Source organism: Hetaerina americana, unplaced genomic scaffold (assembly GCF_022747635.1).
Source record: "Hetaerina americana unplaced genomic scaffold, ioHetAmer1.1.p SCAF_18, whole genome shotgun sequence".
NCBI lineage: Eukaryota > Metazoa > Arthropoda > Insecta > Odonata > Calopterygidae > Hetaerina > Hetaerina americana.
In genome coordinates, this window is record NW_027286741.1 from 5,334,418 (window position 1) to 5,406,506 (window position 72,089).

The 72,089-nt window shown below is 40.2% G+C and overlaps 1 protein-coding gene across 1 annotated transcript; it reads left to right on the forward strand.

Annotated features, from left to right (window-relative positions):
* The first annotated feature begins 13,329 nt into the window (after window positions 1-13,329).
* Window positions 13,330-45,581, forward strand: LOC139687205 (uncharacterized). The gene is made up of 5 exons (XM_071584327.1): window positions 13,330-13,394; window positions 14,386-14,471; window positions 18,918-19,215; window positions 38,078-38,163; window positions 45,049-45,581. The coding sequence occupies exons 1-5, from the start codon at window positions 13,330-13,332 to the stop codon at window positions 45,579-45,581; spliced, it is 1,068 nt and encodes a 355-aa protein (XP_071440428.1).
* The last annotated feature ends 26,508 nt before the right edge of the window (window positions 45,582-72,089 follow it).

The following is a 72,089-nucleotide window of genomic DNA, read 5'->3' on the forward strand; positions in this document are numbered from 1 at the left end:
CCCTAGCTGGTATATTTTCGGGACCCGGGGATTCGTTGGGTTTAATCTCGTTAAGCAATTTTAGAATTCCTTGTTGGTCCACTGTTATTTTTTCCATGGGTGGAGTATGCATTGTTTCTTGGAGATATGCGGTGGCAACATCATTCGAGAAAACGCTTTGGAAGAATGAATTTAGGATGTTAGCTTTACCCTCGCTGTCTGTATGAATTATATTGCTACAATCCCTTAAGCAAGCCACGGTTTGTTTACTCCCATTTACTTCCCTAACATATGACCAGAAAGATTTGGGGTCAGTGTCCAAGTGCTCGCAAAGTACTTTGCGTTTAAAGTCCAGTAAGGCGCTACGTAATTGTGTTTTGGTTTCAATTTTAGAGGATCTATATGTGTCCCCTAATTGTTTATTCTCAGGGGATGATGGGTTCACGCCTGCCCTCTTTACCATAGAGTGTAGCATTCTCTGCTTTCGAAGGGCTTTTATAACGTCTTTATTGTACCACCTGGGGTCGCGATTTGCTTTAACGTATTTTATAGGTATGAAATCTACGATTCCTTTTTGCATGATATTGACAAATTCTGTCCAAGTTTCTTCCACGTTGACATGAATTAAGCGGGTTTTGAACTCGGGTAGTGAAGAGTTTAATTGATTGGCAAAAGTTTCAAAGTATGCTTTATGGTAATTATAAATTTTTCTTTTTGGTTTAACAATCTTTTTTATTTCTATGTCCAAGTGGACATTAATTGCTTTATGGTCACTCAAGCCCTCATCAGTTGATACACTAATAATACGTTCAGGCGTGTTTGTTAGAAATAGATCCAATATGTTCTTTCCACGGGTGGGCATGCGTACTGCTTGATGGAGGGAGTTTCTTTCAACCAATTTTATCATGGAATTGCAAGATTCGCGATCGCGGGTCCCAGATTTAACGATATTGTTGTCCCAATTCATACCAGGGAGATTAAAGTCGCCACCAATTATGTTTATGCTGTTATTATATTTACGTGTATAATTGTAAATTTGATCGTTGAGGGTGTGAAGTGTTTTCAAATCTGAGTCTGGAGGTCTGTAGAAAGAGCATAAATTTATGTCGGGTTGATTGGTCCGTATTAAGGTGCACCAAACACTTTCTATGTTATTATTTTCAAATGAAACTTGCCTGCTTTCAAAATGACTTTTAACTGCCACGAAAACCCCTCCTCCGGGTCTTGTATCTCTATCGTGTCGGTAAACTTTGAAATCTATTGGGAAAATTTCTTGGTCATTAATATCATTGCACAGCCAACTCTCTGTGCCTAATACTATATCAGCGGAATTGTTGGAGGAATCTACTCACTCCAGCGGAACAGCCCCCGCCACACGCCCTTGCGGCGGCTTGCGGGGTATTATGTAGATGTAGATGTATTTTATTTTTAGCGCCACCTAGTTTTTGACTCAAAGAATCATCAACACATGACATACTTACAAAGCTACGACTGACGATGACCTTGTAAGTCCAAACCCAGGAGGTGCATGATAAAATACATGTGGAGGAACAAAATGTTTTATTTTCTAATGTGAATCGCTTGGATACTAACTGAGCCCTAATTCTAATTTTCCTCGGCTCTTCCGTTGGTTTATTCTCTTTATCTTTGTCAACGTGTCGGTGACTGACTTTCGTCTCACTAGATCTAGTGAGTAAAATCTCTTCTCGCAAATATGTAACCCAGATGATAAAAATTAGTAACCTTACTAATATTACACCTCAAAATTGCTAGTGTACCACTTAAGAAAATAGTTCCCGCATAGCATCTAATTTTGTTCCGGCCGCAAGAGTCGTCAACCTAAGTCAACATACGTTCACTAAGGAGGAGAGTAATATCTTAAAGAAAGGTTTGAAGTTTGCTCCCGCCAGGAAAGTTTCCGAAGCCGATATTAAGAATCTAGCCTCAGACTGCGAGGTTGCCCTTAGAAACCAATCTCTGGCTACCAAACATCACGTCGCTGATATCATCATGTCCTCATTAAAGGAAGCAGTACCCTTAACGACCCGCTCTTCCAGCCTTCAGCAGCAAGCGTCCACTCTCCGATATCTGAGCAGCACAATTCTTAAGGAAGACCTCATTATCCATAAACCTGACAGGGGAAGTAGTGTCGTAGTGTTGGATAAACCATTGTATGTGGAAAAGTACCTTGAGTTCATCAGCAACCATCACATAACTCCGTTATTAAAAGACTCAACCGCGAATTTTCAAAGTGAAGTGAAACGGGCAGTGTCTAAGTTTCAGATTTTCAATGATAGGGAAAAATTTTGAGCAATTGTTTTCTTTTCTATCTCTGGCCCCCAATTCCCTCTCTGGCCCTCAACCTGAGCGGACCTGCCTACTGATCGCTCCTGATAACTGGTTTGACCCACCAGTGGCTACCTGCCTGCCAGCTTGATTCTTGGTGCTTTTGGTTTTAGTGAAATGTAGTGTAGTGTCAACGTATTCGTTGCTTCGTTTATATAGTTTTCGTTTTGTGTGTGGTTTTTTAACCTTAGTGTGTGGTAGTAGTAATTTATTTTAGTGGATTGTGGTGGTTTTTGTCCTTCGACTCTGATTGGTGATCGGTGAGTGCTTTCCTTTCTTTTACTTTATCTTTTTCTTTTGTCCTCTGAAAACCAGACCTTACTCAAGCATCGTTTTTTCCACTTAGGCTTCATATTCAATTCCAAAGCGTAACTTATTGATTGAGCTAAATTTAGCTAACCCCTCTTAGAAATTTTAGCAGAGTTTATACAGTTTAGCTTTTGTTGGGAGCTCGGTGGTTAAATTAGAATGGCTTCATCTAGGTCCCCTGTTGCCGTGCTCGAAGGCACTGGCAAGTGCGTGGCTTTAAGGGCCCGTATTGTCATGCTGGAGAGAATGGTGCGGGAGCTTCGATCGGAGATCGCCGGTCGGAGGGCTCCCCTCAGGAGAGATGGTGCTCGGGGAGGGAATACGAAAACCTACCACGCCCATAGGGATGCATGGATTCGTCCGAATGCTATTCGTAGCTGGGCGATTAGCGACCTACCCCGTGTCCCATCTCTCAACGAGGGAGTGTCTCACGTCCGTAGGTCGGACGAATGGAGGGTCGTCTCTCGGGGCAAGGGGAAGGTAACTCTGCGGCGAGGATTGGACCCTGCGGAGGCAGATACCATCCTCGTCTCCAACAGGTACCAGGTGCTGTCGGATGAGAGCACCACCGTACCTTTAGCCCGTACCCCTACTCCGAGGGCACTGCCTAGGGTAAGGCATCAGCGGTCGGGGAGGGAGGGAACCGTTATATTGGGCAGTTCCAATTTCCGGCGTATAATGAATCCGCTGCGCCGCAGAATCCAACAGGAGGGAGGTGTTGGATTCCTGTCGTCCTGTTGTACACCAGGCGGCGGGGTACCCCAGGCGACGCTGGCGGTGAAGGAGGCCGTCAGTAGTACGGGCTGCTCCAAGCTACGCATTGTGGCTCATGTCGGGACAAACGACGCCTCGGAACGTGGATCTGAAGAGATCCTGCGCTCCTTTAAGGAGATGCACTCGGAGGTGAAACGACTCGAGGCAGAGTTGAAGGTCCCAATTAAATTAAGTACATGTAGTATTGTGCCGCGTGTAGACCGCGGAAGGCTCGTTTGGAGCCGCATTGAGGGTTTAAATCAGAGATTGCTGGGATTTTGCCGGGGAATCGGGGCGGACTTCGTTGATCTGAGGCCCGTCCTCTCATCGTGTCGGTTACGCCTTAATCGCTCCGGGGTCCATTATACTGCCGAGGCATCGCAGATGGTAGCGCGTAGGTTACACGAACACGTTTCGAGGGTTTAGCATAACTAGTAGGCAAGAGCGTAGGTCATATATTGGGAAAAATAAAGTAGAATCCAGCGCTTTTTGTCAATTCAGTTCAGGTAATGCCTCTCAAATCCCCCAAAAAGTTAAACAAACAAACACTTGCGTTAAAACAACATATAACCCACGTAAATTTAATAAAATTGGTGCCTCTACATACATCACAGATAGCAATGTAAGTGAATGAAATTCTTTTGTCTCTGTTAACCACGAATGGTCTCAAAAAAGTTTTTTTAGCGTACATAAAACCGAAAAACAAAAAGTAATTGACCAAATTAAAATTATAACATTAAACTTCCGTAGCATTAGAAACAAAATATCGGATATTGAACATATTTTTGTAAGTACAAACGCAGACATAGTAGTTGGAACGGAAAGTTGGCTCACGGGAGATAAAGCAAATAAAGAGGTTTTTCCAAACGGTTTCACAATTTACAGAAGGGACAGACCAAATGGGTTGGGTGAGGGAGTATTCTTTGCAGTAAAGTCACATCTTAGTAGCCAACGATATGAATGCGACGTAGATTAAGATATAGATAAAGAATTATTAATTAAGAATTAGATAAAGTCCAGAGAAAATCCGCTAGATTCGTTAAAAATTGTTATGATAAGAACACAAGTGTGACAGATCTCTAATGGGATTTAGGCTGGGAACCACTTGATGTGCGGAGAGAACAAGCGAGGCTTAGACTTTTAGAAAGGTTCAGAACAAACGAGTTTAACTATGACTCTGAGGGAATTATAATGGCCCCACACTATTAGGTAGATCAGACCATAAAGATAAACTAAGGGAGATAGATTCCAGGACAGATAGATACAAATACTCATTCTTTCCCCGAGCAATCAGAAATCATAATAGTAAGAAACCGAAGTCACTTAAGAAATATTGAAAACATTGAATTTACAAGTCGGAGCAAAGTTAAACACTGCAAAGCTGTTAGGTATACTTTCAGGTGCATGTTTATGTAAGATGTAGATTGAGTGTTTGCATGTGTGTGGAGTGTAAGTGTTCATGCATGAATGTATGCCATGTTTTTTTTGTGGATATGTCATTTTGTGGTTGTTGCATGCGGTTTTTTTTCTTTTTCTTTTCTAAATTACAGGTGGTGTCCTAACACCCCCCGCCACACGCCCTTGCGGCGGCTTGCGGGGTATTAAGTAGATGTAGAGAACTATATCGCGAGCTACTCTCTAGAGACATACACAATGTCTCGGAATGGTGCTATAAATGGGGATTAACACTTAACATAGATAAATGCGCAGTTTTGAAATTTTGGAACAAAGGAAGCGAGGAACAGGATATAAACTACAAAATAGAGGGTTCAGTATTGACTACGGCAAATCAAGTTAAATATTTGGGGGTTGTTCTAACACCACGCCTTTCATGGGGAGCACATATCAGGACAATATGCGGATCAGCTTTAAAGAAACTTGGGTTCATAAAACGGGTGGTGGGGAAATGTAATGAAAAAGTTAAAGAGAGGTGTTATTTTGCTCTAGTTAGACCTCATTTGGAATATGCCGCAAGTATTTGGGATCCTTGGGAGAAAATTTGGCAAAGAGAATTAGATAAAGTCCAGAGAAAAGCCGCTAGATTCGTTAAAAAATTGTATGATAAGAACACAAGTGTGACAGATCTCTTATGGGATTTAGGCTGGGAACCACTTGAAGTACGGAGAGAACGAGCGAGACTTAGACTTTTAGAAAGGTTCAGAACAAACGAAAATTATGACACTGAAGGCATTATAATGGCCCCACACTACTTAAGTAGATCAGACCATAAAGATAAACTAAGGGAGATAGATTCCAGGACAGATAGGTACAAATACTCATTCTTTCCCCGAACAATCAGAAATCATAATAGCAAGAAACCGAAGTCACTTTAGAAATATTAAAAACGTTGAATTTACAAGTAGGAACAAAATTAAACATTGCAAAGCTGTTAGGTATACTTTCAGGTGCATGTGTATGTTAGTTGGTAGTTTGAGTGTTTGCATGTGTGTGGGGTGTAAGTGTTCTTGCATGAATGCATGCCATGTTTTGTTTTTGATCTGTATAAATTTTGTACTTCTTGCATGCGGTTTTTTTTCTTTTCTGAATTACGGGTGGTGTCCTAACACCCCCCGCCACACGCCCTTACGGTGGATTGCGGGGTATTGAGTAGCTGTAGATGAAGATGAATCCAAAGGAACCCTTCCGCCCCCAGAATGTACGCACTACCCAAACTACACAAAACAAGCCATGCCTATTCGACCTGTAGTCTCACCTGTGTCCGCCCATTCGCACCTTCTGTCACGTAAATTAAACAATATACTCCGAGACTTCACAGGGTTTGAACCTAAATACAGACTCAACAGCACTCAATAGAGCTTGCCAAAAAATTAAAAGAAATCAATGTTCCGGATTAAGCAATACTATTCTCATTTGACATTAATAATTTATTTACTGGTGTTCCCATATCTAAAGCCTTGCTCAGGTTGAGATAACTCCTCCATGATTCCACCATTGCCCAAAATATGTCCCACGAATTGATCTCCCTCATCAAAATGACAGTTAACCAAAACTATTTTAGTTTCAACCACATTTTTATAGTCATACGGGTGGGCTAGCTATGGTTTCCCCCCGTTATCCCTTCCCAGCCGAACTCTTCATCAATTCATTGGAAGAAGAAAATCTTTTCAATACTGAGAATAAGCGTGTAAATAACGTGGGTTATTGGTTCCGTTACGTTGACGACATTCTATGCCTTCGGTCAGGAACCAACCGCCAGTTGTACACCTTCCTCAATTACATAAACACACTCCATCCGAATATTTCCTTATCCATGGAAAAATGCGTCAACGGCACAATCAACTTCCTCCACTTGTCAATTACCTCAAGGGAAAAAAGACATGAGTTTGCCATTAACAGGAAATCCACTTATACAGACCACATAATTCCTAACGATTCCGCCCACCATTTTTCTCACAAAAATGCGGCCCTCCACTCGATGATCCACCGCCTCCTACACATCCCCCTTTCCCCCAAGCACTTCAACACTGAACTCGTAACAATCACGAATATAGCTACCAACAATGGGTACAACCCTAAGCTAGTTGATAAATTACTTCGGAAAACACAAAAATCAATGGCCATAAATAGTACGTATTTCCTCCGCACAGTCCGTAGTATCTAAAGAATTTAGGGGGTGCTCGATCCCATTTCTGGGAGATCTTTCGTACAGGATTTCCAACTGCCTTCCCACCTCACTCAAAGCACCCTTTAACACGCCCCTTACCCTCTCAAAACTTCTATTTAATGGTTAAGACACACAGGATAGCCTTTTAAAATCAGGTATTTATAGACTGAAAGGCTAGATTTGCAACGCCGTTTATGTTGGTCAGACAGGGAGGAATATCAAGCCACGAGCCAAGGAACACGCAAGGTATAAATAAGAATACCAAAAGAATACCAACTCTCTCTTTGCTAAGCACTTAATAGAATTCGACCAAGGCAGTGACTTTGCCTCAGAAATATTACATATTCTCCCAAAAGGATTAAAAATGGACGCTCTCGAGTAAATGGAGTTACGGAGGCACCTAGCAAACCCCAACTTGACACTTTGTAACGAGCAACTGTTCCCGTCCCCCTTCCCACTCCTTTCTGAGAAACTAGCCTGGAATTGGTCGAACGAACCCCTCAACGCACCCGCCCGCCCCCTCCCCTCTCTGGCCATCCTTCCCCTCCCCGCCCCCCCCACTCTGCGTTTACATTCTCGCACCGTTGTTTTTTTATTTTTTTGTTTTTTATTTGTGCCTGATGATGCCGCAAGTCGGTGAAACCCGTTGCACTTTATAATAAGAATCGGTGGAAAAGTACCACGTACTTTTAATATGGTAATGTATTTAGACTCTAATTATGGAACTCAATTTATGAAGGGCGTAATGAACGTGTACCTTTTTTGGAGCTAATGGAGATTCACATTGTACTTTAGTGCTGATAAAGTCTTATTTAATTTTGTAAAAGAGAGGAAAATGGATGAGAAAATGGAATGCATAAGCATTAACCGGGGTGATAAGAATAGAGTAGCAGCAGACTATAAAAAATAATGCATGGGGAAAGAAATGTTTATGCATCTAAATCTACGCAGCACCAAGCAAAGCGTCACAAGGACTTGTGTTAGGGCGAGGTAGGTCACCAGCCATTTTTCATCACTCACCTTCCTCTATTTCCTCATGCATCCCGTGATTCACCAAAGGCCGCTTGGAATGGGGGCGACCGAGCACCAATTAAGCATCATGCCTATAAATATTACGAGTATTACATGGTTAGCAGCTATTCCTACGTATGCCTACACAAAGAGGACAAGAAAATACGTCAAAAGAAGGCAGGCACACATGCAATTGAGGCATACTTTACCGATTGTAATTCTACGCATTCCGGATAGAACATTTACGAATTCAATAGGCTTAATATTCATTCTTCTACACCCGTCACCCGGCACTAGGGCACTTAACTAGTACCCCACATTTGAAAAGTGTTTCGTGGGACTATATTCTTGTATAGCCCTATTTTAGACGCACCTTTTGTTTTCTTAGGCGGTACCACTTTTATTATGGTCGCGAATAGTGAGCCGGAAAAACGATTATTTAAGTCTACCAGTTCGAAATCTATTTCTATAATTTTTTGACGACTGGTGGCCTTTGCCAATGGAATGAGGGGCCTAATTATATCTCCAATGTCGGATGCGTAACCGCACACTTTATATCTTCGCAATAAGTTTAATATAGCCCTGTGTCTCCACATTTTCAATGGTCCTCAACCCAGGTTCTATATTAAATATGTGTTGCTTTTTGTCCTTCGGTACCACTTTTTAACGAACCTAGCGGTCTTAGCGGTCCCTGTACCGTATTCAATTTAGAAATTAATATTTTTTAATAAACGCTCCTTGAATTCTGAATCACCAGCCCCTCGCATTGGATAAATACAATGTACTCTTCAGTTTTTCTTCGCCACTCCTTCCGAATATACTTTTGACGAATGCCAGCTTTTTTAGCTCCCCTCCGCAAATCGGGCGTCTATGGTTTCCCAAAGAAGGATCCGATACAATGGTGACTCCCAAATATTTTACTTCATCCGCGACGCTCAATTGAACACCTCCGATTGTGTAAAATGGTAACATTTCTGTCCTTTTTTATGGTTTAAGGAATGAATGACGGTATATTTTTTCGTATTAATTTCCAGTCCCCATTCTTCACACCATTTTAGAATGTTGTTTACGGCGGTTTGTAGTGATTCACCATCTGCGTCATTCGCTATTACCCTTTAGATAAGAGTGTCGTCGGTAAAGTGTCTTCTGCGGCTTTTTATTCTGCTAGTGATATCAATAATGAATATAAGAAATACTATTGGCCTTATGACGATGCCCTGTGGGACGCCGGGTGTTGCTCGCACATAATCAGAGCTTGAGCAACATATCTCTACCCTTCGTTTGCGTTCAGTAAGAAACTCCCAATTCCAATTTAATTAAAGCTGAAGAAAATGGGAGCATATAAAAAAATGGATGCATTGATAGCAGCAAATGAAACTATCATCATAGAACGAAAATTCAATGAATGGAAAGGAAACCGTTGGGATGCATACGGGATGATTAATAAGAAAAACGAGAAAAAAGTAAAAAATAAAACAATTTTAATGGTGGAATAAGAAAGAGGGAAGTACAAAGAATTGAGGATTGCAAAATATGAGTGGGGGGAAGGCATACTGCTAGGAAAATGTTTTACAAAGAAACGGTGAAAAATATGCTTTGTGCAGGAAGGTGAAAACACAATTTGGGAGTAAGATAGGAAAAACATTATGCTATTTCAATGATATGTAGAGACATAAGGAAATGGTTGGGGTCTAAAGGATTAGGGGAAAACCCCCACAGGAGTACTTTAAGGGTTTATGAAATATAGGAGAGTATGGTTTTCTCAGAAAAAATAATAACATTTAAAAGAGAAGGATTTTGCTGGGAGATATTGTATAATCAGATGATATCATGATGATATGGGATCCGTAGGAGCGTCAAAATTATTATGAAAATGTCCAATGTAATGGAAGATAATTTTTTATTCATCATATTACGGCATTTTTCTTATTTCATCCATCTCGGGCAATATTGGCACAAAATACCTTCAATTTTTAGTTTGTCGTTTTTACAGATAATCGATGCACATAATTTTGCGTGCACCCAAAAATCCGTGGATGTCAAAACTTTGCTGGCCGATTTCACCGCCTTCAGGTTCATCGGAGCTGAATCGCCTTTAAAATGCCATTGTTTCGTTTTTTTTCACTCTTGAGTGTACGTGGTAGTGTATCAGTGTTTTGTCAAAAGTCCATATCTACGTAGATACTAGTAAATGAATTCCAACATCAAACAGTCAAAGCATGCTATATATATTTATACAGACAGGTGGTCAAAGGTTACGAGCCAGATGACAGGTATTCCACACAGCGTCTGTTCCTCAGTGAGGCGGCTGCAATGGCGACTGACCCCAGGGGGCGGCAAGTAAGTGATGGTTTCACGTTGAAAACACTTTTGAGGAAGGCAACGGGAAACCACCACAATTATTATTCCCAAGATAAATATGTTGGTCACTAAAGAGATATTGCGTCCTGGCAACTACGGGGCTCGGCCCAATCGACCGCGTGTCGTGCCCGGCAGCGGGGGAGGCAAGGCTTCCGCGGTCGTCATCCGACGAAACCCTTGCAAGGGAAAACCGGAAGCAGCAGGGCAGAAGACGCAGGAGGAGAAGACCAAATTAGTCTTAGAATTAGAATGTTAGAACAATGGTGAGGACAGGTAAATTGGAGAATGTTAAGCGATAGATAGAAAGGGGAAATATAGACATTTTAGGTCTATACGAGGAGAGATGGAAGGATAGCGGGGAATACTGGAGTGATAGTGATAGAATAACACACAGCAGAATGAACGAGAGACAACGAGGGGTTGCCATAGTATTAAAAAAAGAGGTAGGAAAACGGGTAGTCAAGATAGAACAGGCAACGAATAGAATATTACTAGTATAGATAAAAGCAGAACCGACGAATTTGGTTATTATTCAGGTAACCATGCCACCGATCAACCACAAGGAAGAAGAGGTCGATATGATATACGATCAAACTTAGGACATAATCGTGTGTGTTCCTGCAGGGAAACATTTGATAGTGATGGGGGATTGGAATGCAACCGTAGGCGAAAGAAGACATGGTGATCAGGTAAGGGACTACGGTTTAGGCATGAGGAGCAAGGAAGAAAAAGAGAAAGGATATGGTTGGGAGAAAGCAATTTAATTCTGCAGGACACAGGGGTTAGTCATCAACTATACTTTGTTTAAACACCACAAAAGACGCAGATGGATAAGACTTAGACGCATATGAATAACGTCAGGTGGCCCATAAAGGTAACAGTTAGACTATTTTTTGGTTTGGTACAGGTTTAGGGGCAGCGGAATCAATCGCACAACTTCCCGGTAGCAAATGCCGGATCTGACCATAATTTGGTTATTATGAAATGCAGCGTCTGTTTAAAAAAAGACAGGGGCCGTGTGTTAAGAAAAGAATGGATATAGAAGAACTTTATAAATTGAAAAGTCAGGAGTATCAGCAGGCTGTATAGGAAATCATGGAGGATGGTTAAGGGCTAAGAACTATCGAAGAAAAATGGGAAATTATCATAAAAGGGTTATCGAAAGCCGCAAAAGACATTATTGGAACCGTTAACGCCAAAAGGAATAGGAAACCATGGATCACGGATGAGATGATTACAAAGATGGATGAGCGGCGAAAATGGAAGAATGTAAATACAGAATTAGGCAAAATGAAGTACAAAGAATTAGACAACAAATTGAAGCGGGCAAAAAATAAAGCAATAGAAGCATGGTGGAAGACGAAGTGCGTGGATATGGAAAGTCTGCAGAGGAAGGGTGAAATCTGTACAGCAAAGTTAAATCTTTATCGGGAAGTAAGAAAGGAAGATCAACGATAGAAGTTTGAGATAAGGCGAGTAAGGTAATAGTTGACGCAGGAAGATCCAAGAGAGATGGAAGGAATATATAGAAGAACTGTATAGTAAAACCCTATACCAGAAAAGTAAGACATAGAAGAGGAACATGAGGTAGAGGAAGAAAGCTTGGGTCCAGGCTTACTAGATCATAAGTTGGAAAGGGGATTGATGGAGATGAAACTAAATAAGGCCGTGGGGGTGGATAATATTCCTGCGGAACCACTGAAATGTTTAGAATTTTGTGGAAAGAATACTCTATATGGGCTGATTCGTAGTATATATGAGGAAGGAATCTGGGCAAAAGGTCAGTTTTAGTTACTATTCCGAGAAAGGTGAAGGCTACATCATGTGAGGACTACAGAACAACAGGTTTGACAGGACAGATGACAGGAAGTAGGAATGAATGTGGGCGGGGATTTGGTAAAATCAGTTAGGTTCGCTGATGACCAAGCTTTAGTTTGTCAGTCAGCCAAGGGGTTGCAAGCATTGCTGAGTGAATTGAAAATTCAGTGCGACACGTATGGAATGAGAATTAAAATTAATAAAAGGCAGGTTATGCCATTTTTTTAGGAAGAAAAAAGGGTTGGGTAAACATTTGAATAGGTGTCAAAAAAAGAGCACATAGAAGAGTTTACGTATCTCGGAAGTGTTTTGGACCAACACGGTCAAAGTAGTAAGGACGTAAGGAGAAGATTGCGCTAGGCAAAGAGGCTTTCACAAGGAGGAGGGAGTTGATGACAGGGACTTTGAGTAAGGATGTTAAGAAAAGACTCGTAAAAACTTTGATATGGAGCGTAGCTATGCACGGCGCGGAAACGTGGTCATTGACGTAGGAGGATAGTCGAAAACTCTAGGCTTTTGAAATGTGGGTTTGGAGAAGAATGGGGAAGGTGAAATGGACAGAGAAGAAAACAAATGAGGAAGTACTTGTTATGGTGGGTGAAGAGAGGGGTTTGTTTGGAGAAATCGTATGCAGGTAGAAAAAGAGGATGAAGGGGTAGTGTGATGTTTAAGACTGTAATAGAGGGGAGAATGTTAGAAAAAGCAGCAAGAGTATAGGAATGTTGGACGCGATGAAGGGAAGAAGGAAGTGCTCAGAGATGAAGAGGGAACTGATGTAGAGTAGGGGGCTGTATTGTTTTGTTAGAAGCCATGAAATATTTATTTGGTAGTTTTGTCCACCCAAAACCTACCTTGGTCGGTAGATAACTTAAAAAAAAATTATTTCATACATGTATGTATATGTACATATATTTGATGTATGTATATATAAATATTTATTTACATAAATAAGTATATGTATCTGTGTGTGTTTATATTAGTGGGATATTTACTCACGAACGCTTCCCCAAAAGCCGCGTATTATCGTAAACGTAGAACCGAAACGCCACAGGTATCGCCTTCCCTTATCAATGGGGTCCCTCCTGAAGCCAACAATGCGGCGGTGGGTATAAAAGCTGGCACCTCGAATGGCAGTGTCAGAAGCTGATCCGTTCTTTGAGTTGAGCAGTCATCTGGTGAGTCCAAACTACAGGTATACTATCATATAGCATTCGGAAGGAAACTTCTAACATTTTTCCTCTATAGACTTCGTCGTGTTGAAGTGTTCTGTTTAAAAACTCCGTAGACCTAAACCTTGGTCGTTGGAGGAGACTGTGATGAAAACAATCTCGTCATAGCTTAATAGTAATTTCACTTCCTTAAGTAATTTCGGCCTAATCGTTAACACTAAGTAAATTAAATTGTATCGTATGCAGTAATGAAACCCGACAGATATATTAACCTTATTTCTAGAGATACACACACATATTATTATATACATACATACGTATATATATATATATATATATATATATATATATATATATATATGTATATTTATATGTGGGTCGCGGTAGTCTAGTGGGTAGGGCTGACTGACTGACCGGAGGGTCCCGGGTTCGATTTCCGGGCAAGGCACCCTGGGTACCCGCAGCTCCTCCCAAGCTATGTGATTTTTCGGGTACCAGATCTTCCTGAGAAACCATAACCGGCACAGGGAAAGGAACTGGCCCCCTACCCTGATGTGTGAATTTCAGACATCGTCGGGTTTAGTACTAGGCGAACTCTACCATCACCTACCAAACCGACCTTCGGGTTGATTACTATGTTGATGGTTTATATATATATATATATATATATATATATATATAATTACTATTGATTGTGGTGCCATATACTGTTACTGTATATACTGTGCATGTACTGTTAAAGTAGAAATAATTGAGCCTCCAACGGCAATTAAGACGTCTATTTATATAATGCTTCTCTTCTGTTGCGTTTATGTAAACGAGTTAGCTTCCACACTTGAAAGCAAGGTCATGTGTGCAAATGCTTCTGTCAAATTCCAGCCGGTATATTGAGTGTTAAAAATTTATTTATTTTTCATTTAGCTTTAATGGCCATTAACTTTTTTGCCCTCCTACCAATAGATAGGGTTCGAAAGTATGCCATTTCAATTGATTTCACGTTTTTATTCTTTCCAGATTTCACACAATGAAGTGGTGTTTGGTTCTTAGCGTGTTCTTGGCGGGAGTGGTTCTGTCCGAGATAAACGCATTGCCAGTTCCAGGTAAGCATACATAAATAACCCGTTTAATAAAATACTTTCAAGCACACACCTACTAAATATTAATAAAGTAGGCCCTTAAATTGGTTTATCAAAAAATCGGTTAAAAGGGTGTTTCCCTTATTATGTCTGAAGTCGTAACAGGATAGGCATTGATTGAAAGAGTTTTTAGTTTTGTAGAAATATTGAAAGGCAGAATGGGGTATGGACGTGACTTGGAAGAGAGAAATTTGGGTCATTAGAAGCAGGTCGCACTATTATTAGAAAGGATCCTAGACGAAGTCACATGAACCTATCTTGAAAATAGATAAGAAAGCCTTCTTGATTGACTAATACGAGGGTCATCCGGAAAGTAGTACCCGTTAGTGCCGCATGAAGTGCTGACGACGCGAGTAGCCGCTGGACGAGGTCAGATAGCTTCAGTGGCTTGTCTGCCTTCTCTGAGCCAAGTTGCGTGACGCTAGCATTGCCTGTGTTGTTTCTGTGATTGTTTACAATGTTTAAAAAAATTGAGAACGCCGCCAGTTGTGAAGTGAGGGCAGTGATTAAATTCCTCAATGCAAGAAACGTTCGCCCATGTGATATTCATCGCCAATTAAAGGAGGTGTATGGAGACAATGTAATGGACGAGTCGTCTGTTCGGCGGTGGTGTCGCAACTTCAACATGGGGAGGGGGAACACACACGACGATGAGCGTTCGGAGAGACCGTCTGTCATTACAGACCAACTGGTGAGCTCAGTTGACGAATTCGTGAGGAACGATCGGCGCGTCACAATTGATGACATCTGTGAGCATTTTCCCAATGTTTCTCGAACAATTGTTCATGAAATTGCTAAACACCATCTGCATTATGCAAAAATTTGTGCAAGATGGGTCCCTCGCGTATCTCAATGAGCTGGCGGCGAAGGACTATGCAGCAGGAATACAGAAACTTGTCACACGTTATGACAAATGCCTTAATTTGCTTGGAGATTATGTTGAGAAGTAGTTTAAAGTATCCTCTTTCAAATAAAATTTTTTATGTTTGTTAATATTTACTTTTGTGTCTTTATTTCACGAACGGGTACTACTTTCCGGATGACCCTCGTATTTTAGGTTCTTTACCATTCGGATACATCCATTTTAACATATGTAAAATAACCCTTTCCAATTAGCGTGGCATTTTGTTAAATTGTGGCTATCGGTATTTGAGATGCATTACAAATCATTCCATTGAATTCAAACATCAGAATAGGCGTAAGTACCGGTATTAATTGCCCTGGGATTTCTGGAAAATACGATCCGTTGGACTATAAAATCTTTGGACAGTATTTGGAAACAGAGTAATTAATACGCCCTGTGCTAATGGAGCGGATGCGGGCTGGGGTAATAATCCACTTCTAATTATATCGGACTAAAGAATATAAAACGGTGGTGGTAGTTCTTAAGAGATTGAATTCAGGAGCATTGACCGGAATGATAAAAAACGAGTATGAACTGACTGGAGATAAAATTATGGGCGAGGACACAAAGCTGAATACAATAGGGGAAAAATGGAAATATGTAAAAAGAAGGGATATTGGAAGCCCCCAAACGACTATTAGAGCAGCGAATGTATATATCGGCGATGGACATGGCAATTGCAGGCGAGAGAAAGGGGACGAAGCATTCAAATAGGTCGGCATACACAATGCAGGCAATTAAGCAGAAGGAAATACAGAGAGACTAAAAAATAAACGATTGAGGTGGGAAACCAGAAATAATGAGGAGTAAAATAAGAGTTTAATGCAATGCTTTGGGAGCTCAACGCTGCCCGAACGCACTACTCTAGGAGTACTCTACTATCGGTAAAAATTAGTCTGTTATTTAATTCCCACTGCAACAACTCCTAACGGTGACTTGAAGGGTACCGTGTAATAATAATCAATTAAAAAATTAATTGTGTCAGGCAGTTTCTAGTTACTTTCGGTTAAGATTTGTAGCGGGGCTTAATTCTGTGTCAATATTCAAGCCTTATTTCCTTAAGAATGCCTCGTCCGCTGCTTTCCCCATTGCCTCTGTGACATAATGCGATCTTCCTTCTTACTCTCCTCGTAGTGCACAATATCTCTATGAATTATCTCTCGCCTCTAATTCCGTCTCACGTTCTTCCACATAATTCTATAATCCATCTTTATTAATGTTACGTAATTCGCGGTACACTAACTTTCAACCCTCAGGCCTTCAAGTTAAGGGTTTAAAGTCTGTGTACCGCGAATTACGTATCATTAATAAAGATATTTACGTACGTCTATTTTGGTGTCTAAACCATGCATTAATTTTAGTCAACCTTTATAAACTGCGTAATTCTATGGTTTACTTGCCCCGGTTATTGGCTTTTCTTAAACCTGGCTCCAATATTTAATCCCATCGACCCACCGCTCCATTGTGCCAGGCATAAATGGGTGAAGTCAGACCCTGGTGGTGACGCATAACTAGGGACGGAATTGTATTAAAATCGGAAAGCATGTATTCGATTGGTTCTGACTCAACATTTCGGAAAGTTCATCTTCATTAAATGAAGAACGCAATGCATTGTTCCACAGTTCTTCACTTTCATACTAGTAGTTGGAACGCTTAGGCGTCATCATCAGTTACAAATTAGTCAATTTGCGGTCCTTTTATTTACCATTCATGCGGGTGAAGAGGTGGTTGAGAGAGGGGGGAAGGAGAGGGGAGGAAGGGGAGGGGCGGAAAGAGGTGGGGTGTTGATCGACGTGCATGGAAAAGGGGAGAGGGGTGTTAAGCATGAGGAAAGGCGATTAATGGGGTTTACAGTGGGGGGAGGGGTAGTTGGGTCTTTTAGTGAACAAAAGATATACTTCAAAAATTGGGGAGAGGTCACAAAACAATAAATCGTTGACCAAATGACCCTTTTTCAAATTGTTTTTGATTAACAGCTTTTCCGGAGTCGCCGAAGTCCCCGTGTGCTTGTAAGCAGAGAAATAAGCTGATAACTTATTTCCTCTTTCTAATTCCCCATTTTCTTCTTGAAAAGAGGAGTGGATTGAATAGGAATGTTCTCATCATATAAAAGCTTCTTCTTATCTATAAGGACAACATTTAAAAATATAGATGCATCATTTTTGGAATATATTCCATTCCTCAACGGTCATTTTGCTGTAGGTTGCCTTTCACTTCTCCCTCCCTCTCCAACGTCCGCTTAACGTTCGTGCTATGCTTCCCCTTCACTTTCCGCCCCCCCTTTTTGCAACGGTCTTGCTATTCCCCCTCCCCTTCACTACATAACCTATCTCATCAAGCTCCCCAACTATCAGCTTAGTCGATTGGCCTTTGACCCACCCCCTCCCCCACATTTTACACTATGCATATATTCTTCGGATTGCCCTTACCCTTTCCTCACTTCGACTTGTGTTGTCGTGGCGATTACCCTTCAGTACGCTGAAGAGGGCTACTCTGTGGCCGAAATACTCGTATTCGTATTCACCTTTCTTATCCCTTTCTTTATTTATAATTTACCCCATCCTTTGACTTGTGGTTGCCTACTAATCTCATTTGTACTTTGTTTAGAAAGGTTAACTGTTTATGGCTATTGGAGTTTTTCATTTATTTAATCATTTTTGGAGACTAATATAATTAAATCATCCTTGAATAATGTACTAGACATGGCTTTTTCTCCATCGCCGACACCAGTGCTGACACTATCTAGCAGACAATATTCGATCCTGAGCATCAGTAAGGTAAGGGAATCATATGCTCTAGGATCAGTTATTAAGCAGCCACTGGTCGGCGATCAAGACCTACCACCGAATCGTTCTATCTCAGACAAAATAAGAGAAAGCGAACAAAAATGCAATATTTGGCTTTGGATTAAAGCCAGAATTAAACCATTTCATAATAAGCAGGTAATATACTGTTGAATAAAAGTATCCCTCTTCTCAATTACATGATGAAGTACAACACTTACCACGAAACCTGGCCGGATGACCGTAGCGAAGCCTAGTATTACGATCCTCTAATTCCCAAATTCAAATGGTCATATTTCGTGGTAATGCGCATGCGCAAGTCTACTTTGTTCTCGAATTTTTAGGTGTCGTAGGGCTCCCATTGCTCAGTCGCAATCCACGGCGTTCGTGCGGCGGGAAACTTGGGAAATTACAACAGAGCATCCTGTGTGCTTAACGCAGCAATTTGTCCTTGAACGATGAGCACTTGTAAATTAGACAATGGTTTTAGTTTCGCCAACAAATGCGAGCGATAATCACTCATGGCGTTATAGTATTAGTGATATGAAATACATATCCAACTTGTCGATAATCGACGGTTACTTTTGACTGTTGGCAGTTGGGTTTAAATATTGTAATTAAAGTGCTGGAGGATTGACGGAACGTTGGCGCACCCTTGCTGTAGAGACATAAAACTAAATAATTTCCTTGTCCTAACCAAGTCATTTTTTGTTGATATTTCAGAGGAAAACGAGATAGCGGAGAAAGTTGAAGCCGATGAAGGGGCGCTTGATAGTCCCACCCAGTTGGACGACGGATACGGCAGCAAACGTCCGAAGAAGCCTTACCACCACAGCTCCAGCCATGGCAGCTCCAGCGAGGAACACAAACCCTACAAGCCGCATAAGTCCTCACACTCTCACAGCAGCGATTCCAGTTCTCACGATTCGTCGTCATCGTCATCATCTCACGATTCCAGCGACTCCAGTGACAGCCACGAATACCCACACCGGCCAGCCGGAGTCTGCGTGAAGTTGCCCAAGTACCACGACGAGGATTAGGAAGCCAGTGTACTCTGGACATCCCTGTCCATCGACGTGGAATAGTTATCCTTACCGAAGCACTTCTGGATATCTGATGATTCAGCAAAAGAGTCACAGAAGCAATGGGTTGTCCATGCCTTCTACAGTGTGGAGACAAGCTTTCTCGAATGGCTGGTGTATTTCCGGAGAGGTTTAATCCAGAGCAAGGACATTCGATGAAAGCTAATCGGCTTCTACTTGTGAATATCATCTTGCGGGAGGTCATTATATGTTAGAAGTCAGGCATGTTTGATTTCAGACAATGCGCGTCGTATACTAGCGCCATCTACTGTTCTGTTGTTTCTCCAACTCTTACTGTTTCACATCAGAAAATAAAGAGATATTTCTTTGACATACATTGTATTTAATTTTTTCTCGGTCCTAATGGACGGAATATTATTTTCAGAGTACTCCATTACGCCTCAGAAACCCCTGATCCTATCCATTTTTCGTCAAATTCTTAAAAATCTTCACGATCACACTTGGCAACAGATGGCATCGTAAGATGAGTCGACTAACCGCGGGAAAATGTCTTCGTACCGTACCATGTCATACAAGTGCAATGAATACCTGTATCGCTAATCTACGCCGGAGGTGTTTTGCGATATCCGTTATGAATGCTTGTACGTGTGTGCCTTAAAATTCTCATAACTTACGTCATATGATATAGTACAGATCATATGTTCGTCTGGTAGTAAACTTTACAGCCTAGATGTTGAGTCCATGTCGCTAGTACCGAAATGCGAAGTGACGTCATTTAGAAATATTTGAATGAGGGCTCATACACAGGTTGAATATCAAATTCACAGTAATTTCCTTTTTCAAATATTAAAGTACCCATCAAAAACATGACGCTTCCTTCATTTGCTAGATTTTAACTAACATATAAGAGGTATTAAGTTATAATTTAATGATTACCTCGCGTTAAACGGGGTTTTAGTCAATTATACACTCATGGGCAAGTTGATCAAAGAAGCCATTAGTGCTTTCCCACCATATGTGATTTATGAATGTTTCTCGGGATGATGCAAAAATTTTCTTCCTTAAAAATATTAAATTCACCATCAGAAACATGAGACTCAGTCCAATTTCTAGATTTTCACCAACAGGACAGATGTGTTATGTGGGAATCTAGTTATAATCGCCTTAAAAAAGGGTTTCAGTCAATTAAAAACTCGAGGGAAAGGTGATAAAAGGAATAATTAGTGCGTTCCCACCATATGTGATGAATTAATTTCTCTAGGCTTGCCCTTCGGTTTAACCTCCCCATCTATGTCGACGTTTCGACCACCAACTCCGTTATCTTCCTCATCACTTCAGAAGCCTGGAGAAGATTAGTGAGCCAGCCTACTAAACAATGGCGGTGTGATATAGCCTAAACCGGTGGAATGCTAGGAGTTCCAATCAGGGTACGTACTAACAACATATCAACTACACTCTTTGACCATTCACGGCATACGAGCACCGCGCATTGGCTGGAATATTAATTTTAGAATTAAGTGTTTTTTTATCTTAAGGTACTCAATTTAAGGGTAAAAGGAAAATCGTGTTAAGCTCTCGGATACACTTTAAATTACTAAATGAAAGCCCATTAATTCTAAACAGATATTGAAATGCCTTGGGCTCCTGTCCATTCGGAGTACAACATAGAATTGCTACCGATTTCAATACCTTAATGCACGGTCATATCTTTAACCCAGATAGCTTTAATGCCCCCTTGTTATCTGTGAGAGACTCTCAATATATTTGGGACCCGAGTGGCGAGGGTGATTGGGTGTGGGCTTATTCCTATCTCCCCTCACACAGAGCCTGCCGGGTTTTTCCAAAATCGCCTATCAGCCCATAAACCGCAACTTCAATGAGACCACTCACCACGGCTTCTTTGTCAATGTTCTTTCATGCTCTTTCAAGTTGACCTCAAATTTATCTGTGCATTTTTGATCCGCGGGCGTCAATACCTCCAAATGAGAACAAGCAGTATAATTGATGAAAGATCTGGTGCTTTCCCGGCGTATTAGTTGGGTGAATTCTTCTCGGGTCTTCCACCGGGTCAATGGCTCCATAGCTGCCGACGTTTCGATTCCCGACTCGGTCATCGTCATCAGGGCTGATTGCCGTTCCGCCAAAAAGTTTCAAATATATTTATTTATTTCCCCTTCTCCACGGCTCAGGTGTCATCTGATTGGTCCCCAGACCCACCATTGTCGGGGCGCCTCATGATTGGCCGAGCGTTCTGCCTAGTTTCCCTGATGTATTTCAGAATAGGTTTCCAGGTATTGCTCAAATGAAAACCTGAATCCCTATTGAAATTTTTAGACGTAAATACAAAGATCTTTTACATTTCTCTGGGGTTAAGGTGGAAAAGGGCAGGGGTTCTTACCCACATACGCGCAGGTATCGAGAAGTGGTAAGTCTAGGAGGGGGGAGTGGGAGGTTTACAAAGGTCATTAACGATATTCTCTTTGAAGTGTACCCTTTTTTAATTTCAAGCCGCTCTAATGCGTCTAGTCTAAGTCTTTTCCTTTCCACATGTAAAATTTCAATTTTAAAGTCAATACCGTGGGTATATATTCCAATAAATGCCTCGAAAAATGTGACGTTGACTTTTTGTTCTTCGAGCAGGCCTGGTGCTCCTTCACCCATTCTTGAAATTTTCGGCCGGTGTGTCCAATATACACTGCGTCATACTCACACCTTCACTTATACACTCCACTTTTTGGAATTTTCTCTTTTGTGCGAGGAAGTAGGTTCCTGAGGTTTGATTTATTATAATAGGCTAATTTAAACTTATCTTTCGGCAGTTTTTTAAAAAAATCTCAAATTAATGTGATCCAGATATAAGATTCTACGCCATTGGCAGCAGAGGCTTGGGGCGGTTGGGTTTTATAAATGTCATCTACATCTACATCTACTTAATACCCCGCAAGCCGCCGCAAGGGCGTGTGGCGGGGGGTGTTAGGACACCACCCGTAATTTAGAAAGGAAAAAAAAACCGCATGCAAGAACCACAAAATCATATATCCACAAAAAAAAACATGCCATTCATTCATGCAAGAACACACCCCACACACATGCAAACACTCAATCTACATCTTACATACACATGCACCTGAAAGTATACCTAACAGCTTTGCAATGTTTAATTTTGTTCCGACTTGTAAATTCAATGTTTTCAATATTTCTAAAGTGACCTCGGTTTCTTACTATTATGATTTCTGATTGTTCGGGAAAGGATGACTATTTGTATCTATCTGTACTGGAATAAATCTCCCTTAGTTTATCTTTGTGGTCTGATCTACCTAAGTAGTGTGGGGCCATTATAATTCCTTCAGTGTCATAGTTAAACTCGTTTGTTCTGAACCTTTCTAAAAGTCTAAGCCTCGCTTGTTCTCTCCTCGCTTGCTGTCTCCGACTGCCAGTTGATAATGTTTTTAAAATACAATTTATCAATGAGCTGCTTATTACGTCCATTGTTTCTAGATGTTGTTTTTACTGCAGCTACTTCTTTTTCGAAATTGCTTTTGACATGGGAATGTTCATCAACCTGTGAATAATGGAGTGAAAAGTGGATAACTTTAGGGAAAAATAATGCCTTGAGTGAAATTGATCCACTTGTTCAGTATAAGAATTTTTTCGGAAGATAGAGAACTCTAGTTGGTTGTTAATTTTAGAAATATTTAAATCTAGGAAGTTGAGGGAATTTGTATCCTCTATTTGCAATTCAATGCCAAATTGTGATTCAACAACTTAAGACACGATAGAAACATTTCAAGTTGCCTTTTGGAACCTACCCACACGCAAAACACATCATCTACATATCGATGCCAACACAATACAATTTGTGCACGCATTACGTAGAAGAAACGGTCCTCATAGGGCGTCCTACCCTTCCCTCCAACTATCATTGCTCGACCTTCTAACCTCCCCGCCCCCACCGGAAAGTAATATATACAGATGAATGTCCGTCAGAGTTGTCACCTGAAAATGACGTTGAACATCGAAACCCGGGGTCGTCTCGTAATAAAATTTTTTCAGCGGAATCACCAAGTTACTATTTTTCATTTGAGAACAAGCACGGTAGTTTAAAAATAGCATTGCCATCCACTCCCAGTGACAAGACCTAATCCAAGACCCGTTTGCTGTTTTCCCATTTATCGGGCCTTCAAGGATATTAACTAAGGATAACCCATTCACATATCACTTTCCACGTAGTGGTTCCCAATATTTCCAAACTGCTTGCTCAATCTACAGTGTCAAGATATGACTTTTGGTCAAATTATTTCCAGTGATACGAGGGCTGTCCAGAAAGTAACCTCTGTTTTCGTGCAGCGTAAGAATTAGTGGTGGGATCGGAATGGTCACTGTATTGACAAAAACAATTGTTCAGTACGCCTCGAACTGCAGCGATTGGAAGTTCGCATTACCGCTTGCCGTCCTAAAAATTTCAGTTATCGCAAAACGATTTTCACGAACTTTTTCCACAAATTTTTAGGTGCGGTTCACATTGTTTACCACAGGCCATCATGAAGATTTGGATCCACTATTAAACGAACGGCAGCACTGACGCATTCAACTCTTGTAACACAACACATAGTATGGCCCGTACCGGAAGCAATAATTAATTTCCTTTTGAGTTTCATCAGTTTTGAAGTTTTTTTCAATCAGTAAAAACCTTATCATGGAAAGAACTTCAAATTTGGTGGGAACATCAGCTGCATTGCTCATTTTGACTTGCTATTGTAAGCAACCGACAAGTGACCCGACCCTTCAGCCACTGCAGCTCGAAGCGTATTGACATGACATACTGGGTGCGTCAATACAGTGACCGTTCGCCTATCCCCACTAGTTCTCAAGAATACGCGGTTTACTCAATGGATTGTCCTCCTGCTTATTCGGGTCACTCATGAGCATTTTGCAAAGTGTATGAAAAGTTTCGGGAAAAAATATAATTAAAAACGGATTTCTTTCAGATGTGGTGTGTTACAATGCATCGATATCACTCAAAGTACTTCTTCCCTTGAGAACGTAGGCATACACTTTTGCCCTGCGGTTTTCCCACGACGCGAAGGTTCCCTGTTGGGCGGTATTTTCTTAAAGGGTACGCGTGTAAGCTTCTTTGAAGGCACTTGGGTCCCATTTCGGTGGTGTCCTTTGAAGGAGGCAAGGTTTCAATTTTACAGGGAATAGGAAATAGTCTGCTGGTGCCAAGTCTGGACTGTAAGGGGATTAGGGAATCGTCGCGATGGCGTCGCAGAAAGTCTTCGTAAACAGACTCACTCGATTCTCCTCTCTTGGTCGTTCGTCCATAGACCTTCGGGAGGACGAGTTTAGATCTATCGATTCGCCAAATTTCTTTAGTGATAATGATGTGCCCTGTCATCTTATCATTGCCAATATACGATCTGCGATCATGGACACATTCGAACCGAAGGTCTAGATTCGGTACTTCACGCTCATAGGCTAAATAAAACATTGATACCTATACTATTTAACGAACCGAGTGCATTAAAACCTTAACTTTATCATTAGATTAAGCTTGAAATGGTTAATGACGGGCTTTTTTGAACTATTTTACACATCAAGATCATGAAAAAGCTATTATTAATATTTTGTTGCACTGGCCTCCCTTGTTACCCTGTTACTGTCTGAATTTCACTCGCCGTATAGCCTTTGTACCCTACCATCGGGTGAACTGAACCATCCGACCTTCGTGTTGATTACTTTGTTTATGGTTGTTTCTATCTATCTATTAGTCGAATGGCACGTTATGTGGGTGACCTTTTGGCGACCTTCTTCCATTCCCTGGTCATCCAATCCCAACCAAATAGCCAACCCATCCCAAATGACTCAAATGACCTCAGCTAAGGTCCGCCTCCTTTAATAAACCTACTACTTTAAAAGTCAAAATGGCATTCATGTCTCCGATCTATTCTTTCGTTGTTCTCAACGCGCGACTTGTAAATTAAAATTTAATGCGGAATATTGAGAGACTGAAAGATATGAATTCAACTGTGAATTAAACGCTATCTATTAACAGAATAATGAAGTTTACTCGGTGAAAACACTCACTTTCTCCCTTAAAATACTGGTTTCCTTAGGTTTTTCCCGCATATAACCGGTTTTCCGATAGCCAAACGATCCCCACTCTTTACCATAGTGGTTGATACGGTCTTTTAGACTGACTTAATTTACTTCCCTATTTACACCCGTCTGTAATCAAGTCTGATTTTAAAAAAAATAAGATGCTTACGTTTATACGACGCTTATCAATCCGCCGCACCGCGTAAGAGTGTGGCGTGGTGAGGTAGGGCACCAGCCACGCATGAAAAAATATTTGTTTAAAAAATGCAATAGATTATTGAACAAAAATTTTGGATTGAAAATTCATTGAGGATCGCCGTCTGGGAATCAAAACTCTTGACAACGCCGGACTTGATTTCGTCGTCAGCTACAAACGGTTATCCACGAAGTTCTGACCCAATAATCAGTAAGCAAGTACAGAATGAAGCCGAATAGACTCTACGATTTGACGGGTAAATTACAGAATAACTAGCCAAGATAATTAAAAGACGCATTTGCACCTCCCCGGCTCAGTAAATATAAAATATTTCGTTACTGGGCGCCTGACAACCTTCACGAAATTCACCCAAGACCTCTTCGTAGCCCCTAAGCGACAGTTTGGTGCACTGTGTTCTCCATATGCACTATTTGGCCTTACTTTTTTTAATCTCGAAGTTAAACGTTAAAAGTTAAATCTCGAAGTTCTTACGATAAAACGCAAAGCGTCTCCGAAATGCTCATGGATTTGGGGTGGGAATCATTAGAAGAGAGACGATTCAATGCAAGATTGAAATTATTAAATAAATTCAGATCCGTATGTTTCAGCACCGAGGTCTCGCAAATTATTCGTACTCCTACATACATTGGTCGCTTGGATCATGCATATAAAATTCGGGAAATAGATGCCAGAACTAGCCGACTCAAGGACTACTTCTTGCCACGCACAATACGGGATAGCAACTGCGGGGTTATAGATAGCAAAAATTCCACTTGCCACCCTCAGCGTCTAAAAAATAATTAGTTATACTTATATGCATGCTCTTCCACTAACCTTATTTGTTTTGTTATAATAACCCATTCTTTCCGAATGACCTCATTCGTGTTCTGTTCATCTGTTTTTAAGTTTCCCTTTCAATCCCTCTCCACGGGGGGAAATTCCTGCTACCTGCAACGTTGGGTCGCATTCCCTGCCTCTTACAGACTCTTCGGGGGGGTAGAGTGTTTCGTGGTGCATGTTCATGTGGTATTGGTGTTTCTCATTCTTGCTTGTTGTGTCCTGGGTTGCGTGTTGTAGGATGGCTTTCGTGCTGCATCCTGGGGTGCAGTTTTTTGTTGTTTTGCGGTACATGTGTTTGCATGAGTGTTGGATGAAGGGATTGTTGCATGAGTGTGTGCGCTGCTGTGGGTGTAATTTTCCACGTTGTTGTTTTGCATGTGGTATTTTTCCTTTTTACGGTTGGTGACCTAACACCCCCCGCCACACGCCCTTGCGGCGGCTTGCGGGGTATTATGTAGATGTGGATGTAAACTTTTATTGTGAACACTGCGCGGTATTGTGAGATGTTTGAGAACTTTTTAATCCCCAAAATGGAAGAGTATGGTGAAGAGTATGACGCATAGAAGCCTTTTGGTTTCAACGGAATGGTGCTACGGCTCATACTGCCCCTTGTTCACGCCAAATACAGCAAGAACAATTTCCCAACCGCCTTATTTCCCTATGAGGGTATGTTCCATGTGAGGGGTAAGCCCATGTGATTTTATTCTCTGAGAATATAGGCATCTCAAAGCTGAAGTTTAAAACGTCTTCCTAAGACCTTGGAAGCTCTTAAGGAGTTAGTTACAGATGGCATCGCTGGGCTAACGCAAGATATGCTGAGAAGAGTTTTCGAAAACTTTTTTGAACGACTCAATATGTTCATCGCTCACCAAGATCGTCACCTGGATGAAATAATTGTCAAAACCCCATAAGACTAAAGTAGATGTGGTTTTCAGAAATATAAACGTTTTTTAATTATCTTGGTTGATTAATTTACATTTTACCCGCCAACTCAGGGAGTCCATGCTACTTCACCCTGTATTTTTTCATTATCCATATTATAAAATTTTGAAGAAGATTTAGCAATGTGCCAATGTTTACATGGGCAAACTGCAGGAGAAGATGTGTTTATCTGAAGAATCTCAGGCTTTCCCGGCGAATAGTATTCAGGAATTTTTCTCGGGTTTCCAACCGGGTCAGGTTTCGGAGTACCGACGTTTCGATGGCTGACTCTGCCATCGTCTTCAGGGTTGAAGACGATGGCAGAGTCAGCCATCGAAACGTCGGTACTCCGAAACCTGACCCGGTTGGAAACCCGAGAAAAATTCCTGGATGTGTTTATCTGTTTTAATGATTGCATTAATAATCAAGAAATAGTTTGGGCGAAGTGTTTGTTGGATGTAGAGCTGTGTTAAGAAAGCTGCAAGGTTTTGTATCACTTATCAAGGAAGTTGCTTCAAGAGACACCAGCAGTCTTTATATTTAGGATAGGCGAGCACTATAGGCTAAAAAATTTCCACAATTGAAAAAAATGTTTCGGTTGAAGTCGTATAAGTGATTTACTATGAAATATCAAGACCACTTCATTACAGATAATTTAAAAATTTTTACGATGATATGGGTAAGGGACTCGACGTTCTTTATTTTATACCGAGGTGAGATAGCTGTACAAATGGAAAGAACTAATAAAACTTTATGAACTTCGAAATGACGTATTAGTCCACTCGAAGGCACAAAATAATTCAGCAAAAGTAAAAATATTTCTTGAAGTTTTGTTATATCCATCTATGTTGTCCAAACTTGCATATCTACCAACATTTTTTCCAAGTTAAATAAGTTTACTTACAAGGAGAATATATTTAAACGTTTAAGGAAATAGATAAAATTACATCTTTGGATAAAAAAACACAATTTTCGATTTGGTCGATTGAATGTAATAGTTTTGATAATTTTCCTCCCTTACATAAATATTTGAATGAATTGAATTTTGAAACAGCTTACGGTGTTTTCAAAGTATTTTTAGAGCACCTAAATAACTTGACATCAACAATTTAAAAATATTTTCCGAAAACTACTAAAGTTTACTAAAACTACTAAACTACTCATTCCTTGGTTCCAAATCTATTTTCATTGACAGCCAAACCACTAAGGTTATACGTGACTGTAGAAATGTCAATTGATTTAACTAGTGATGCTGATTTGAAAAAATATCATTCTTTGATAATTTCTGGGTGAGGTAGTCCCAGAGAGAGTACCCCAATTTATCAAAAGCCAAGACATTATTTTTTACTTTTGTTTTATTTAACACGCGAAGTGGGATTTTCTTATCATTATGCTGAAACGAAGTCAAATTGCAGGTACAGAAGCTCGATGCCAGACGTGATATTTTATTGCAACTTACCATTGATTGTGCCTAATATCAAAAAGACATGTAATTAAAAGCCATTAAAGTCATGAATTGCTTTATTTATTGAAATTTGTACGTTTGTATTATGTTACTTTAGTTTTATATTTAAAATTATAATTGAATGAGTAATTATTTCCAATAAATCTTTTATTAAATATAAAAAAGTAGAAGAACCCAAACTAAAAAAAATTATCCTCATGATTCGTCAAACTTCCTAGGTTTTCCTAAGTGTACCGTTGCAGTAAAATTTTGGTATAGTTTTTACTTCTTAGGGTTTAGGGCGTACTATTTACTGTTTCTGTTCGTCAGGAGTTACGCTGGCCATTTGTTTTTTGTCTTCGTAACCTTTCAAACTATTTTAAAACATCCAGTGCAATAGTCTTTCGCCATCTTGGCCCCGTTCTTAAATATCCTCCGTGCTATTTCCCTGCCCTGCTCAAGTGGGCATCGTTATCTCCCAGGTAATCATTTATTTTTTATGTCAGCACAGAATACGGTATTCTATATGGCAATAAAGCCAAGAAAATAGAATGCCAAATGAAACACAATTTCATTCAAATCCCCAATATTATCAGAAAAAATGATATAGTGGCCTAGTGGGCAGCTTTTTCGCGGCTATGCTGAATGGCGATCCCTTCTTAAATATTGGGCGCAAAAGGAATATATTTCATACAGAAATGTCCTTCTCTTATTTTAGATACGTACCGCCGCACCGTATACTTTTTGCACATATTTCTCAGCCATTACAAATGCACCATATGAACCATAAACACAGTAATCAATTAGAAGGACGGTTTACTAGGAGGTGATGGTAGAGTTCATCCAGTACTAAATCCTATACGGCGTGTGACATTCACACATCAGGGAAGGGGAGGCAGTTCCTTTCCCTGTGCCGGTTATGGTTTCCCAGGAAGACCTGGTACCCGAAAAATCACTTTAGCTTGGGTAGAGCTGCAGGTGCCCAGAGTGCCTCGCCTGGGAATCGAACCCGGGACCCTCCGGTCAGCAGTCCAACGCTCTATCTCTGGACTACCGTAATAAATACATATGAAGGCCAAAATTTATCCCAATTTTTTAATCATGAGTCACATTCAATATTCTCTAGGAAACCTCCTAAATCTGAATCTAACGAGTGCAAATCCATAAAAAGAAATGAAAATCTAGCGGAAATAACGACAGTAAATCTTTTAGAACAGTCTATAGTATAGCCTCAGTGGCTCTTACTTTTAACGATTTTTTCCAATATACAGGGTTCGTCCGGAAAATAAGTGTACTGAGCTCAGGAAAAAAGATTTATTACACTTTTACATATCTTAAGCTAATATTCCTCAAAATAGGACCCTTGTGAGTCGATACACTTGTTCCAGCGGCGTTCCCATTCCTGGAACGCTCCCGCGAAGGCATCATCGGGAACCTCTCGAAGACTCGTCGTCGACCTCTTCTCTGCCCTCCACGAACATCTTGTGCCACCGAAAGATCATGTTTCTGGACATGGCTGACTCCCCGTAAGCCTGGTTAATCATACCGACAGTTTCGGTAGACGATTTCCCAAGCTTTACCGCAAATTTGATGGAATAACGCTGCTCCAAAAACTTCGGCATCGCGTTCCGTGACGTGGGTCGAGCGTGGAGGTTCGCGTTAACAGAGCTCCTCACTACACCACAGCTCAGAGCCGACTGCCTTTTTCAGCGTCGCTTGCCAACATACCATCCTCCAATCGCAGCCCGTCAGAGCGGTGCTGGGCGCGCCTGGAGCGGTGGGAAAAAATCAGTAGTGAGTACACTTATTTTCCGGACAAACCCTGTATGTTTTTTTTTGTAAAAAAATGGAGGACCATTTTGTTATTTCATTTATATATTTTAGTACCATCTACATCTACATAATACCCCTCCAACCGCCGCAAGGGCGTGTGGCGGGGGGTGTTAGGGCACCACCCGTAAATAAGAAAAGAAATTGTTTGCAAAAGCCACGGATTTATACAATCCACAAACAAAATATGGTATGGATTCATGCAAAAATCCTTAAAACCTTCACACATACAAGCACACACAAACTACCAACTTACATGCACATGAACCCACAAATGTACCTGATGTCTATGCGACATTGAAAAGTAGTGTGGGGCTGTTATAATTCCTTATGTGCTATCGTTGAACTCGTTTATTCTGAACCATTATATCAGCCTTTTGAATACTGCTTGTTCTCTGTGTGTCTGACCTGTAGGTTACCTCTTGGGTGATCGGCAGGGGGTGATTAAACACCAGACTACTCAATGCAACAATTTCAGAGTGTAAAAATCATTCGCCTTGACTGGGATTCGAACCCAGATCCCTCAATATCCGGTCGAGTGCTTTAGCCACTTAAGCTACCGTGGCGTCCTCTTAAACTCTGAAATTTTGGGGCCTTTTAAAGGAACGAGATGTTGTGACGAAATACCGTACATACAATGTCACAGGCATTCGTATTCGTGCGCGACGCGCCACAGTCCACGAGGTTAAAGCCAACTTTTAAACACCTATGGTGTTTTATACTTTGACAAATTCTAAAGAAACTGCGGGAGATCCCGCAACAGTAACTTTTAACGGAGTCATCCGCTAATGTGCATTTAAATCTCTGAAATTGTTGCATTGAAATGCACATTAGCGGATGACTCCGTTAAAAGTTACTTTTGCGGCATCTCCCGCAGTTTCTTTGGAATTTGACCAGACTACTGTGGACATTATCCGCTCCTAGCGAGGTCGGATGACATTATTCTGATCATTTATCGTTCGTGGGAAAATGTACACCTTAAATCTGTTTCCTCTACATTTACATGAATCAAGAGAAAATTATGCATGCCAGTGGATGCAAGCACATAGTGAGGTTGGTAAGACATAAGGGAGAGAGAGGAAGGGTGGTTTAAGGGTTTAGAAAGAGGAAAAAATATTAAAATAACCCCAAAAGTGCAAATAAGTTCTAGCGGCAAAGCTATTTCGAAACAAGCGTTTATTTCATCCACTGTAAAAGTCCTTTTCTGGAACAAATGCATTCCAATTAAATGTTGACCCGCTATTTGCTTCATCGTAAGAACGTTTTACTGATCTGACTCCTCTATGCTACACGGGATCCAATGCGGCAATTATTCAAAGGCATTAAAATTCCCATCCACCATTATTTTATCCTAAATGAGGGTTAACCAGTGATATATAGCACTGCTCTTCAGCCTTCTCGTCACATTTCCCTATTACTACTCCAATGAAAAATACTTTATTGTTAGATTGTCGATAAATTCTCGCCAAAGCTGGCCGGGAAGGACGGGGGGGGGATGCCAGTTCTGGTTCCGGCGGGGTAACGTCCTCGACTGCCAACCCAGAAGACGCGGGTTTGATTCCCGCTTAGGTGGATTGTCTTCCACCAATGACTTGGGTTTTAGGAGCTTATCTTTAATTTGTGATTGTAAGGTGGAAGAAGGGCCTATTCAGTCTTAATCTCGCCCAAATATACCAGTTAAATAAATTAACAGTTCCAGTTTTTGTTTCACAAAAGAGAGGACATTAGTGACGGTTACACCTAGTATTTAGCTCAGTCTACTTAAATAAAATATCAGCGGAAGCAGGAGATGAGTGACTCATTAGGAATGCGGTGAAATCTAAAGTGAGAATGGATGGCAATTCATAAAAGAGATCTCATTGACCAAAGAGCAAAGTGTAAGAATTAAAAAAAATCAAAATGTGAAAATCAACCCTCCATAAAAAAATGAAGATTTAGAAATTTTAAATTTTTTACATTTTTGGCGTGCCTGGTTTTGAATCACCCAATCACCCCCTGCCACACACACAAGCACACAATGTATACGTGGCTATCAGCATCATCATCTGTAATTTAATCCTAGGATTGGTTTACTGCAGTCCTCCATTCTACTCTACTTCAATGCCAATGCCCTCAATCTTTGATACCTTCTCTGTTTTACGTCCTTAATTTTTCCTATGTTTTTGTCTCTGGGCTTTCCTCACGGGATCTTTCCCTCAATTTTTCCTTCTATTATATTCCTTATCAATCCATTGTGCCTCACTGTGTGTCCATTCCATCTAATTCTTCTTTGCCCTAGAGGTTCTCATATGGGCCTATCCTCTTCTGCTCTTCTATATACTTCCTCGTTCCTTACTTTGTCTGTTCATTTAATCTTCAGCATTCTCTTCCAGCACCATGTTTCAAAGGCTTCTATTCTTCGCTGGTCCATTTTTCCAATGTTCCAAGTCTCGGAACCATAGAGCACCATGCTCCACATGAAAGCCTTGACGAATTGCTTCCTTGTTTCCAGTCTTAGGTTCTTTGAACATACATAGTAATTGCCTCTTCTTCATGAATGCGTCCTTAGCTTGGGCTTTCTTCGCTTGATGTCGGTCGAACTTCTTCCATCCCATGTTTTGCTGCTGCTGCCCAGGATTAGATAAAGGATTCCACTTGCTCTAGTTTCACCCCTCGAATTGTGATATCTGCATTCAGCTTCTCTTTTCCGCACACGAGGATTTTAGTTCTTTTCTTGTTGATGTTCATATTATATTCCCCATTACTTGATCTCTAGCACTTAAAGATTTGCTAGCAGGTCCTCTCGCGTTTCCGCTACTCCCGCGATGTCATCTGTAAACCGGAGAATGTTTATTTCTTCTCCATTCACCTTGACTCCTTTGAAACCCAATTCTTATGTTTATTTTACTGCCTTGTCTTGATATACGTTGAATATTGTTGGCGGGAGGTTGAATCGCACGCTGCAGGAAATAGAAAAAGAATTACTCACTTTCCTCATTCAACGATTCTGGCCCGGCCCAATAGCGAGTTCCTGTCAATAATAACATCCTGCCTACAAAGCTTCTATGATACGCTACCAACAGATATTTTGCATCTTCTTTTAAGGAAATATAGACAGTTTTTTTTTAACGGGAAAATGTCTCGAATCCGAATTCGCTCCAAAATCTCGAGTTGATGCTAGCAATGGCGAAGGACTCAGTTGAAACCTTACTGGGAAACACTGGGATCATGGGAATTATCGGAAGATATCATACGTACCCTAAAATCCCCTCATTAAAAGTGCATTCACAATGGACAATGTCATTGAAATGTAGCTTACGTATCTTAAAATCATTAAAATACCCCTTCCTGGCTTTTCTCTCCTCTATATACGAGTATATCGCAGTCTTCAGCGTGCCATCGCCATGAGTAAGGGGAATTGAGCTCCTTTAAAGACTTTTAAAGTTAATCATATGAAAATTTCTCCTTTCAGTAGTAAAGAAGGCGGTTAACCCTTTTCGAATAAAAAGAAAATGTTTTTTTCAAAATGCCTTGCAGTAACCTATCCTGCCTCCTGTTATAAAACAAACCAGTGAAAATCCAGCCGTGAACAGAATTCGAGATCCTTCCTTTTCCTTTCTCACGAGCATCATACTTTGACATTGATAAATTTAACCAGGAATATTGTTTCACAAGTACTGCTTGCATGTATATGTATTTATCGTATGTGTGTAGGTTGTATGCATGATGATGTTGTATGGTGAAGCAGGGCTTAGTCAATGAATTATATTGTGTTATAGTTAGTAATAGAACTAGTCAACGAGTTTAATGTGCTTCTGTATGTTAGTTCTAAGAGATTGTATTCATTAATGCTATAGCCATGAATGTTTACTTTGTGAAATTAATTTTTTAGCTCAATCTTGTATGTGTTAGGTGGATCAAGAGACTCCATCGTCACAATTTAGCCACAAAATATAGACGACTATCCAACATTTGAATTTCTCCCAAAAGCTCTCTCTCTCTCCCTCCACCCACGAGTACCAACCGAAAAAAACTCTCCTGTAATTATTGGTTTTTTTTTCGGTGCTATGAAGCCGAAGTTCATAGAAATAAATGTTTTCAAATCAAAGATATAAATCAAAGTAAATAACGAGGATAGTTCACCTTTTTCTTGAATTAACAGCATTTTTGTACCTCAGGAAGGATGATAAAAGTTTTAAACCCTGATTTCTGGAGAGGCAGCCCGAATAAACCTGACGGCGATCTTGCTCCTGAGGCTTCGGAGGATGGCGAGGGCTAAGGTCGGCCCTTTAACCCCAATCACTCCACCCTCACCACCCTTATCGCCCAGCACACCGGCCGTGGCCCAATTCGACGCGAACAATGTCACATCGGGGTCATTTGACGAAGGCCTGGTTCGAAGGTGTCGACGATCTTGTCCATCTAAAAACTGGGTCGGGAAAATTTTTGAGGCATTATGGCACAGATGATTCTCAAAAGAACTAACCCGATTTACTTACGTACCCATGCGATTGTTAAAACCCCTTTATTGTCAAACCACCTGATAGTCAAAACGTCTGTTTGTTAAAGCACCCTGATTATTAGAGCACACTGACCGCCAAAGCACCCTGATTTTAAAAACATCTGATTGTCAAACCACCCGATTTTCAAAGCCCCCGATTGTCAAAGCCCCCGATTGTCAAAGCACCCTGAAAATTAAAGCACCATGATTTGCCAAAGTACCCTAATTTGCCAAAGCACACAATTGTTAAAGAACCTTGATTTTCCTAAGCGCGTACCCGAGAAACCACTCGCCATTTGATACTTAATTTTCGTCGGCGCATGCATAAAAAATCGAGGCCCATGTTTCTGTGGGTTTTCTACGTCTCTATCTAATGTGAACTATTCGTCGTTTAATTTAAAATATCTTTGAGGCTTTCAAGTTTGCTTAATTAAGAAATGGATTACTCAATGAAAATGTCAAGAACAACGGGAGTGTGGCGGAGGTCTTTTAATCGATTTTTTTGACGTGTTTCTACCAGAAACCACTCGTCCAAGAATCGCCATTTCGAAGGAAAAGTTTTAACTTCAGTCAACAATTTTGGATATTGTAATATGTTAGTCATAAAATTGTTCTTCAAAAGGGACACTTTTGCCAGACGGACACTTCGGAGAGCCTTCGAGTTAGATTGAGAAATCCAATCCCTAAAAATGGCGAACGGAATAATATGAATGCGTTTTCACCGACATCGAATTTATCTATAATTAGAATTAAAATAATATGCAAATCATAATGAACCAAATTGATGGCAATTATCTTTGGTCAATTGGTTTTTAATAACATGGGAGGAGGAGGCAGTATTTGTCAGCGAACAGCGAAATGTGATACATGGCTGCTGTGAGGATAACACCTCCAACGCAAATACGCCGTCCGCCGGGTGGGACGGTGAATTATGTGATCCTTAGGCTCTCTTCGAGTTGGCAGATGCACTTAACCTGGTTTCGCTCTTCACTTATTCCTCACTAAGGCCCTGAATATCCATAAGCTTTCATTAAAACTCCCATATCCATCCCCATCAGGGCAAATGACCTCAGCTGCCAGTAATCTCTGCCGCTATAAACACCTAGGACTATTACACGATATTTCTTCTACATTTATTGAAAGGCAATCCAATGGTTCTGTGTGCTGATACAATAATACCCAGGGCAATGGTCATTGCCGTAATCTTAGTACAGGTTCTTGAGCCATCTTTTGGTCGTTTTTCTACGCATTTATTGAGTATATATGAATAAATTGTATTGTTTCGAATGGCTTTTTCACCCTCAGTATATTCTAAAAATGATATTGTAACTACATACTCATTTTGCTAGCGGATTGAATTAAGTTAGTAGCGAGTAATGTTACAATTATTCCAGTATTCTACATATTTGAAAGTAATAGTTTCTTATTGGTCGTCAAAAGCTTTTGCATCCTAATTAGGAACTTGAATGGCTGCCTTCGCTCTTTCTATGCCTAGACGATTTAGTGTTTGAGCAAAGCATAAACAAAGCAACGAAAATGATGAGAAGTAATTTAGAAAAAAATAACGTAAAAAAATGACGGAAAAAATAGTGAAAAAATAGATAAAAATATATATATATATATATAAAATATAGATATAAAAAATAGATTTAAAAAATAACATAAAAAATAAAGTAAAAAATATATAAATTAAATAAAATTATATTTTTGCACCATATTAACCATTAGGATACATTGAGCAATTTAGAAAAAAATAAAGTAAAAAATGACGGAATACGCACAACGTGTACAAATAATTCGCAGGCTATCAATAAAATACATCCTAGCAATTTGAAGGATAGGCTTTAGGAAACACAATGGTTCTTCTTAAATACCTAAAAAAAATCAAAAATTACCATGTCATCGCACCTGAAAGTCCATGAAGATGTATTCTCTAAGCTTAGCAATAATTCCTCGCGCAATCTTTTGCCATGAACATGAACGATTATCGATTAATTTTGAAAGGATTCCCATTAGGACAAGTCGGAACCGACCTGGCATGAGGGTGATGTCCCCATTACTTTTATCCCCAATACCTCCCTCTACTCCCCCCCCCATACCTCCCTCCTCCTCCCCCAAAACGTTGTAGGGGCGAGTTTCAAGGGAGATTTTATTCGGAGACTTTTGTTGAATCGTAAATTTTTTGGCTGCCGAATGAAACTTCGGCAGGTTTTGTATGACCTTATCGAGGACAGCCAATGTGGTGGTCGGTAAAGGCGAGCAAACATATGCCGTGGTGAATATAAAAGCTCGTGTTTCGCATGGCAAATTCAGAAGTCAATCGGTTTCCCAAAGTCAAACAGCGAGTCCATTTGGTGAGTTTAAAAATTAAAATTAATATATAAATAAATATATATATACATATATATATATATATATATATATATATATATATATTTATATATGTTTGTGTGTGTATCTCTAATGGTATCCTAGGGTTAAATTACGAGAGTTCACTCGTACGAAAAGCTAAAGTCGAAATTTTTCTGTCGGAATATTAAAAAATAATAAGTTAAGACGATGTTCTCGTTTAAAGCCAACCTTTGCAGAGATTTAAAAACAATTCCTTTCACTCTTTAAACCACCTCAGCACCCAGAAGGATGGTGGATTGAAATTGTAAACTTTTGCTAGTCCCTGCTGACATGTTCGCTTGAACAATTCCTAGAGCGTCGCCTTGTGTGAGAGTATTTCATTTGTATTAATTCAAAAAGAACTATAGAGCGAATTCTCACATTTACTCGATATACACCTACGATGGTTTTTACACTTTGTCCATTTGGCAACTTTGACTATTGTGCCGTTATCAAGCTGCCGCCTTGATATTGACAAAGTATGTCCCAAGATAATGGCCAAAGTGGTTCGGAAGCCATTGTCGATAAATTATTTGAGGAAATTGACTTGTTTCGTCACTTTAATACATTTAATCATTATCGCCTTGGTATCCAAACAGTGACGCATTTCATGTTATTATTACTTTTTATTCTTTCCAGATTCAACACGATGAAGAGGTGTTTGATCCTTAGCGCGCTCTTGGCTGGAGTGGCCTTGTATGAGGTACACGCATTGCCAGTTCAAAGTGAGTTTTAATATTAACCTGATCAATAGCCTATGTAGTTGACCTACAACGTTTACAAAATTTACTGCATCAATCGGTTTCCGAAAACTTACAATTGAAGTAGGCCTGTAACTCGTTGAATGATCAATATTCGCTCATTGTTGTTTAACAAGATTTTTTTTTCAAATGTTGGATAGTTTTGGCCTTCGACCGAATAAAAAGTTAATACTCTGCAATTTTCAAAGCTCAATCAACTCGAAATATTATACTTAATTTTTGAATTAACCTCTGTTTTCCCATCAGACCCATTTTGCAACAAATGACTGGTTGAATCGAACGTGTTGCTGATGGTTTGAAATTAAGTTCTCTTAAAAATTTCTGCGAATGGAAGGCTTACAGAAATTTTGTGAGATCAGTCTGATTATTTTTCTTTCCTATTTTTGCTTCGTTTCGGTTGGCATTAATAGGAAATGGTTTTATCCACGAAGAAGTGAGTGGTGTACATACTCTTGTGCCTCGCTGATTTTCCGGGAGAAAATATATATGCAAATTAGTATGCGTAATAAACAAATTATCCATCTCAGGTTTCCGTAAGCTTGGAAAAATTTACGAAAGTTTTGAAAATTTTAGTACTAACGCTAATAAATGCCTTACAAATTTGCTCCTCGCATTTCATTAAATTACGCCATTGGCTTGCATTGATCACAGTACGCATCCAGTCGAATTTTACATACATTTTCAAGTACGTCATGTCGCTTTGTCGAATATGGCCTGTGAGCAGCTTATTGATAAAATACGAGGTGTGTCCGAAAACTATCCGACCTGCGTTCATATCTCCGCATTGGCAATAATCTTCATGGTCATCCGGGCCGTGTGGCATCCTTCGAAGTAGTTTTGCCCATTTGGAATCGAACCACACACTCCCAGCGGTGCTTCCACAAAGAAGATGGCCTTCAGCTCGCATTACTCTCCATATGTCGTCTCGAACCGCTTTCCTTTGAGCGCCTTTTTTCAATTTTGGGAACATCCCCAAAAGTCGCAGGGAGCTAGTATGTAAGTAGTGACTACACAGGAAGAGGCTGGCGAAGCTGTATGTATCATCTCCTGTGTTTCGCGATAAATTGCTGCACAGCAAGGTTCGATGAATGCGCTTGGCGCGTGTTATCGTGGTGAAGAGGCCAGCCAGTCACCTCGCTTGACCAGAGATACGCCGTCGTTTTCTTCTCACAGCGACATCACGCAATCTTTTCGGAACTGCACAGTAATATTCTTTGTTGATCGTCTGACCTCTTGGAGCAAATTCGTAGCGCACAACACCCTCACAATCTAAATAAATTAATTTAAAAAACGCAGGTCGGATACATTTAGGCCGTACTTCGTATGACTCCCTGACGTCCGTATCCAAGATTTAATGGCAACGTTTCTGCTCATGGCAGGGTGTCCACCCCAGGCCCTTTGTTTGCGTTCCCTGCATTATTTCCCCCTCTAGTTCATCATACAATTCCTGCCAGTGTCCCGAGTCCCACGAAAACCCTATCCTCCCCTCTCCTCACTCTCGGAAATCCAGCATTCTATTACTACCTTCAACTTTTAAATGTCTCCCATCCTCTGTCCAGGTTAATGAACGTTTTCCGTTCCAAGTAGACGCACTGAGATGAGGAGTCTTCTTCCAAAGATAGCCTTTATCTCTGACATCGAAATCCTAGCTTCAATGTCCTGTTTTCAATTATGCTAGACTGAGCTAGGAGATTTTTTAAAAAGCATAGAAAAACTGGAAGAAAGAAAGCCACCGTTTTATAATTATACCTCAAAAATATATCAAGTAAGTAGGCCAAAATTCTGCAGGGATATTATTGCTAAATAGATAAATGAGGGAAACACCGGGAATCGCAAAGGGAACGAATCAAAAATCATATTATTTACGATTCCTTAACATCGGATAGAGAAGCCATTGTTTCCAGAGGAAGCTGGGCTAGAACTTAACTAAAGATTGTTGAAGATGTTCTTGTAGGCATTGCAAATGTTCAAAGAAAGAATCCAAGAGAATATGGCGATAACAGGAGGAAGTAAAAATGAACGGGATGGAATCGATAGAATCTTTTACTTCCACATGAATGACAAAAGTGGACTGAATTAAATTTCCATCGTTAAAGAGCAGAGTTGATGAGCTATAGGAAGTACCGATGGGAGGATATTCAAGAAAAGGACGAAATTATCAACCAGACGGAAAAATAGAAACCTGTTTGGAGCAGACTACCGCATGACTTCTTAATGACCAACAACTTTCTCGAAGTTTTGATTTCGGTGGCCATTTCTGTGCATACAGATTGCAACAATTGGTAACTGGTGCCTGGTATTCATTCTACTTTGAAAGAATATACCTTACCCCCCCCCCTTACCAAATGCAAGCCATTTTGTCAGAGGTTAAATTGAAACCTATTATTAAAAATAATTTTGAACCAATAAATATCTATAGCCTTTAACCATTTTCATTTTGAAAACGTTAGGATTACTGGAACATCGACGCCATTAATTACTCTATTTACTTCGGATGGATCGAGATGTTGCAGTGGCTAAGGTACAGGGTTCCCACTCAGAGGGTCTGGGTTCAAATCCTGGAACCAACAAATATTTTTCAGTTGTATCTCGATCTCTACTTGAGGTGCTTTGTGAAGGGCACTTCGAGTGAGTACGCCCGTCCGTCCGTCGGATGGAACGCTAAACTGTTTGATCCCTTGGCTCCTTTCGTTATTAGAGTAGGCTGATGCCAACGCTGGGTTTCTCTGCACCCATTATTCTTTCCTGTCCATGCATAGCGGCGCAAATGACTTCAGCTGTTGGTTGCATCTCATAAATACGTCTACTACTACAACGAACTGCGGGAGATGCCGCGACAGTAGCTTTAACAGGGCTCACCCCAATAGTGTGAATTATTTAAAAGCAGATATATAATTGTGTAAAATACATTTGCCTTCACCTGGATTTAAACCAGGGTCCCTCGAAATCCGGCCGAGCGCTTTGACAAGTTTAGTTACCGAGGCGTCCTCTTCTTAAAGCCCAAAATGATGGAATCATTTGGTATCACTTTCGTAATCTCTGAAATTTTGACCATCAGTGATTTGCATCCACACTTGAGCCAACACTGCTGTTCATTTTCATATAATTTGCCGTTTTTTCTTAGGGTATTAACCATCGAAAAGTACGAATTCCAGACACTCTGTAATTCGAAATATATGAGCCTGAAATTCAATGAACCACGTCATTCAGGAAGAATTAAATGTTAACAAATGACATTTTCGACTCAAAGATAGAATCCTGTATTCTAAATTTTATATTAATATTAGGTAAATTACCGGTTAAGGTAGGTTTTTGGATGGACACAGCTACTGAATAAATAATTTGTGATTCCTAACAAAATCCAGTATCCTACTCTTAATCAGACCACTCTTCATCCCTGAGTACATTCCTCCTCCCTTCATCCGATCCAGCATCCCTATTCTCTTCCTTCCCTTTCCTCGTTTACCTAACATTCTCCCCTCTATTACAGTCTTCAACATCCCGCTTCCGGTCAATACGCCCTTCATCCACTTTTCCTACCCCCATATGATTTCTCACAACAAATCCCTTTCTTCGCCCACCATACCAAGTACTTCCTAATTTGTTTTCTTCTCTGTCCATTTCACCTCACTTCTTCTCCACACCTACAATTCAAAAGCCTCCAGTCTACGTGTATCCTCCTGCTTCAATGACCACGTTTCCGCGCCGTACATAGCTACGCTCCATATCAAAGTTTTTACGAGTCTATTCTTTATATCCTAACTCAACGTCCCTGTCATCATCTCCCTCCTCCTTGTGAAAGCCTCTCGTCCCGGCGCAATTCTTCTCCTTACGTCCCTACTACTTTTACCGTGTTGGTTCAAAACACTTCCGACATACGTAAACTGTTCTATCTGCTCTAGTTTTTGCCCAATGGATAGCTTACCCTTTTTCTTTCTAGAAAATCGCACAACCTTTGTTTTATTAATATTGATTCTCATCCCATACCTGTCGCACTGAATTTCCAATTCACTCAATAATGCTTGCAACCCCTTGGCTGACTGACAAACCAAAGCTTGGTCATCAGCAAACCTAACTGATTTTACGAATTGCCCTCCCACTTTTAATCCTACCCCCAGTTCTTCCCATGTCTCTTTAATCATTTCCTCTGCATACAGGTTGAACAGAAATGGTGATAATGGGCAAACCTGCCTTACATCTCTTCCTAACACTGCCCAACCGGACTCACCTTTCCTCACCCGCACCTGAGCAGTCTGAGATTTGTACAGGTTGCGGATTAGCCGCCTTTCCCTCTATCTATTCCTATTTTCTGCATAATAGTCATTATTTTTTCCAAAATCACTATATCAAAGGCTTTTTCTAAATCTACGAAACATGCAAATACCTCCTGGTTGTGTTCTTAATTCCTCTCTATTAGTAATCTCATTACTGCAATGGCATCACGCGTACCCTTCCCCTTCCTAAACCCAAACTGATCATCGCCTAAGTAATCATTTGCCTTTCTCTCTATCCTTTTGTTTATGATCCTGAGAACAACTTTAGCTGCGTGGGATATCAAGCTTATCGTCATGTAGTCCTCACATGATGTAGCCTTTACCTTTTTCGGAAGAGGAACTAAAACTGATCTCACAAAGTCTTCCGGCCAGATTCCCTCCTCATAAATACTACGGATCAGCCCATATAGCCTCTTCCTCCCACATTTTCCTAAGCATTTTAAAAGTTCCACGGAAATGTTATCTACCCCCACGGCCTTATTTAGTTTCATCTCCCTTAATGCCCTTTCTATCTCATGGTCTAGTATGCCTGGACCTAAGCTGTCCTCCTCTACGTCATTTTCTTTTTCAATGTCTAACTTTGTTGGTCTGAGTTCTTTACCATACAGTTCTTCTATATACTCCTTCCATCTCTCTTGGAGTCTTCCGGCCAGATTCCTTCCTCATAAATACTACGAATCAGCCCATACAGCCTCTTCCTCCCATATTTTCCTAAACGTTTCAGTAGTTCCGCAGGAATGTTATCCACCCCCATGGCCTTATTTAGTTTTATCTCCCTTAATGCCCTTTCTATCTCATTGTCGAGTATGCCTGGAACTAATCTCTTTTCCTCTACGTCATGTTCCTTTTCCAAGTCTAACTTTATTGGTCTAAGTTCTTTACATTATATATATATATATATATGTATGTATGTATGTATATATATATATATATATATATATATATATATATATATTTATATATATATATTTATATATATATATACAGGTATATGTGTATATATATATATTCTATTGGCTATACATTCTACCTATTCTGCATATTCTACTCAAGCTATACACTACTATTCTCCTAATACTGTATTCTACATACAATACTGTATCTACAGTCTATCCCACCAGTCGCCGCAAAGACGTATGGCAGTGGGTGTTTTGTAATCATTCACACTACGCCTATTGCAAAACGTACACAAGTACTTGGTCTCCGAGGTATTGGTTTCATCCCAATAATTTTAACCTTGCTCTGGGCCTTCGCATGTCTAATGATCCCCATCCTAGTCTAGTCTAGTCATAAATATGTGATTCTTCGTGTTCTCTCGGATGAATTTTTCATTAATCTGGCGGTTCTTCTTAGCATCTTAAGTACATGTTCATCTACAAAGAACCTTAGAGGATAGTATGATGTATTACAGTCTAATGCGTTGTTATTTCGTGGAAAAACTCTGGACGACAGACAAACAAGGACATATTCTATTGCTCGTGAAAAAGTGCTTTGCCAGCATGAACATCTAGTCTTGTGAATGCCCAAACCCGTTTTGCACACAATCTCATCTTAAGTAATCAAACCGGAAGTTCATTTGAAAGACGTGTCGAGCTTAAATTATCTTCACACACAAATATAGGGCCGTGACAGCTCCTATTCATACATTCATATCATAGGGAGGCAAGTGGCTAGGCATTGTCCAGAGACGTCGCACGAATTCGAGACCTGAAAACCCTGTGAACCAGTAGGTCACTCTAACAACAACCCTTGTTGTTGGGCCAACAGGCGGCGAAAACACTCTGATCTTAGTTATGGAAATTCTCGAATGTAATGGCTTTGGTAGCATTTTTATTCCAATAAATCGAATTTTGACCGGTCAGAGAAAACTAGTAAAAATTATTGCTTGTTCGGAGAACATTTATCGATTTGAACATTGTTTACGATTCACCTACAATGCGAAAAATATTCCATGACGACATTTTTGATTCAACAACCACAAACCTACCCGTAAATTCAATAATCGACGGATATTGGCTACTGTTATGAATTCAGGTAAAAAGCTAAGTGAGAGAGAGAAAGAACAATGTTTCTAAGCCTCTCACGGCTCCTAAGAGAAGCTGCTTCCAGCCATGGGCTGTCTACAGCATGTGTCTTGTAAAGGTTTGATTTTCATGTAGTTTTATTTAATTGTCATATGGCGCTTGCCGATTGCGAAGGAGTTTGCCGGGTGAGTCTAGCTCGTTGTAGGTTAGTGTCGCAGAGTTAGAGCTACTTTGGGTCTTCTGTGAGGTTTGCGGACATGGGGATCGTAGTCCCAGATACCATCGAGGAGCGAGTTTCCAATGTTTGCTACGGCTGTTGCCATGTTTTCTGCCTGTTCTCTCAGAAAACTGACCATGGGAGGGATGTTTAAGTCTTTACTGATGTAGCTGTTTCTGATGAATCATGGCGCACCAACGAGTCACCTCAGTAACGATGGGTTGAAAACGTTGATGAAATTGATAGAAGAGTTCAGAACAGTTATGCCATGCCTTAGTGATGTTAAATTGATCCTCATTTCTCAATCAATTGATTATCCGTTGAACATTCACAGATGAGGACGAGGCAGCGGCGACTCCGGGAGGAGCAGATGAAGGGGAACGACTCTTGAACTCCGGCGCGGACATAGTCCAGCGAGATGCCCAAGGCTTGGAGAAAGACAAAGAACGACATTGGTTTCCTCACGGATCCGATAGCCATAGCATCAGTTCCAAAAGTATCACTTCCTCAACTGACAGTTCCAGCGAGGAACACTTCTTGCCCCATTGGCCGAACTCTCACAGCAGCGATGACTCTAGCCATGGATCGAACCACCACTCAAGCCACCATTCGAGTCATGATGACTCAAATCACGATGACTCAAGTCATGATGGTTCTAGTCATATTGATTCGAGCCACGATTCAAAGTCCAGTGATTCCAGCGATTCTGACAGCAGCCATTCATTCAAGAACTGGCTTTTGAAGCCATTCCGTCACCACCACCGCCACCATCACCACGGACACCACAGCTCCGACAGCGACGACAGTGACGACAGCAGCCACAGCCACCATGACGACGAGGTACCAGAAACCATGACCCCGGAGTAGGAGCAACCCAGTCCAGTCGGTCAGTTCTCACGCCCGAAGCAGTTCGAAGGGGGACTGTGATGTGCCAGGAAGAGAGTGACCGAAGCAATGGGGGCTGTTTAGAAGATGAAGAAGGACGAGCCTCACTCTCACACGGACACCGCCAGTGTCTTCCCGGAGAAACTCAATTCGTAGGAACTCCAATGAAAAAGGCCCGGGTCCGATTGTCTTAGTATTTTGAAGATCGTCGCGCGGTGAGGTCTTCCTTTAAGGAGAGAGTAGAGCTGTCAATTCATGTCTCTGTCGTTTATTTTTCCTCTATCCTCTTGCTCTTTAATCTCACCTTCTGTCTTCTACTGTTACTTCTTCACTTCTGGCAATAAATAAATAGAAATTGTGAAATCTATTGTATTGTATTTTTTCTAGATGCTTATAGAGGGTATACTGTCATCAGGTGGCTCCAATACGCCACGAAATATACAGATTATGTCATCTCTTGATGCTAAGTTTCAAAAAATGTGCACGGTAACATTCTGCAAACGATGATATCATGCATATGAATTAACAAAACACGGGTGAATGTTGCTGCATGGAAAAAAATATCAATTCTGGTAGGATTTTAATAATCTCCGTTTTACGCAAGCCGGTGTTAAAATTTTCATTACTTACGTTATAGGTTACTATAAATAAATGCTCGTTTGGGCACAGAAAATGTTACTTCGGTAATAAAATCCATCAATATTGGCTATGGTTTTATTATCATAGGTTAGATGAGGACTCAAGGATTTATTTGCCACTCGTATGTTAAAATTAATACGGCAACAGTTATTGGAATAATAATAATAATCATTATTATTATTATTATTAAATATTTATGACTAGTGAAGCGCAAAGAGGTAAATTAAATACATTCAAGAATAATTTACTTATTTAGCCCCCTCCAGGAAGTGTGGCAGGGGATGAATACACAAAACAATCCTTCTGGTACAAAATGTCTTTTGCCCATTAACGCGGTCGAACAATATTATTGTGATTCCATTAATCATTCGTGGAAAAATGGCATCTTAAATCTATCTGTTCTACATTCGATCCCTATAATTTTACTGACATTATTTCTCTTACCGTAATAGGATAGGGGTAATGATGCATTTTCAACATCAATGCTAAAGAGACGTCCTTCCAATTCATATGAAGAGTTTTTAATCTGCGTAATTTAACCTCCGCTGCATTGAGTGATTCCCAGCATAGCTGCTCTAATATGTTGAATACGCTACTAAGTTCATGATAGCAACGTTTTGCAAATCTAGCTCCTCCATGCTGCAAGCGATCCGATGCGGCAATCAATCCGACTTCGAAAGGATCCCATAACATAATAGTATAGGCAGCATGAGAGGCTAATATTCTATATGAGGCAGGCTATCTAGCGAAAGATAAATTGAATTCTTTCGTCTCCTCGTCACAATTCCAAGTAATATTTTATTAACCATTTGACTACTAAGCGAGTGGCGAGAAAGAAGTGATCAAACGTATTCTCAGCAATTTGGTCTTAAATATCTTTCCTAAAATTTGCTAATGAACTTAGTACGTAACGCGCATTTTAAGCCATTTTATGTCCTCTTCTTAAAACACGCAACTTTTTCTTTTGGGCTTCTTTATATATATATATATATATATATATATATATATATATATATATATATATATATATATATATATATATATATATATATATATATATATATATATATATATATATATATATATATATATATATATATATAATTCAGTGCGACAGGCATGGGATGAGAATCAATATTCATGAAACAAAGGTTATGCGATTTTCTAGAAAGAAAAAGGCTAAGTTAAACATAAAAATACGAGGGCAAAAACTAGAGCAGGTAGAACAGTTTACGTATCTCGGAAGTGTTTTGGACCAACACGGTCATAGTAGTAGGAACGTAAGGAGAAGAATTGCGTTAGGCAAAGAGGCTCTCGCAAGGAGGAGGGAGTTGATGATGGGGACGTTGAGTAAGGATGTTAAGAAAAGACTCGAAAAACGTTGATATGGAGCGTAGCTATGTACGGCGCGGAAACGTGGTCATTGAAGCAGGAGGATAGACGTAGACTGGAGGCTTTTGAAATGTGGGTGTGGAGAAGAATGGAGAAGGTGAAATGGACAGAGAAGAAAACAAACGAGGAAGTACTTAGTATGGTGGGCGAAGAGAGGGGTTTGTGGGAGCAATCCTATGGAGGCAGAAAAAGTGGATGAGGGGGGTATTGACCGGCAGCGGGATGTTGAAGACTGTAATTGAGGGGAGGATGTTGGGCAATCGAGGAAAGGGAAGGAACAGGATAGGGATGTTGGACGGGATGAAGGGAGGAAGAAAGTACTCAGAGATGAAGAGGGACCTGATGTAGAGCAGGATATTGTGTTTTGCTAGGGATCACAAATTATTTAATTAGTAGCTATGTCCATCCAAAAACCTACCTTAACCGGTAGATGACCTAATAATAATTATATATATAAATATATATATATATGTATATACATACACATATATATATATATATATATATATATATATATATATATATATATATATATATATATATATACATATATATATATATGTATATACATATATATATATATATATATATGTATATACATCTATATATATATGTATATATATATATATATATATATATATATATATATATATATATATATATATATCTATATCGTCGAAAGGAACCCTCTTCGGCAAAGCACAAATATATAAAAACACTGATGTAGATTTTCAAAATATAGAGACACAAAAAGAAAGAGCACTCACATATGTAGTTTTGATGTTTTCTTCAGATTCTGATGAGGATGGTCGTGCCGTCTAAGCGCCAAACTACATATGTTAGTGTCCTTTCTTTGTGTCTCTATGTTTTAAAAAGCTACATCTGTGTTTTTATAAATATGTGTATATATATATATAACCTAGTATATATATATATATATATATATATATATATATATATAACCTAGCATTAAGTGGTCCGTGTTCGCTAGTCTGACCAAGAGTTTCTATGGTAAAGATTTTTTTACTGTCGATTCGTTACTAATAAATCAATCATTTTTTCGCCCTTGTTTGGTGTATTGTCTCGTTAAATCCCATGTAACTATACATTACGTAGGTATATGTGATAAAACGTAAAGGAATTTATTAGCGACTTGCAAATATCTTAGCCTTAATCCCCATGTTTTTAAGCCTATATGCTCCGAATCAATAGATGGGGCATTGAAGTCTCCAGCGATTACTATGTCCTGTTCGTTGTTATCGTGAGGAGAATGTTTTGACTTGGTGTTAAATTTCCAATGTTGAATCGTGCTTGTGGTCCGGTGGTCTGCAAAATGAGCATACATAGATTCTTTATAACTAAGGGCCACCAATTGAGCAACAAACCCTTTCCAAAACATTATCTGAAATTACCTCAGGCCTGCTGGCGCAAGAATTTTCCACTTCAATAAAGAAACCAAATGCATTCGTTTTGTACTATTTTAGTGTAACAGTCTTAATGCGGTGAAACAAATGTTTCCTGTGACCAGTCTTTACCCTTACATGCACGCTTTGAAGGGGTCACGAGGTACCATATACTTGTGGAAGAATTGGATTAGGTTAGGTTTGGCTGATTAATTAACACCCCCTACGATCCGAATTTTACACGACTTGCGGAGTAATCTATCGATTTAAATAGACTTATAAGACCACATTACTACAGATCCTACTCGTCTTGAAATATATTTTATCTTCTTTCATCCACAACCTTCATGACACGTGCCTTTAAGTGATTTGCAGCAGTTTTAAAATACGACTATCATCCACTCTACTTTTAATCGGTTGCGATTGCAATAAAATATGGTCAAAGACGGGTTTTGAGTCTTTGATTCGTTTGGTCTCCGAGGAGATTATTTGGGGCTAAACCATTGTCGTATCACTGGTTGTCCTCCAAAGTTCCTCGTTTTTTGCCAAACAACGAGTTTCAATATATGACTTCGGGTCAGGTTATCACCAACGGCACTTAGCAGGACAGCTTAAGGTGGTTTCATATGGGTAAAAAATGTATTTGCCTGTTTATTATTGTGTCTTTTAGATGGAAACTTCGAATCCTTTTCTTAGTATGGACTCATTGTGTTTCATAATCATATTTTCATGCATCATTATGGAAACCTGTTGTTGGGTACTTCAGCTATCAATGAAGTAAATGGACTTCTTCCAATGAACTCTGTACGTGTATCGATTTATTGCCTCATTTCATTTTCGCAAGGGACGTTTTTCTTTGCCTTTTCCGCGATTGAGCTCACAAGCTGGATGATTATGCTTATGTTAAGTTCCTCGAGGCCTCGACCCTGACCAGGATCCGTGAATGTCCCAGGATGCTCCTATGGTTTTACTCTACATATATCATATCCGTTTAAATAAGGGTTAAGGTATTTTTTAACGATTTAAAAAAAATTCGATCTCGATAACTTCCAAGAAACTGCAAGAGATTCCGCAACAGTAACTTTTAACGAAGTCATCCGCTAATGTGCATTTCAATGCAACGATTTTAAAGTGTAAAAATCATTTGCCTTGACGGGGATTCGACCCTGGATCCCTCAATGTCCGGCCTAGATCTTTAGTCAGTTAAGCTATTGAGGCGTTCTATTATATTTTGAAAATTTGGGGGCTTTTAAAGGAACAAGATGTTGTGACGAAATTCCGTGCATACAATGTCACAGGCATTCGTAGTCGTGCGCGACGCGCCACAGTCCACGAGGTTAAAGCCAACTTTTAAACACTTTGGCTGTCATTACCTTTGACGAATTCCAAGAAACTGCGGGAGATGTCGCAACATCGTGGGATCCGCGAACGAATCCCAGTCAAGGTGAATGATATTTACGAGCTAAAATTGTAGCATAATAATCTCGTGCTAATTTTTGCATTTATAAAACACAGTGTGAATGACTAGTCTAAGGATGGAAGTATTTTTAGTGAAGTGAATGGTGACAGTGATTTAGGATGATGGATACTACATCTAGGTGACATTGCACCTAAAATCAAAAATTACGAACCGGTTGGTGCAGTTCCTAGATGGTGGTTTCAAGCGCTCTGGCTTCCCACTCCGTGGTCCGTGGTTTAAATCTGAGTAGTGGCAAAATGTTACAGGGAGGTATCCTAATCCCTATTTGGTGTCACACGTGGGGAGAGCTCTTCTAGTGAAGTGCGCCGTCCGTCTGATGGGACGTTGAATATGTGATCCTTAATTGCCTTTATTTAAGAAAGGGGAGATGTTTTCGCTAGGTTTCTATCCGTCCCTTCTCCATTCCCTGAGTATACGTACTACCCATTGCGGATTGCCCACCTATCCATAATGGTGCATGTGACCTCATCTGTCAGTTGCCTCTACACTAATAACTACAACTACTGCGTGTTTGGCGTCCATAATACAGCATTCTTCTCCTCAGCACCATATTTCAAAGGTCATCTCGAGTTTCTGTTACCACTGCGATGTTATCTGCAAGCCGGAGAATGTTAACTTCGTCGGTATTCACCTAAACTCCTCTAAAGGCTAATTTTTCGAATTATTTTATTAGCCTCTTATTAGATATACGATGAATAATCCTGGTGCAAGGCCGCATCCTTGTGTAACTCCTTTGTTTATTTAACTTCTACTTTCCCTTCCGCTTTTCACCTGCATGAGTGTCATCTGGTCCCTGTAGAGTTGATGCATGGAGATTAATCTATCTCCAACGCTATATTAAGGCAATGTAATTGCATTAAAATACAATTTCTGATTTGAATTTTCAAGGAAATTGAATCTTTTACCCGATAAATTCGCAGCTTTAACTCTTTCTTAATTTTTGAGATATAATTGCGTGATCGTCTGATTACTCCTAAAGCACTTTTTGCAAAGAATGTTAGACATTAATCTTTGGAAAAACCTAGAAGGGGCAGAATTTGGACTTTCAGAATTACAATATTTCACTGGAAACCTTTAGGCAACGAACCACGAAGAAGACGCTTTGTGTAAGGCAAAGCACGCCCAATTATCAGTGCAAGTAGTCACTTAAGGGGGAGGAAAAACTTTGTTAACGTATATAAGGATTTCCGACCGGTGAGTCTTAATATAGTAAAGCACAGATAAGAGAATTGCTGAATGAAGAAAGGTAGAATCGAACGAGGCACTTTCAAGTATCAGATTGTTCATTGGTAACCAAGGCTTAGAAAAATTGCATCATATAACCGTTTTTCCATTCAAACCTAGCTTTAACCGTAGACTGCCAATGCATAAAAAAGATAATGGTTCTTTTATCATTGAGTCCTTAATAACAAGAAGCCCAAGTCATTAATAACTATTAACCGCACGGCGCAATTGAAATAATCACAGGTAAAATATACATTTGTTGCGGCTATTGAAGTTTAAGAATTAGGTAATGTGAGAGAAAGATTTTAAAAACCCTAAACATGAACTTTAAGTTTAAACCCATACATGGTCATTTTGCGTTGTGCTATATTAATGGTTGTTATATCACGCAATGGGCGCATGGTGACAGTGACGGGAATGCTTTTATCTTAAAAAGTACCATAAATAAACCAGTCAATATATCTTTGACTCTTATAAAATTCCAATTACCTCTTGTCTGCTAAGAACCTCTCGTGGTTATTAGAAGTTAGTTCTTCGAGTAATTACCTCAAAATTGCAGTAAAGCAGACAATTGGAAAATCAGGAGAATAATGGCGGAAGAAGTCATGCGACATCCGTTTCGGTCTCCATTAATCCTCTTAGAACCGGTCTCCGATTACTAAGTGCGTAAATGGAATATGGCAAGGGTTCGAGTGGTCACCTGCACTATCTTGGACATTTACCCGCCCCCGAAACTTCCTTGCTATCCTTACAAACCTCCCCCTTTCCTGTCCCATGCGTCTTCCCGACATTGCCATGCTGTCCACTACGTACCACCCTGGAGGAATGTGTCGATAGGGTCGAGGTCATTCGAGGAAACAACAGAGGTGCTTTCCACCGAAGTGGTTAATTGGCAACGTAGCTATTGGTGAGGGAGAAAAAAGCGGTTGCCCTCTGGAAAAGATGAACAAACGATACACTTGTCATTTGGCTCATCTGGAAGCGGCAAAAAAGCTTGAAAGGTGTACCACAGATAACAAGTGAATATTACAACTATGTCGGTCGATGCAAGCAAATGGTGACAACAGTAATTCCAGTGAGAATATACAGCAGGCCAGTAAATTAAGAGATAAGATATGGGGTTAATTTAGATTAGAAATTGACGCAGAGGAAAGATTGCGAAGTTTTTACAAATATGTCGGGAGGCGAGAGGAAATCTTCGGGTCAAAATCTTGAAGAAAACCTGGAGGCGAGCGAATATAATGTGAAAGAGGAAGCGTAATATGGAAATTCTCCATGAAAGGGAAGAATATTAGATCAGCTGGGAACTGGAAGGAAGGGGATTGACATATCAAAAGGGGTTGGGGTGAGTGGTCATTCAGGAACTGCATGTGGGACAAACTAGAACTATCGTGCAGATAAGCATAATCCATAAAACACGCGCTCAATGGGGATCCTCCAAATTCTATTTATATTTAGTCGGTATTCCAACATTAATGACGTATATAAATGGTTTTATTAAGTCGACAGGGGGCCCTATGCCCTAATCAACGATACGGATTTTACCGTCAAGCAAGCGACTGGAAATACGAGGGTTGCTTTTGATTTGATCAGCCTAATAATTAAAATATAGTAATTTATTGCTGACAATGGCTTTATTGTTTTGCGAGGTATTCTCCATGATAATCAATACACTTTTGCATACGCTCGAACCAATATTCGTAACAATTAATCCACTCCGATTGAGGTACGTACCTCAAAAACATGGTTTTTGAATGCATCAACGGCTTTTTCAGACGCCTAAAAACGCTGGCCACGCGATTTCTACTTGATAAAAGGGAATGAAAAGAAGTCATTTAGTGCTAAATTAAAGCTGTGCGGATTACTCATCAATTCGACGTTTCGGCCAGTCATATAGGTAGTTAGTTGTTTCAGCCGATCTACGAGAGCTTGCATTGTTACGATCCTTCGTTGCAGCTCCTTTTTCTGTTTTTCACCAATCACTTCTAGCAAAAAAATGCTCGTGTACTATTGAGAATTCAGAGTTCTACATTGCTCTAATGGTGCAGTTGCCACATCTGCGCTTATTCCGAAGAGAGAGGCGATCATTCGCTTCGATGTGTTTCGTGCACTAATCACTTTTGTCGGATTTGGCTAGTCTTGGAAGATCCATGCAGCGATTATGATGATAATAGTAGATTGCTGTTTTGTTTCGAGCTCTCACGAATAGATTAAAGATCTATTCGTGATGTCCTAAATCTAATGAAGCAGAAGGCCTTTGTACATGTTATGCATAGACAACTTTTGATCCACAGCGATTGTATTTGTTGAGCATTGACTCGAGCATCTTTTTGAGCTTTTGCCAAAGTATGCGGGATCCAACGCGAACAAATTTTTCGCACAGCTGCAAGTTCATGCAATATCTCTCATTGATGCTCGTCATACCAATTCCAAAGGATGCTTCAATCTCACGATATGTCACATGGCGACCTTCCTTTACGAGTTCTTGTACGGCACAAATGTTTTCTGGCACAACAACTGATTTTGGACGGCCTTCACGCCTTTCGCCGCTGAGCAAACGGAGGCTATGATGGATTCGTCAGACCAGCGTTCCACAGTGGCAAGGGTTTCATCTCCAAAAGTGGAAGTAAGTTGATCGATGCACTCCTGTTTTGATAATCCACGTCGAAAGTCGTATAAAATCATCGCACGGAAGTGTTAACGAGTTGACTCCAATTTTTCGCCGAGACAAAATTTTCGATCCAATGTAAACAACAGAAGTTATGTTCAAACGACAAAACGTTCTGAAAAAAATAAAGTTAATTTGGTCAAACCTTCAGATGGAAACGCCAGATGGCGCCTAAAGCACTCACTGATGTCAAGGCTCAATGTATACATGACAACCATCGCATATACAACTTACTACTGCAACCATTTACAAAATCGATTTTTGTTGACTGTTGTTTGTTTTAATTGTTTGGCGAATTGTTGCTCGTGGAAAATTCAATATCAACTAGAGTTGATAGAGTAATAATTATCATACGCTCATTTCTATTAATTGTGATTTCCATAATTCCCTTGCCCGAGAGTGTGCAGTCACAAATAAACAAGGTCATGCGGCGATTAGAGATTAGTAAGATTAAATGTGGAAAGGATTGATGTAAGACGTTATAACTCCCACCAAAGACAAGAGATTAGAATCGCGTTCTACAGGTATCACCTGTATGACCGCGCTAAGGGGGGGAAAGGTTTTTCTGTGTCAAAAGTCTTCTGGTGTGTATCCACTCACTCCCTGCCACACACCATGGCGGCGCTTTGCGGGGTGTGATGTGTGGCAATAAAAAGTGCAAAAACGTCAAAGAGTAATCCTGTTTCGGATAGAAGTTCCCATGAATATCTTCACTCCTCGTAGATTTTTTGGAATTACGAAAAACTTATCGTAAAAAAACTTCATCAAATCTCTGCCTTAACGTCATATAATTTTTTTCCTTTCCGGATATGTAATTGTCCTTCTGTCCCATGGCTCCCGTCGGATCATCAGAGCTTCTTGATTTCGATGATCCAAAGGCTTAATCCCTAGGGTTAGCCTGCACTTGAGACAACGATTTTCGGATTCACCACTTTAAAGCTGAAAAAGTTATTATCCATTAACAGGATCCTGGATTTCCCCAAAATTTCGGAGGGTAAGAAGACAGCCCGCCAGTGGTTTTAACTGGCTAAAGCACACCGTCAGACATCAAGGAATTTGGGTTCGAATCTCGATGAAGGCGAGGAATTTTTTGAACATTGAACTTGGTGAATTTCAATTCATATTAGGAGAAGACTAAGGTTGTCCTGATTGAATATCCAGCAGTTGTTTGAATGTTGGTTAGGATGCGATTTCGTCATCCAACAGACAACTTGCCCAGATCATTCTAAAGATGAGCGATCGTCCTGCGGCAAGTATTGCCCGATCGCCTCCACTACTTTTCCCGACGTGCTTGCGACGAGAGTACTCGCCGCCGCCAAATCTCAAACGCCTTCATCCGTGAGTGGTTGTCAATTATTAAGAGCCGTCAATTGAAGGACGCAGTGATATCCATGAGTCGTCTCCTTGACGATCGAAAAAACGATTCGTTTCGTAACTTCATCTTTTGGTATGGATTATGTCCGTCCGTTCTCCTTGCAGGTTTTTCACACCCCGATTTTCTTCCTTGATGTTTTCCCGCCTGGGTCTTTACTAGGTGAGCAATGCCACGCTCTCCCTGCCTATATCCACAAACCTCGTCCTAGGCTTAGACACTCCTTATTTCATTGTTCTCTTTATTCAATGTCATTTAATTTGAGCATGTGTGTATGTATAGGTGCGTCCTAAATTTATGTATGTATATGTATGAATGTATAGGGGTATATATGTGCGATTGTATATAGTATATCTATATATACTCTTATAACCTGTGGGTCGCGGTAGTACAGGGGGGTAGAGCGTTGGATTGCTGACCGGGGGGGCTCGGGTTCGATTTCCAGGATAGCCTCTCTGGGCTCCTGCAGCTCCAACCCAAGCTATGTGATTTTTTGGGTACCAGATCTTCTTGGGAAACCATAACCGGGACAGGGAAAGGAACTGGCCCCCCTACCCTGATGTGTGAATTTCACACGCCGTATAGGGCTTAGTACTGGGTGATATCTACCCTCACCTACTAAACCTCTTGAGCTGCCCTCGTGTATTGGCCTCCAACCAGGCCTGCAGCAATTGCAAACCTGTTCAAATGTCAAATTTACAGCCATCCATCCTACAGTCTTGACATGGCTCCTTTTAGGATTGAATTCCTTTACAGAACGAGAGAATGTTCTTTTAAGCCGGAGTGAAATTTCATAGCAATGAAGATGTGAAAGAAGAGGACGACTACCATTCTCATTGGACTGAAGGCACAGGAGTATTGAGCTGGAATCCAAAAAAATCGTCACATCTCATATTATTACTTCATAGATTTGGGTGGTGCCTATGCGGAGAAGTATCAAAAGTTTTTTACTTGAAGAATAAAATTTTTTTTCGAGTATATTTGAATTGGTTATTTGTTGATTCCAAAACAGGTACTGCTTTCCTGACGACACTCGTACTACTGATATCAATGTACGAGGCTGGCAATATACGAGGGTAGGCTGTATAGTAATGCACACGTGCTTGTATACCACAAACAAAAACAAATTCCCAGGTATGGAAAAAATTACATTGAAGTACAATTCTTAAGTTTCGCAATCATATATTTATTTTTAAACATAGTCACCGTTAAGCCTAACACTTTTCTCCCAACGTGTAACAAGTTTTTTTCGTTCCGTCACTGAAAAACTCTTCCGACTCTTCTCGAATCCAGGTCTTGACAGCTGCCTTCACCTCATCACCCGAGGTGTAATGATTACCCTCGAGGTGACACTTTGAGTTTAGTAAAAAAATTAAAATCCCAAGGCGCAATATCGGGGGAATAAGGAGGGTGTGGAATCGGTCCAAATTTCAGTTTCGCAGAGCCTCTCCAGTTGCGGGGTGTGGGGTGTGTGGACCAGCATTTTCATGTTGAACGATTATTGGCGCCAGCCTGCCTTTAACACGACAAACTCGACATCGGTGTTTGAGTCAGTATATACTGAGAAGAATTGAACGTTGCCCCTCGTTCCAGAAAATCGATCACATATACTCGGTGAGCATCCCAAAAAAAGTAAAAAGAAGTTTCATCAAAAATTGTGGCTTTTCCACACTCTTAACCACGAAATTTCACTACCCATCGATTTTCAGTGGACCTATCAACAGTATCGTTACCATAAGCAGCCTTTAAACGAAGATGAATCTCAGGAGGAGCCAATTTTTTAGCAGTAAAAAATTCGATAACTGCACGCTGTTTGACTCACGTTGACCTAGCACTAGAACACGTCTCCATACATCTGATTCTCGAAATACACTCGATGAACGCAATGAACTCAAACTTGTGCATGAGTATTGAGGGGAAATGTTACTTCCACTTGCCACCTAGCGTGCTTCCTAAAGTCATTTCGTTCGCGCTCCACAAGCACGTGTGCTTCCAGGCTACCCTCGTAGGTTGTAATAACAACGAGATAAACTAGGACTGAACCAGCACATGACTGATGAACCTGTTATGCTCTGAAACACGGGTTTCTGGAAGATGTACACACACCACGTAAAATGCTGACAAAGATATTTCCTGTGGTCTAATACAATGAAGCCATATTTGTAAGTTCCTCTAAAATCCAATTCAGGTAATTGAAACGTCTAATTCGGGCGGTTAAATGGGATATATGTCGGAACTATCGCGACACAAAGTGCAAACAAAATAGAGGCTCATACTATATATGGTTGCGTAGGTTTTCGTGGCGGTGGTTTGAAGGATTCTGCATTCTCGGGTTTCACCGCGTCGTTGTTTGATGCTGACAACAGTTTCGCCGAAGTTGCAATCGGCGTCTTCAGCTCTTCGACCTGAAGACGCCGATTGCAACTTCGAAGAAACTGTTGTCAGCATCAAAACACGACGCGGTGAAAGCCGAGAATGCAGAATCCTTTAGAGGTTCATATTTTTTAATGAAGTACAATGAGATATTAATAGGATAATTTTGTCGGTAAGCGTCCGCAAATAAACAAACAAAGTATATTTCACAAGATATATATTCATTTGTCAAAAGTGAAGCAATAACAGCGGAAGAGTCAGCTGTGTAGCTGGTGTCTATTTGTGTGACTATATATATATATATATATATATATATATATATATATATATATATACATACATATATATATATATATATATATATATATATATATATAATTATATATATATATAAATGGATCATAACAGGGGCTAAGGTATGACTGACAGCGCCAGTTACTCTAAGGTACATTAGACGCGTGTTTCCAAATAGTTTAAAAACTATAACTAAACTGCAAAAAGCCGTAAATCGGATCAGTTTTCAGATTATGTTGCCATTTCGGCTTCGATCTTCATAATAAAAACTTCGTTGCAATTTTCCACAGTTAAAACTTTATTTCCGACCATGGTTTCGATACACTGTATCGTCATCAGGTCATCAGGATACAGTGTATCGAAACCATGGTCGGAAATAAAGTTTTAACTGTGGAAAATTGCAACGAAGTTTTTATTATGTCTCGATTCCACAACATCACGCCTGACTCTTCACTTTTCGTTCGATCTTCATAGTCGGTTGACTATGATCTCACAATATTAGGAAAATGGGCTTCCAGCGCCCTAGATGTGTAAGAAACATCCCTAGAAACACAAAGATAGCAGGAATATAGTTCTTAGAATCAAAAGAAAGGACTGGACGCGACTTCGTCTTGAACAAGCCCTTGCAAGCCACCACTCCGGTCAATCTCTTGCTAAAAAGCATTCACACCCCCTCCTCTGATGACTGCCTCGGTAGAGAGAACTGGCCCATGTCAACGGAGTAAGAGGACCAAAAATATGCTGGTTCCTCAGTAATCATAGTGGTACTTGGGCATCTTCACGCAGATCTCGTACGGTCGGTATCTGTGTCTGTATTCGTGACTGCGACTCCTAGAGTCCCTGGAGTCGTATGAATCAGAATGATGGCTTGAACTACTGCTGTAACTGTAAGCAGGTTTCTTCGGCCTCCTGTAGGGCTTGCGGTGCTCTTTACTGGAACTGTAACTGTGCCGCTCCCTGTAGGGTGTCCTGTGATAGATCTTGTAGCGGATCCTTTTGCGGCCACGCGTCTCGTAGGAGTCGCTCTGAGTGGGTGGGAACAAACTTCGAAGCTCTTCGTCTGCAACCGGAGTCGGCGCCTCGTCTTTTTCCTCTGGCAGAACAATAGAGGGCCAATTGGTATTCAAGCATGAAACACAAAGCCACGGTGTGAGCATATATATTTTATTATTAATTCAATTAATAAATAATTGTGCAAAATATATGCATATATAATTCATTATTATTATTATTATTATTATTATTATTATTATTATTATTATTATTATTATTATTATTATTATTATTATTATTATTATTATTATTATTATTATTATTATTATTATTATTATTATTATTATTATTATTATTATTATTATTATTATTATTATTATTATTATTATTATTATTATTATTATTATTATTATTATTATTATTATTATTATTATTATTATTATTATAAGGTAATCTACCGGTTGGATGGACAAAACTACCATATGAATATTTTGTGACTTCTAACAAAACAAAATCCATCATCCTACTCTATATCAGGTCCCTCTCCATCTCTGAGTACTTCCTTCCTCCCTTCATTCCGTCCAACATCCCTATCCTGTTCCTGCGTTTTACTCGCTTGCCTAACATTCTCCCCTCTATTTCAGTCTTCAACATCCCACTGCCGGTCAACACCCCCTTCATCCACTTTTCCTGCCTCCATAGGATTTCTCCCAACAAACCCCTCTCTTCGCCCACCATACCAAGTACTTCCTCATTTGTTTTCTTCTCTGTCCATTTCACCTTCTCCATTCTTCTCCACACCCACATTTCAAAAGCCTCCAATCTGCGTCTATCCTCCTGCTTCATCGCATAACCTTTGTTTCATTAATATTGATTCTCATTCCATATCTTTCTCACTGAATTTTCAATTCATTTGCAATTCCATTTAATTACCCCTTTTCCTAAAACAGCCCATCTGGAATCTCCGTTCCCCACTGCACCTGAGCAGTCTGAGACATGTACAGGTTGCGGATTAGCCTCCTTTCCTTCCAATCTATTACTATTTTCTACAAAATACTCATTAGTTTTACCCAAATCACTCTATCAAACGCTTTTTCGAAATCTACGAAACAGGCAAATACCACCCGGTTGTATTTTAGATCTCATTACTGTAAAGGCATCACGCGTTACCCTCCCCTTCCTGAACCCAACGTGGTCATCCCCTAAGTAATCATTTGCCCTACTCTATACCCTTTTGTTTATGATCGTGAGAACGACTTAAGCTGCGTGGGATATCAAACTTATTGTCCTGTAGTCCTCACAAGATGTAGCCTTTACCTTTTTCGGTATAGGAACTAAAACCAATCTCACAATGTCTTTCGGCCAGATTCCCTCCTCTTAGATACTACGAATCAGCCCAAATGGCCTCAGCCTCCCACATTTTCCTAAACATTTCAATAATTCCGTAGGAATGTTATCTAACTCAAGACTTTATTTCGTTTGATCCCCTTTAATGTCCTTTGTATCTCATCGTAGAGTATGCCTGGACCTAAGCCATCTTCATCTTTGTCACATTCCTTTTCTATGTCTAACCTTGTAGACCTAAGTTCTTTTCCATACAAGGCTTCTATATATCCCTTCCATCTTTCTTGGATCTTTTCAGTGTCAGCTTTCATCTTACCCGCTCCAGCGGTTAGCATACATCTTCCTTTCTTACGTCCCGATATTGTTTTAACTTTGCTTTAGAGCGCACCAATTTCACCCTTCATCTGCAAAATTTCAATATCTACACATTCGCGTTTTCTGCCATGCTTATTTCGCTTTATTTGTACCACCTGATTTCTTATTTAACTCTTAAACTTCCTTTTGCCTAACTGTGTATTTATATTCTTCCATTGTCTTTTCTCATTTATCTTTCTATCCATCTCATCCGTGTTCAATGGTGACCTTGCAACTTTTCTGTTTACGGTTCGTGAAGTGTCTTTTGCGGCTTTCGATAACCCTTTCTTGATACTTTCCCATTTTTCTTCGATAAGACTTAGCCCTTTACCATCCTTCATGTTTTCCTCTACAGACTGCTGGTACTCCTTCCTTTTCAATCCATTTTCTACATTCCATTTTCTAACTCGCCGCCCCTGCCTTATCTTTTTGAAACGAACGAACTTTTTTACATTTTATAACAACTAAATTGTGGTCAGAGTCCGCATCCGCTCCCGGAAGCTGTGTGAATTTATCACACTGTTCCTAAACCTGTGTCTAACCAGGATATAATCTAGCTGATATCTTCCTGAGTCACCTGGCATTTTCCATGTATACCTGCGTCTTTTGTGGTGTCTAAACCAAGTGTTGGTGATGACTAACCCCTGTCTTCTGCAGAACTCAACTGCTTTCTCCCTGCGGTCATTCCTTGTACCAAAACCGTAGTCCCCCACCTCATCACCTATTGCCTAACGACGTATTCTAATCCTCCATCACTATCAAATGTTTCCCTGCGGGGACACACGCTATTATGCCCTCTACCTGATCGAGTATCTTATCGGCTTCATCCATCTGATCGCTGCTCGGTGGCATGTATACTTGCACAGTGACCAAGTTCGTCGGCTCTGCTTTTATCTCTACTAGCCCTCGTCCACGCCGCTGAATATTATACTATAATTATCACTCCAGTAATCCCTAGTATTCTTTCATCTCACCTCGTATAAACCTAAAATATCTCTACTTCCTCTTTCCATCTCTCGCTTAACATTCTCCAATTTCCCTGTACTCAACATTTTCGTAAGTACAAAGTTGTTGTTCATTTTATTCTTCGTTGGTTGCAAAAATGTCCTCTCGAATCTAAATTTTTTGACACCTAATCTCTCAAATTTTACTGGCATGATTTCGCCTACCGTAGCATGATAATTCATTCTCAACATCACTCCTTAAGATGGCATTGTCCTTCTCTTTTGGCGAGAGCGTCAACCTTTAATTTAACCTTCGCTCCATTGAGTGATTCCTAGCCTAGCTGCTCTGATATTTTGGATGCGCTTCAATGCTTATCATAACAACGTTTTACAAATCTAGCTCCTCTATGCAAATATAAAATGAAAGTATGAACGTACGTCTTGAAGCAAGGAAAACGGGATAACCGAGACCGTAAACTTGATTGGCTCAAATTTGAAAAGGAGGTGGGGAAAAACAAAGTTACAGGTAATGGGGGTGGGACAGGGAACAAACACGAGGTCACTTGGGTGTGTTTAAAAAGCAGTGACCCGCGTATACCTGAATCAGCTACTAAATGGTCAAAATAAATAATAAAAATTAATAAAAACTTACAGCACCTCGATCACAAGGTTGTGTTAAGGAATAACAGCACTCCCGTAAATCGCATTTAGACCCACACTCAGAGTTTACAAGGATCTTTCCTATGGCAGTGACCCGCCAGTTACACAGATGAATGCCAAGTAATAATACAGATGTAGCGAAACAGGACGGACCTACGTAAATAAGCAATCACTCCGGTGTGTTAGACCTTTTTGAATCGCATTCACGCACACACTCAAGGTTTGCAAGGATCTCTCCTATGTCGGTGACCGCCAATCGCACAGATGAATACAAAATAATAAAACAGACGCACGCACGCTTACGCTCGTTCACTCAATCACTCAGGTGTGTTTTTTTCCGAAAACAGTGACCTTTGCGATTCACAAGTACTCACTCTTCCAAGGTTTACCCGGATCCCTCCTAAGCCACGGACCCGCCAAACATACAGAAGTAACAAACGAAACAGAATGGACGCACGTAGACACGCTATCACTCAATGACTCGGGTGTATCAGACCTTTTTGAATCGCACACACTCACTCCTTCGGGGTTTGCAAGGATTCCTCCTATGCCAGGGACTCGCCAATCACACAAACAAAAATTAAGGAAGAAGGAATCGGGGATAGTTTTTCTCTAGGCACTTAACCAGGCATAGGTTTTATCTAGGCACTTAACTATTAGCGGATACTACTCATTTTTTTAAGGTACTGTAACGAAATGATAGGTTTCTTCGTCGCAAATCAGTACGGCATAGAGTTCAATGTATTGATTGCAAAATTTAGGAAACTTGCACTCCACGGCCTCGTTAAATAAAAAATTAAAGAAAAATTCCTGTAGTCGTAATGAGTTGGCACCGATCAACCTAAAAAATAAACTATAAAATTGCTGTGATTATTTTTTGGCCAAAGATAATTCCTCAATGGTGAACCAACCACAACCTTTAGACCAGAATGCCCTTCTGTGGTAATTTGATCTTCTGTAGAATGTTAGTACTTCCTCGCCAGTGACCAGCTACAAATACACTCAGCCCATAAATGGGATCTTTCTCAGGGGTTAAAGGTAGTCCGTTAAGGATGGCTAGATTTATTAACAGATATACACTATCCGTGACTGTTTGCGGATACATATTCTCCGCCGGGGACCAACACAGAGCTGACACACTCGCGAACTCTCATTAAAGCATTCAGAGAAGGGGGCCTCACTGCTGGGGGAATATAACTCAAAATTGAGCCACGTCAAAAGATAAACAACGAACAGGGAAGGCGAAAGACGAGGGTCTGCGTCGGATGCTCGTATTTTGACCGAAAAGTGGCCTTCCTCGGCGACGAACTGAGGTAAGATAGACCACTTGCAACAGAACGTTTTTAGTCTGAAAACTACTACAGAAGGATATTCTGGTTGGTCACTGTCCACAAACCATCGCAAAAAATTTAGTTTTCTTTGTGGGACGAGTGGTGCTAACTGATTACGTCCAATGAAACAATTTCAGAGTGTAAAAATCATTCGCCTTGATCGGGATTCAAACCCTCATTTCTCGATGCCCGGCCGAGGACTTCAGCCAGTTGAGCTATCAAAACATCCTCTTACATTTCGAAATAGGACGCTTACATCGGTTAAATGGCTGAAGCACTCGGCCAGATATCGAGGGATCCGGGTTCGAATCCCAGCCAAGTCGAATGATTTTGATACTCTGCAATAGTCGCATTGAAACGAATATTAGCGGATAACTCCGTTAAAAAAGTTACTTTTGTGTTATCTTCCGCAGTTTCTTGGATTTTATTACTTTATGTCAGTCTCAAATCATTTAAAATTCCTTTCAAATTACTGAAAATTAACTTTCCGCGGATCAATTCGCGAGTCAATGCATTGTTGTTCATAAAGGACTGTCTGAGAAGGTGAATATTAAGCAGTTCAATGTACTACTCACCAGGAAGTGGTAATGCGTATATCTCAGGCAGAGCCACCCAAGCCAAGAGCACCCCAAGCACCAAGCACCACTTCATCGTTTTAAATCTGGAAAGAATGGAAACGTGCCACCAATTGATAGGCACACTTGGCCCAAAATTCACTCAATTTGAGAGCAAGAAATCAAAGTCCAATGCCGTAAAACTAAAAATAAGTCAATTTTACACTTAATTTACTACTGCAAGTCTAAAAGAGTTTGTGTCCTCAGTATTTCCGTTAAGTGTGACGAATGATTCCCGAAACATTGATTTTATTATGGAATTGAAATAAAAACACAAAGAGACGTCCTGAGAAATAATCCTTTAAGAGCCATGGCTCATCGAAAGGAGATTTCGTCGAGAGTTAAAACGAGCAATGTTTCATTTAATGCCCTTTGACTGTGCTAATGGCGTTAAGTGTGTTTGAAACTTGGCGAATATTAATAATAATAATAAACATAATAATAATAGCAAAATCACAGTTTGTAAAAGGCAAAATTTATTAAGCCGACAGTGGACATATGAGCAAAAATTTGGATTTGACAGCATCCCTGAATTCTATTAAAAACCGGTTCAGCTGGACCTTAAGATGGAATCATCGCTGCTTCACCTCGTGTTCTTTGGGCTGAGCAACTTCACCTTTCGAATTCGAAGTGTGTGCCTGTGTAAATTGCTTGAAATTAACTTCCGAAAGCTATGCTGTAGTTTGAATTTGGAATCGCCATATGACTGCCCGGTCCGAGTAACCGATCAACTTCTGACGCTGCCATCCGAGGTCCCAGCTTTTTATACCCGCCCTAAATTTCGCCGTTGGCTTCAGGAAGGGCTCTATTGATAAGGGCAGACCAAAAAGCCGTCTCACATTTCTGCAGAGAAAGCATTTTACGATGTTCAGAAAATTCAGGGAATAATCGCCCGACTTAATCACACCCTTATCGAACTCGTGGACGGTCGTGGAAGGGTAAGGTCATTTTTGCGGAGATATTAGCAGCGGTCAACTCGCAGTCGGCGTGGGAATCCTGGAAAATCTTAAATAAATGTACTGATACACGCGGCAAAACCTTAAGGGGCTTTAGCCAGGTCCAAAGGAGTAGGGCTGGGCAAATATTCATCCGGAGATGAACAAAATCATTGAGCCGAGGGACAGCCGTGAAAATAAATAAGCTAGGATCAAGCAATGATATTTTTCTTAAAAAAGATGAAATTTTTGCAACCTACGCTACGTTATACACGTAAAATGCACCCACTGAAATGGGTACACCTGCAGATAAATTTAGCCTTTGGGAAGCAGAAGAATCAACTATTCATGAGTCTCGTAGAAAGAAATAACAGTGCCTGCATTTTGTCTCACGCTGAAATATCGTATTTAATCTAATGTATACCATGTTTGAAATGTGATTTCTATGATCGGGTTTACTCAATTAACTTCAAGACGCGAGTCATCGGGAATATCAATAGTATTAATTAGAAATTCTCTTTTTCTTGATAGAATAGTGTATGTTGAAGAAAATTCACCAAAACAAGGTCATGAATTTGAAGATCCGTCGGCGATGTCAATAAATCGCCATAGATTCGGCAATGTACGGTGATAGGCAGTACTAATCAGTCAAAACGAGGGCGCGAAGACGTAGGTTGGCCGAAAAACACCTTTGAATATTGAACTAATGTACAGAAGTTGATCAATGGTCTTTGGAGCGCGCGGCCCATATATCTTGTCCCTCCCTTATTGCTGTGCCATATCCTCGCGTTGGATAACGCGCCGGTGTAAATTAGTTAGAACTCAACAAAAATCATAATTTAGGGATGAAGGCATTTCTTAGCCTCGCTTAACATAACCAAAAAATAAAACCACAAATACCACAGGAAAGTAATCTAAAAAAATCCCTCCTCTATCCTGCATACACCCCTGCTCCAACCTTCATTTCGTCGAACACCCTCGCCCTTTCTATTAACTACTCTTTTATCACATCCATTACGTTTCCCCCTCTTATTTTCCGAAAGATTTTAACATTCCATCATCCATTTTGCAATATGTATACACCCACATATATAGATGTAGATGTATATGCATATGTATGCATATACAGGTATATAAAAAATATATGTATATACATATATATACATATAAATATATATACATACATATATATATACATATATATAATATATATACATATATATACATATATATAATTATATATACATATAAATATATATATACACACAATGTATGTGAAGTTAACACTAGTGGACAAAGACAAAAACACATGACTACACAAAAAAGAAAAGAAACAGTATATTTCGAATTTTGGTAGTCCAAGCAAGTTTTAACTACTATATATATATATATTTTTTTTTTAAGGTAATCTACCGGTTAAGGTAGGTTTTTCGATGGACACAACTACCAAACAAATATTTTGTGACTACTAACAAAACACAACCCTAAATTCTACTCTACACCAGGTCCCTCTTCATCTCTGAGTACTTTCTTCCGCCCTTCATCCCGTCCAACATCCCTATCCTGTTCCTTCCCTTTCCTCTTTTGCCCAACATTCTACCCTCTATCACAGTCTTCAACATCCCACTACCGGTCAACACCCCCTTCATCCACTTTTCCTGCCTCCATAGGATTGCTCCCAACAAACCCCTCTCTTCACCCACCATACCAAGTACTTCCTCATTTGTTTTCTTCTCGGTCCATTTCACCTTCTCCATTCTTCTCCACACCCACATTTCAAAAGCCTCCAGTCTACGTCTATCCTCCTGCTTCAATGACCACGTTTCCGCGCCGCACATATCTACGCTCCATATCAAAGTTTTTACGAGTCTTTTCTTAACATCCTTACTCAAAGTCCCCGTCATCAACTCCCTCCTCCTTGTGAAAGCCTCTTTGCCTAGCGCAATTCTTCTCCTTACGTCCCTACTACTTTGACCGTGTTGGTCCAAAACACTACCGAGATACGTAAACTGTTCTACCTGCTCTAGTTTTTGCCCTCTTACTTTAATGTTAAGATTAGCCTTTTTCTTTCTAGAAAATCGCATAACCTTTGTTTTATTAATGTTGATTCTCATCCCATACCTGTCGCACTGAATTTCCAATTCACTCAGCAATGCTTGCAGCCCCTTGGCTGACTGACAAACTAATGCTTGGTCATCAGCAAACCTAACTGATTTTACGAATTCCCCGCCCACTATCATTTCTACCTATAGTTCTTCCCATGCCTCTTTGATCATTTCCTCTGCATACAGGTTGAACAGCAACGGTGATAATGGGCAACCCTGCCTTACACCCCTTCCTAACACTGCCCATCCTGACTCCCCGTTCCCCACCCGCACCTGAGCAGTCTGAGACATGTACAGGTTGCGGATTAGTCTCCTTTCCCTCCAATCTATTCCTATTATCTGCAACATACTCATTAGTTTTTCCCAATTCACTCTATCAAACGCTTTTTCGAAATCTACGAAACAGCAAATACCTCCTGGTTGTGTTCTATATTCCTCTCGATTAATAATCTCATTACTGCAATGGCATCACGCGTACCTCTCCCCTTCCTAAACCCAAACTGATCATCCCCTAAGTAATCATTTGCCCTACTCTCTATCCTTTTGTTTATGATCCTGAGAACAACTTTAGCTGCGTGGGATATCAAACTAATTGTCCTATAGTCCTCACATGACGTGGCCTTTACCTTTTTCGGAATCGGAACTAAAACTGCTCTCACAAAGTCTTCCGGCCAGATTCCCTCCTCATAAATGCTACGGATCAGCCCATATAGCCTCTTCCTCCCACATTTTCCTAAGCATTTTAAAAGTTCCACGGGAATGTTATCTACCCCCACGGCCTTATTTAGTTTCATCTCCCTTAATGCCCTTTCTATCTCATTGTCTAGTATGCCTGGACCTAAGCTGTCTTCCTCTACGTCATTTTCTTTTTCAATGTCTAACTGTGTTGGTCTGAGTTCTTTACTATACAGTTCTTCTATATACTCCTTCCATCTCTCTTGGATCTTTCCTGCGTCAACTATTACCTTACCCGCCTTATCTCTAACTATTAGCATAGCTCTTCCTTTCTTACTTCCCGATAACGATTTAACTTTGCTGTACAGCGCACCGATTTCACCCTTCCTCTGGAGACTTTCCATATCCTCGCACTGCGTCTTCCACCATGCGTCTTTTGCCTTATTTGTTGCCCGCCTCAATTTATTGTTCAATTCTTTGTACTTCATTTTGCCTAATTCTGTATTTATATTCTTCCATTTTCGCCGCTCATCCATCTTTGTAATCATCTCATCCGTGATCCATGGTTTCCTAAGCCTTTTAGCGTTAACGGTTCCAATAGTGTCTTTTGCGGCTTTAGACAACCCTTTTTTGATCATTTCCCATTTTTCTTCGATAGTAATAAGCCCTTTACCATCCTCCATGATTTTCTCTACCGCCTGTTTGTATTCCTTCCTTTTCAACCCATTTAATGCTTCTACATTCCATTTTCTAACTCGCCGCCCCTGCCTTATCTTTTTGAAACGTACGCTACATTTCATAACAACTAAATTGTGGTCTGAGTCCGCATCCGCTCCCGGAAAGCTGTGGGAATTTATCACACTATTCCTAAACCTGTGTCTAACCAGGATATAATCTAGCTGATATCTTCCTGAGTCACCTGGCATTTTCCATGTATACCTGCGTCTTTTGTGGTGTCTAAACCAAGTGTTGGTGATGACTAACCCCTGTCTCCTGCAGAACTCAACTGCTTTCTCCCCGCGGTCATTCCTCGTGCCCAAACCGTAGTCGCCCACCTCATCACCATCTCTTCCTTCGCCTACCGTCGCATTCCAATCCCCCATCACTATCAAATGTTTCCCTGCAGGAACACACGCGATCATGTCCCCTAACTGATCGTATATCTTATCGACCTCTTCTTCCTTATGGTTGCTCGGTGGCATGTATACCTGAATAATAACTAAGTTCGTCGGTTCTGCTTTTATCTCCACTAGTAGTATTCTATCCGTTACCTGCTCTATGTTGACTACGCTTCTTACTACCTCTTCATTTAATAGTATGGCAACCCCTCGTTGGCTCTCGTCCCCACCGCTGTATATTATTCTATACTTATCACTCCAGTAATCCCCGCTATCTTTCCATCTCACCTCGCATAGACCTAAAATATCTATATTTCCCCTTTCCATCTCTCGCTTAACATTCTCCAATTTCCCTGTCCTCATCATTGTCCTAACATTCCACGTTCCTATTCTAACTAATTTTGTCTTCTTCTCCTGCGTCTTCTGTCCTGCTGCTGCTGGTTTTCCCTGGATGGAAAAATATGATGGACAATAGATATATATATATATATATATATATATATATATATATATATATATATATATATATATATATATAGTAGTTATATATGTAAATGTTAGATGCTGTGTAGATGTTATGCACACACGGCTTTTTATACACCGCCACTGTATTTGTTGAGCATTTATAGGAACATCTTTTTGAGCTTTTGTCAAATTATGCATGATCCAACGCCAACAAATTTTTTTCACAGCTAAATGTTCATGCAATATCTCTTATTGATGCTCGCCACACTAATCCACAAGAATGCCTCAATCTCACGTTAAGTCATGTGACGATCTTCCTTTAATAGTTTTGCTCTAGTAGAACCAGTACTTTTGTTCTAGTATTCTGTTCAAGAACTAGTATCCGGTACTAGTTCTTGCACAGCATCAATGTTTTTTGGCACATTGGTTTTGGACGACCTTCCCGCGTTTCGTCGCTGAGCGAACGGCGGCCATGATGGAATTCGTTAAACCTGCGTTTCACAGTGGCAAATGATGGAGTTTCATCGCCAAAAGTGGAAGTAAGTTGATCAATGCACTCCTTTCTTGATAACCCACATCAAAAGACGTAAAAAATCATCGCACGAATGCGTTCACTGGTTAACTCCTCTTTTTCGCTGAGACAAAATTTTCGATTCACTGTAAACAACATAAGTTATGATCAAACGACAAAACGTTCTGAAAAAGGTTAGCGTGAAAAGGGTCAAACCTTCCAATGGAAACGTCACATCGCGCCTATGGCTCTCAGTGCTGTCTAGGTTCAAAAAATAAATAGCAACCGACGTGTTTTTTTATAGATTTCTTTGATATTAAACTTATAATATCTTCAGAAGCTTTTAATAAAATGGAAGTTAATACTCATTAAATGATTTCCTCCGGCCGTTTTCATCTCCGATATAATCGTCATATGTTTTCATTATAAAATCTTTTACCAAATTTTTTTAAAACTCTTTGAGTCTTTCTGAAGGGGCATCCATCCATTCCCACGGTTCTTGTAGTTTTCATATTTAAAAAAATTAAATTTTTGCCTTGTAATCAATTTTACTGACTCCAGATATTTCGATTTCGATATTTCCCTCCTTGTTCAAATATGCCGATTAGATGTCTTATCGGGATAGTTTATCTACGCATTTTCTCCAGTGCTACTATTCCTCTGTGGTTATTACATGTAATGTAATTTTTGCAACCTACGCTATGTTATACACGTAAAATGCACCCGCTGAAATGGGTACATCTGGGGCAAAATTTTGTTTGCATTTTGTCTCACGCTGAAATATCGTATTTAATGCAATGTATACCATGTTTGAAATGTGCTTTCTATGATCGGGTTTACTCTATTAACTTCAAGACGCGAGTCATCGGGAATATCAATAGTATTAATTAGAAATTCTCTTTTTCTTGATAGAATAGTGTATGTTGAAGAAAATTCACCGAAAGCAATGTCATGAATTTGAAGATCCGTCGGCGATGCCAAGAAATCGCCATAGATTCGGCAATGTACGGTGACAGGCAATACTAATCAGTCAAAATGAGGGCGCGAAGACGTAGGTTGGCCGGAAAACTAATGTACAGAAGTTGATGGAGGGTCTTTGGAGCGCGTGGCCCATATATCGTGTCTCTCCCTTATTGCTGTGCCATATCCCCGCGTTGGATAACACGCAGGTGTAAATTAGTTAGAACTCAACAAAAATCATAATTTAGGGATGAAGGCATTTCTTAGCCTCGCTTAACAAACCACAGAATTTGCACCTCACACACCACAGGTAAATAAATAAGGCCGGCCGGGTCAGGCCAGATACTTTTGGGACCACCCCCGTAGCTAGCGTATTTCAAAAAACGCTGTTTATTGATTAATATTTCATTGATTTCGATATCCTTCCTGTTTTCCTGCGTCGCGTTCTCGTTTATCCTCATTTACGTGTTTCCGTCATCCAAATCTTTCCAATTTCGCTGTCCATCCATCTCATCCGAGCTAAAGATTCTTCTTTCTTCCATTTTCTCATACTTTATTCCTTTTCTTTTTGACTCTCCTGGATTTGACGTTACACATCATGAGTGATTAATTACCCCATTGCACATCGCCTCCAAG

Excerpts from the sequence above, each read along its gene's own strand:
- LOC139687205 (XM_071584327.1), top strand. The coding sequence starts at position 13,330 with ATGGCAGTGTCAGAAGCTGATCCGTTCTTTGAGTTGAGCAGTCATCTG. Across the intron at positions 14,472-18,917 it reads AAACGCATTGCCAGTTCCAG|AGGAAAACGAGATAGCGGAG; the intron begins GTAAGCATACAT and ends TTGATATTTCAG. Across the intron at positions 38,164-45,048 it reads ACACGCATTGCCAGTTCAAA|ATGAGGACGAGGCAGCGGCG; the intron begins GTGAGTTTTAAT and ends GAACATTCACAG.